Consider the following 72,089-nt stretch of genomic DNA (forward strand, 5'->3'; position numbering starts at 1 on the left):
TATGCCGTCGTTAATGAAAGTACTGGGATTTGAAGGCCGATTTTTAGAAGCTATTAAAAATGTATATTCTGCACCTACTGCCCAAGTCAGAGCCATAGGCCACCAATCAGAAAACATATGTATCCTCAATGGCATAAGGCAAAGATGCCCACTCTCACCCTTAATCTTTGCATTGTGCATAGAACCATTAGCAGCATACATACGTAATTAGCCGGATATATTCAGACTAGAAATAGGAAAAATACACCATAAAATCACCTTGTTTGCAGACGATGTGCTGCTAACTATATCAAAGCCATTGATGTCACTGCCTAATGTATACTAAGCATTACAATTGTTCTCAGAGATCTCAGGTTATACAATAAATGCTGAAGAATGTGAAGCTCTCCCAACAGACATACCTAGACACACCATTAAATTAATTGAGGCAAATTTTGACTTTCAATGGGTGTCGGAAGGATTAAAATATTTAGGGATAAAACTAACAACCCACTTCTCAAAATCATATGCATCTAATTATATCCCCTTATTCAAAACAATACGATCAGATCTAGGGAAATGGAGGAAACTGGGGTTTTCTTGGTATGGGAGATTATCCTCTATAAAAATGATGGTCCTACCTACTATTTTATATATGTTTAGAGTCCTTCCAATAAAAATTAACTCTCTAGACTTGGATAATCTTCAGCTAGACGTACATAGATTTTTGAGCGATAACAAGCAAGACCTTTCAAAATTGTTAAGTACAACATTAGATGAACAGATCTCTCTCACTCCAACACAGGCACTATTGTTTAATCCTATTGGCTGATTTGAATTTGAAGAATCAAATCAGCCAATAGGAATGCAAGGTACACAATTTGAAAACGGCTACCTTGCATTCAACTTCAGTGTACGGCGGTGACCGTATGAAGAGGACGCTCCACGCAGGTTATCTTCCAGGATAGCTCCTCTCCGCCCCTCCCGGGAAAAAGATAGATCATAGAAGATGTCCCCGAGATGGATGAAGGTGTCGCCACCTGGATGAAGATGGATGTCCGGACTTCAGGAACCGTGAGTAGATTTTATTTATTGATAGTTTTTTTGTTTTGTTTTTGGGTGTTTTCTTTTAAATTTGGGATAGGCACTTGTAAAAGAGTTGAATGCTCTTTTAAGGGCAGTGTTAAAGAGCTGAATGCCCTTTTAAGGGCAATGCCCATACAAATGCCCCTTTAGGGGCAATGGGTAGTTTAGGATTTTTTAGAGATAGGTTTTTTTTTATTTTGGGGGGTTGGTTTTGTGGTAGGTTTTACTGTTAGGGGCATTTTTGTATTTTTTTTTACAGGTAAAAGAGCTGTTTAACTTAGGGCAATGCCCTACAAAAGGCCCTTTTAAGGGCTATTGGTAGTTTATTGTAAGTTAGGGGGTGTTTTTATTTTGGGAGGGATTTTTTTATTTTTAATAGGGCTATTAGATTAAGTATAATTGTTTTTATTTTTGATAATTTCGTTTATTATTTTTGTTATCTTTTTATTTTTCGCAATTTAATGTTTATTATTTTTTGTAATTTTAGATTTTTTATTTTTTTTCGTAGTGTTAGGTTTTTGTATTTTTTTTTACAGGTAAAAGAGCTGTTTAACTTAGGGCAATGCCCTACAAAAGGCCCTTTTAAGGGCTATTGGTAGTTTATTGTAAGTTAGGGGGTGTTTTTATTTTGGGAGGGATTTTTTTATTTTTAATAGGGCTATTAGATTAAGTATAATTGTTTTTATTTTTGATAATTTCGTTTATTATTTTTGTTATCTTTTTATTTTTCGCAATTTAATGTTTATTATTTTTTGTAATTTTAGATTTTTTATTTTTTTTCGTAGTGTTAGGTTTTTTTAAATTTGTCATTTAGATTTTTTTAATTGTTTTTTTTTATTTTATTAGAATAGTTATGTTAGGTTAATTTATAGTTTAATGTTAGGTTTATTTTTATTTCACAGGTAAGTTTTTATTTATTTAAACATAGTTATAGTGTAAGTTTAATTTAAAGTTAGGGGGTGTTAGGTTTAGGGGTTAATAGTTTAATTTAGTGTTTTGCAATGTGGGGGGTGGCGGTCTAGGGGTTAATAGGTTTAGTTTAGTAGTTACAATGTGGGGGGCTGGAGGTTTAGGGGTTAATACTTTTTTATGGTGTTGACGATGTAAAGGGCCGGTGGTTTAGGGGTTAATAGGTTTATTTAGGTGTCGGCCATGTCGGGGAGCGGCAGGATTAGGGGTTAATAACTTTTATTAGTGATGGCAATGTCGGGGAGCAGCAGTTTAGAGGTTAATATATTTAAATAGTGTTTGCGATGCAGGAGGGTGGCGGTTTAAGGGTTAATAGGTAGTTTATGGGTGTTAGTGTACTTTACATAACAGTTTAGTTATGAGTTTTGTGAAACATTTTTGTTCCACAAAATCCATAACCACTGCTCTCAGATGGCGGTATGGATCGGTATAGGCTGTAACACAAGCATTTTAGTTGGAACGCACAACCTGTAATACCGGCGCTATGAAAATCCTGCACTCAAATGTCATATTTTAAATGCTGAATGAACGTTGCGTTACAGGCTAAAATGCTTACGGTATTGCTATACCGACACGACTCGTACTATGTGTTCCTGGCCATTCCAGAGTAATAGCTAATTTTTCACTGTTAAAAGCCGTACCGCACAGTAAAGCAAAACTTGTAATCTAGCCGATTGTTTTAAACTGATATGGCATAATACATGTTTGTATATACAAATGTGTATATATATATATATATATATATATATATATATATATATATATATATGAAGAAGATTCAGTATGTTCAACAGCGCTAATCCCTATGTATTCAGGAGTATAGTTAGACCTTTAAAGTAAAACTAGTGATATAACAGCGATGATATGATATCAGAATACAACCTATGCACATAAAAAATTATTATTATTTCAGATTTCAATTAAAAAATTATATAATCTATGCGGATTTGTTGTTATATAAAATTTATATTGGAGCAAGTAAAATTACAAATATAATGTACTAGAAGTACTGATTAAAGAACCCATATAAGGAGTGGTGATCACACAGTCTATAGGGTGTATTGTACGTAGTTTAGACAAGATTATTTTAGCGATTCTTCTAATGATGTGTCCTTAAAAGGTCTCACAGCTCACTTACTTCTGTGCCCCCAATCAAATGAGGTAAGTGTCGGGCGTGTAGAAAGCCAGGTGAAGGAGTAGTTTCCCTGAAGTTTTCCTTGAATTCAGCCCCAAAACTTTTCTCTTGTCCTCAGTGTTACCCGGCTTCTTCTCACTAGCACAGTGTATTCTCCTTTCACTTAAATAGTCATGTGTGTAGTCTCCTTAGAACGCCAAGCCGCAATCACGGCCCGCATGCAGTGTCGAGATGCAATGACGTCATCAGCGTGTGTTACGCCTTGACATATACTCGCGAAGGAGCGTAGAGGAGACCTGTCAGAATTCCTACCAATGAACAGCGGTATCGGTCTCCTGTATATAAAAGATTTTGGAGACACATATATACAGGAGACCGATTAAAACCCACCACCCACATACCCCTAATCCAAACCCCCTTAAAATAACCTAACACTAATCCCCTGAAGATCATCCTACCTTGAGTCGTCTTCACTCAGCCGAGCCACCGATGGAACTGAAGAGGAGATCCGGAGTGGCAGAAGTGATCCTCCATGGGGCGCTGAAGAAGTCTTCCATCCGATGAAGTGATCCTCCAAGCGGCGCTGAAGAAGTCTTCCATCCGGGCGATGTCATCTTCCAAGCGGCGCTGAAGATCATCTTCCATCCGGGCGATGTCATCTTCTAAGCGGGGTCTTCAATCTTCTTTCTTCAGGATCCATCTTCATCCCGCCGACGCGGAACATCCTTTTTCCCCAACGGACTAATGACGAATGAAGGCTCCTTTAAGGGACGTCATCCAAGATGACGTCCCTTCAATTCCGATTGGCTGATAGGATTCTATCAGCCAATCGGAATTAAGTTAGGAAAAATCTGATTGGCTGATTGAATCAGCCAATCAGATTGAGATTGCATTCTATTGGCTATGTGTGCCATATAGATAACATTGTGCTCACACCCATGGAGTTACTTATGAGAGGGCACTGATTGGCTAAAATGCAAGTCTGTCTAAAGAACTGAAATAAGGGGGCGGTTTGCAGAGGTTTAGATACAAGGTAATCACAGAGGTAAAACGTTTATTAATATAACTGTGTTGGTTAGGGAAAACTGGGGAATGGGTAATAAAGGGATTATCTATCTTTCTAAACAATAACAATTCTGGAGTAGAATGTCCCTTTAATGTGAATATATATATGAGTCTAATACTTTAATATGTTTTACATGTGTTTTGTTATAGTTTTCTTTTAGCCCTAATACTTCAGCCCCTTTTTTGTGTTGTTATGTGTTGCTCCTAAGTGCAAAACATAACTCACAACTTGTAATATGAGCGGCAACGCTATCAATTTAAAGTATAGGGTGTGCTAAATTGATTTTGGATGTGCTGAAAATTCTCTAATAATTCTGTTTTACTATGGACTTGTAATACCAGATTGTGCTATTGTAAAGCATGGTCCCTTATGTTTAATATTTTGTCTTGTATCCTAACATATTAAAATTAGTCTTCTATCTTGTAAAACAAATTCTCATAGGAAGATCAACTTTTATCTGCTGTAACATTGTGTTATATCATATTCTAGTAGTATAACCAATTTGGAAGAAAAAAGGTCAGATGACCAACTCAACTTTTAAAGTCTATCTTCTGAGAAAACCCTTACAAAGAGAAACATAGCTCCAGACAAGCACAGCACGTAATGCAGTTACTTTCCTATCTTCCAGATAAGTATCTAGTTTCCTCAGGAGTATGCACGACTAAGGTATCCATCAGTAATGATGCCTTTCATGCCAGTAAAAATATCTTTTTTAGAGCATACTAATTGCTGAAAAAACTTTACACAACATATTTGCTAGAAAATAGTGAGATTCAAATAGATTTGTACCTTCCCCTCATCATAGCAGCTAGTGGCAAGATCAAAAGAGCTGCTTCTATCATGCAACCGTTAACTTCCTCCCGCATAGAACTACTTCAACTGTAAAAGATATGAGCATCACAAAAACATTTTAAAAACGTTACGAAACAAATAAAAAAGATTAAAACAGTCTACTCTAACATAGTGATGTCGCGAACTGTTCGCCGGAGAACAGTTCCCGGCAATCTTAGCTTGTTCGCGTTCGCCGCGGCGGGCGAACATATGCGATGTTCGATCCGCCCCCTATTCGTCATCATTGAGTAAACTTTGACCCTGTATCTCACAATCTGCAGACACATTTCAGCCAATCAGCCGCAGACACTCCCTCCCAGACCCTCCCAGCTCCTGGGCAGCAGCCATTTTAGATTCATTACGATCCTGCATTCTTAGTGAGAGGAGGGTTAGTGCTGCTGCTGGTGGTGATTTTATTGGGAAATTGATAGCTAGGCTAGTGTATTCAGTGTCCACTACAGTCCCGAAGGACTCATCTAATCTCTGCTGTAAGGACAGCACCCCAAAAAGCCCTTTTTAGGGCTAGAACTTCAGCCCAAAAAGCCCCTTTTAGGGCTAGAACTTCAGTCGTTTTTTTTTTTTTTTTTGTAATCTAATTGCATTTGCCTGCCTGTCAGCCTGTGTGTGAGGCTCACAGCATATACTGTGATTAATTGTTCTGTGCCACCACTTATATCTGGTTAACATTAGTGTAAATTTAAAAAAAAAAAAAAACTTTTACATCATTTTGCTAGTGTAATCTAATTTCATTTTCCATCAGGTCTGTGTGTCAGGCCCACAGCATATACTGTGATTAATTGCTCTGTGCCACCACTGATATCTGGAGTAACATTAGTGTAAATTTAAAAAAAAAAAACTTTTACATCAGTTTGCTAGTGTAATCTAATTTTATTTTCCATCAGGCCTGTGTGTCAGGCCCACAGCATATACTGTGATTAATTGCTCTGTGCCACCACTGATATCTGGTGTAACATTAGTGTAAATTTTTTTCAAAAAACTTTTACATCACTTTGCTAGTGTAATTTAATTTCATTTTCCATCAGGCCTGTGTGTCAGGCCCACAGCATATACTGTGATTCATTGCTCTGTGCCACCACTGATATCTGGTGTAAGATTAGTGTAAATTTAAAAAAAAAAAAACTTTTACATCAGTTTGCTAGTGTAATCTAATTTCATTTTCCATCAGGCCTGTGTGTCAGGCCCACAGCATATACTGTGATTAATTGCTCTGTGCCACCACTGATATCTGGGAGTTTTGCCATGGATCCCCCTCCGGCATGCCACAGTCCAGGTGTTAGTCCCCTTGAAACAACTTTTCTATCACTATTGTGGCCAGAAAGAGTCCCTGTGGGTTTTAAAATTCGCCTGCCCATTGAAGTCAATGGCGGTTCGCCCGGTTCGCGAACATTTGCGGAAGTTCACGTTCGCCGTTCGCAAACGCAAAATTTTAGGTTCGCGACATCACTACTCTAACATTGTGCACAGAAGAAAATGTGAAACCTATGTGGAAAATCCTGACCAAAGCTTAATATTGTGTTAATATACCCCAGAATGCCCACCATCAAACCCTTTTTTGCCTCTGTGAGAGAGACACAAAAACAAGATATTAAAGACATTTATATATACCGTATATATACCACTTTAAGAAAAGAGGAAGGAACCTGAATGAAAATCATCCAATCAGAAGAATAAAAGGAGAACAAATCAGAATAAAACTGTGGCTATAAATTAAGTATATTGGCGGTCATGGAGTATTTTGATAAAGCCCTTACAAGGGTTAAATGCTTTGAAAATTACTCCTACAAACTTTGCCAATTACCTAATATAATTAGAGTGCGTGTGGATTTTTTCCTGTTAATCTCCTAGGTGTGTCTACGGATACAATAGAGGCAGGAAAATAGCATTCCTACCATTGGATGTGTATAGGAGAACTTTCACATCAGATGAACTACATACTCTTCAAGTAAGCAATCGTAAGTCCAATCTAAGCGAACCTGCTGCTACATTAAATAAAGTTTCCAAGGATTTCATTCTAATACTTTGTGGCAGATTAAGAAAGTTTTGTGTTACTACTATAAATTTTGTAACAAATTGTGATATACCTTTAAGGTATCTCCCTTCATGCACCTTGCTCCTTTAAAAGGGAGCCTCCTACAATCAATCTTTGCCTGATTATTGAGAAGTTCAACAGCCTGGAGGCTGTTTCCTTTGCTACTATTCAGGTCACATCTATACCTATCAAATTTATGATTGGAAATTATACCTAAAGTTTGTTAGCCTAGAACTGAGTCATCTACAGCTTCCTCTGAGTTGTAAACCAGTTTCTAAACATCTGTGATTACCGCTCTGCACTAAAATCCTTTACAGGTCTCCCTCTGCAGCTCCTGTCAGTTTATTTTACACATCGCGGAACCTCCGCAGCTTTCCGACGCTGGATCCCCAAACCGGAAGTGAGTCACACATTCACCGCAAGCCATTCACTCCTGCAACAGGCAAGCTCTCTCTGTCTCCTTACTCACAGGTAACTTCTGTTTGTTACAACTTCTGGATATTGATTGTATCGGTTGGCTCTCCTGTTGCCATACTTATTCAAGTTGACTTTGTCTAAGTTATATTGCTACACGCATGGGATGTGAATCACTTTACCTCTGCATATTATTCCGCAATAAATACTGCTTGCAAGTTACATATTTGGACAAACCTAGGGTTGTATTAAGCAATCTGTGTGAGTGACTTTGTATATATTTTATTGGGTGAATGTGTGTGAAGTAAACTGGACTCTGAATCATAAGTTACAGATGATAAAAGATTCTTCCACTAATCCTAACTTCAACTAACTTCTGATTCTGGGCTATCAGAGTTAGAGTTCTAAAACTTACTATACTGGCTATTAATTGCTCACTGTTACCATTTCTGTTCAAACTAATTCTGTGTTTGCAGAAATAGATATACAAAAGAGCTACAAATACTCTATTTCTGGTTTGTGTGTGAGTGGATTCATTACATAATAATCAGGCCAAAAAACTGATCCTGTTAAATTACTAAAACATGGATCCCACAGAAGTAAAAAATGAATTCACTAATGTGTACCAGAAATTAGATTATTTAGCCCATGCTATACAAGAAGTACAGGCTGAGAATGTAGCCATAAAAGCAATGTTAAAGGATTTCATAACACCTAAACCTGTGGATATACCTGAACCCCAAGTACATACACCAACACCATTTTCTGGAAAACGGTCTGAGTTTCGTGATTTCAAAAACGCATGCAACTTGCTATTTTCTTTGAAACCACGCACCTATCATTCAGACAGGATTAAAGTTTGCACCACAATTTCATACATGATAGGAGAGCCACGTACCTGGGCTAACAGATTCTTTGAGCAGAACAACCCCATTCTAGATTCATTAACTGATTTCTTTTCAGCAATGACAAGTCTGTATGAGGATTCAAACAGCCAAATACAAGCTGAGACCAAACTGCGGTCATTAAAACAAGGCAAAAGGACTGTAGAGGAATACACAACAGACTTTCAGATGTGGGCCTCAGACTCATTGTGGAATGAGGTAAGCTTGCGTAATCAGTTTCGCCTAGGTTTGTCTGAATCTCTAAAAGATGAACTCTCACGATTGGAACTCCCTGAAACACTCACCGGCTTAATCAAGCTAAGCACCACATTAGATAGACGTCTGAGGGAAAGAAAAGCTGAAAAAAGCATGTATGACCCCTCTATCAGACGCACCTATCCATCATCGGTCTCCCAAGACAGAAACCAGACTTTCAGCACCCCAATGGAGATTGGGGCAATCAAAGGTCCTCTGACTCAAGAGGAGAAAACAAGAAGGAAATTAGGAAATTTATGTCTTTACTGCGCTCACAAGGAGCACACAGTTGCAACCTGCCCCCTCCTATCAAAACAAAAGAAGGGTAAGAAAAAAAATATAATATCATTATACAATTTATCTACTGCTACCCAGCTCACTGTCTCTCTCTCTTTACAGTGGGACCGTCTCCACATCCAGAGTGATGCGTTAATAGATTCTGGTGCTTCAGGGATATATATTGATGATACATTTGTTAAAAAGAATAAAATACCCACAGTGTGTAAACAGCAACCAGTTTTTGTGAAGTTAATAGATGGTACTTTGATTCAGAAAGGTCCTATCACACACCACACTATACCTTTACTTACAACCACAAAAAATGGACACACTGAATACCTTACATATGATATCATTCCTATTGATAGACATTCCATTATTTTAGGATACATGTGGTTAAAGACATATAATCCAAGCATTGATTGGTTAAAGGATGAGATAAATTTAACATCTAGATATTGCACAAATACGTGTTATCCACACTGTTCTATATCTTCTATTGAGAATGGTGTACCAGCGGCATATTCTGATTTGGTAGATGTATTCGATTTAAAAGAGGCTGAATCATTGCCGCCACACCGTGAATTTGACTGCCCCATCGAATTAATACCCGGGTCTCAAATACCCTATGGCAAAATATATCCTCTGTCCCAGGACGAGTTAACCCATTTACGCACCTACCTAGATGACAACCTTAAAAAAGGTTTTATATCACATTCAACTTCACCCGCAGCAGCTGGTATTTTTTTTGTTAAAAATAAAGATCTAAGTCTAAGACCCATAATAGATTATCGAGCCTTAAATGCGATAACAGTAAAAAACCGATACCCATTGCCTTTAATACCAGAATTATTGGAAAGACTCACCAATGCCACCATATATACCAAATTGGATTTGAAGGGGGCATATAATTTGATTCGGATTAGGAGTGGAGACGAATGGAAGACAGCTTTTCGCACACGATACGGTTTATTTCAGTACAATGTCATGCCTTTCGGGTTGAGTAACGCACCAGCTACTTTCCAACATTTCATCAACGAGATATTCCGAGATTTAACTGACATATGTGTTGTAATTTATCTAGATGATATTTTAATTTATTCCACAAATTTACAAGATCATGAAAGGCATGTACGATGGGTACTCACCCGACTAAGACAGCATAGATTGTTTGCCAAACTGGAAAAATGCAATTTCCATGTTAAACAGATTAAGTTCCTTGGTTATATTCTATCTCCTCAAAAAATCCAAATGGACCCTGAAAAGATAAACACGATCCAGGAATGGACCATACCACGCACTGTTCGAGCGCTACAGAGGTTTTTGGGTTTCTCGAATTTTTACAGAAAATTCATCAGAGATTTTTCTACTATTGTAAGACCATTAACCCAACTCACAAGGAAATCCCAAAGATTTCATTGGAATGAAGAAGCTCAAACTGCTTTTAACAAGCTAAAGCACTGTTTCTCCACTGCTCCAGTTCTGACGCTGCCAGACTATCAATCTCAATTCATACTAGAGGTTGATGCCTCCAACACCGGCATAGGAGCAGTCCTATCACAAAAAATCAAGGAAAACCAAGAAATGCATCCCGTAGCTTTTTATTCCAGAACCTTGCTCCCAGCCGAAATAAATTATAGCATTGGTGACAAAGAGCTCTTAGCAATTAAAAGTTCCTTAGAGCACTGGAGGCATCTATTAGAAGGGTCAAAAGAACCTTTTCTCATTTTTACTGATCACAAAAACCTTGAGTATTTAAGGAAAAGTAAAACTCTCTCTGCACGCCAAGTCAGATGGTCTCTGTTTTTAGATCGCTTTAATTTTTTGATTACTTACAGACCAGGGCATTCTAACACCAAAGCTGATGCCCTCTCAAGAATGTATGATCCTACGAACATCTCTGAGACCCTCAATCCTATCATACCAGAAGAGAAATTTATATACTCACTTTCTAACTTAGAAAAGGACATTCTTCTGGAAACTCAAAAAGAAAATGATTGCCCCCCAACTTGTGAGAGAGATTCCACATCAGGGTTGATGTACCACAAAAATAGATTATATGTACCTAAGGCTCTTAGGATGATGATATTAAAACATTATCATGACAATGTCTTGTCAGGCCACAAAGGTGTACAAAAGACCACCAACTTGATCAAAAGACACTTCTGGTGGCCACAGCTAAATCAAGATGTTATACATCATCTGAAGAAATGTGATATATGTGCAAGAAATAAAGTGGCACACAAAAAACCTATTGGTTTATTAACTACTTTACCAATACCAGATATGCCGTGGTCCACCATATCAATGGATTTTATTGTTGATCTTCCAGTCTCACGAAAGTACACCACTATTCTAGTGGTTGTAGATCACTTAACTAAACTGGGTCATTTTATTCCACTAACAAGTTTACCCACAGCCATTATTACTGCAAAGGTCTTTTTAGATAATATAGTCAAACTACACGGATTACCAACTACAGTGATCACAGATAGAGGTACTCAGTTCACCTCAGCCTTCTGGAGGTCTCTGTGCAAACTGTTACAAATTGATACACGTTATACCACAGCTTTTCATCCTCAGTCAAATGGGTTGACTGAACGTTTGAATCAGACACTAGAACAATTCCTACGATGTTATCTGAGCCATCTTCAGGATGATTGGGTTGATTACCTCCCGATGGCAGAGTTCTCATACAACAACTCAATCTCTACCTCAACCAAAGTATCACCATTCTTCGCCACGTACGGCTTCCATCCAACCACTATCACAATATCCCATACCACAGTGAATTGTCCAGGAGCAATGGATTTTAGTAATTCCTTACAAGATAGACTTCAGTTGCTTAAAACTCATTTGCAGGAAGCTCAAGAACATCAAAAGAAGTACTATGACCTACATCATTCCCCTAGTCCCACCTATGTCGTAGGAGACTTGGTTCTACTGTCCACGAAGTATCTGAAACTTCGTGTGCCATGTAAAAAATTGGCCAATCAATTTATTGGTCCGTTCCCGATTGCGGCAATAGTTAACTCGAACGCTGTTCGGTTGACTCTGCCTAAAGATCTCACTGTTCATCCTACATTTCATGTCTCTCTAATTAAGCCTTACGTAGGGGACCCTTTACTACAACTGGCAGATCCTCCTCCACCTATTTATCACCAGGATCAGTTGGAATATGAAGTGGAGTCCATCCTAGATTCCCGGATACGTCGCGGTCATGTACAGTACTTGATACAATGGAAAGGCTATGGTCCTGAAAGCAACTCATGGGAATCTCATGAGGATGTTCACGCTCCTGATCTGCTCTCCGCTTTTCATCGGCGGTATCCTGGGAAGCCATATCTCCGCACCCCTGTTGACTGCCCTTGAGGAGGGGGGTATGTGATATACCTTTAAGGTATCTCCCTTCATGCACCTTGCTCCTTTAAAAGGGAGCCTCCTACAATCAATCTTTGCCTGATTATTGAGAAGTTCAACAGCCTGGAGGCTGTTTCCTTTGCTACTATTCAGGTCACATCTATACCTATCAAATTTATGATTGGAAATTATACCTAAAGTTTGTTAGCCTAGAACTGAGTCATCTACAGCTTCCTCTGAGTTGTAAACCAGTTTCTAAACATCTGTGATTACCGCTCTGCACTAAAATCCTTTACAGGTCTCCCTCTGCAGCTCCTGTCAGTTTATTTTACACATCGCGGAACCTCCGCAGCTTTCCGACGCTGGATCCCCAAACCGGAAGTGAGTCACACATTCACCGCAAGCCATTCACTCCTGCAACAGGCAAGCTCTCTCTGTCTCCTTACTCACAGGTAACTTCTGTTTGTTACAACTTCTGGATATTGATTGTATCGGTTGGCTCTCCTGTTGCCATACTTATTCAAGTTGACTTTGTCTAAGTTATATTGCTACACGCATGGGATGTGAATCACTTTACCTCTGCATATTATTCCGCAATAAATACTGCTTGCAAGTTACATATTTGGACAAACCTAGGGTTGTATTAAGCAATCTGTGTGAGTGACTTTGTATATATTTTATTGGGTGAATGTGTGTGAAGTAAACTGGACTCTGAATCATAAGTTACAGATGATAAAAGATTCTTCCACTAATCCTAACTTCAACTAACTTCTGATTCTGGGCTATCAGAGTTAGAGTTCTAAAACTTACTATACTGGCTATTAATTGCTCACTGTTACCATTTCTGTTCAAACTAATTCTGTGTTTGCAGAAATAGATATACAAAAGAGCTACAAATACTCTATTTCTGGTTTGTGTGTGAGTGGATTCATTACACAAATTCTCGATGCATACAGAAACCATGTGATATCAAGAGCCTATCACAAACCGTTTGGCTCTGATCACGTGTCTACGGTATTCAGATCACGGATGTGTTTGGTTTGCTACACACGAGTGTTGAAATTATCGAAATTAAGACTGTTGGCGCCATGTACCAAGCATCAAAGTGACCTTTTGTGTGTATTTTCGCATCAAAATTTGCGCGCAGACTAAAAATCATATTTACCAAGCCGCAATCGAATTTATAAACCACTTGTTTTCATATGCGATCGTACTTTTCCGCATCTAATCGATCCAAAACCTTTTTTAACATACTAAACCATTGATCATCATAAAATCCGCTATTAACGGAAATTATCAAAGATTCAACCAATCTGTTTGCTCAAACTTATGCTTTAACTTCATGTAATTTTTTTCGTGACCATTTAGGTAGTAAAGACAATAGAAAACTATAGGGGGTATCATACTGACGCCAGGTTGAAATACTTAAATTAAGCGGGTAGACAAAAATCATTTCATTATTAGTTTGCCAGCAGTGAATGAAGATGGAGACACTTTTACATTTATCTTTCGATTTATTCAATTACGAGAAAGAAGGGCTATACAGACACCTCTTGGAAATAATGAATTTCAAAGAAGGAGAGGAGGTCGAAGAAGGAGAGTTCCAAGAGTTTTCCTCCCTCGTGTGGGTTTTGAAGCCCTTTCTGATCGTGAGGTTATCCAGAGATTCTGTTTGGACAGAGAAGTTATAATGGACTTTACAATGAAATAGCAGAATACCTTGAGCCAATGGCAGCACGTTCACAAGCCACACCTAGACTCTTAAAACTTTTGGCAGCATTACACTTTTTTGCCACGGGTTCTTTCCAGGCTGTGTCTAGCGTCATAAATGGCATAAGCCAGTCTGCATTTTCTAGGCACCTGACAAAAGTAATAAACGCATTGATGGTGGTCTTTCCACGTTATGTGTGCCTTCCATTGTTGCTGCTTGTATGATGAATAATACACCTATATGGTCATGTTGGTTAAGAAATCGACCAATAAACTGTAGACTGCTTAGTAAATGTGTTCTTTCGTGCCAATCAAAGCTTCAAAGTTATCAATAATTTGATTGTCTTCAAGACGGATTAGACGCAATATTTTACGGGTTGAGTTTTTAGTACATTCATGTAACAAGGTTAAATCCGCTAGGTGCGAATGCCAGCGGGTAAATTAGATACGCTAAATGCGATGATTTTAACGCCTTATATCAAATTATATGGAAGTATTTTTAGGATTTGTTTTTTAATTTTTAATTATTAAACATTGATATATTTTTGTGATATAAATCTGTTGTTTTATTAACCTTGCTGTTTAGCGCCAGCTATTCTGTTTTGTTTTAATATGTTTAATATTTAATCTGTAAGAGAGGTGCAGACTTTATAGTTTAGTATAGGCTTAAAGGTTTGTTTTTAGAGCATTACCATTCCTGTTTTTTTCTAGACCAAAGCAAGACTACTTTACCCTAACAAAAAATACATGAATATTTAACATTTACATGCAGATCCCATTTTGGAAATGTGATTCCAAAGTATTGCAATTGTATTTATTTATTTTCCAGTGGTTAATATTTGCTGTACAGGAACACCCATTGGCGATTCGCTAGATAAGATAACTTAAATGAATCTCAATTCTTTTTGAACATGCCTGAACAACCAGACACCTCTTTAGCATTACAAGCATCTATAAGTCTAGCCTAATGATTCAGTCACTATTGTTCTCTAAAGCATCTCCTCCCATCTGTGACAGATTACAGCATGGATGGGTCACTTTAAGCTCCCTTTGTATACTATTATTTGTTTGTTTTTAAAGTTTTAAGTTATGCTGTATACTTTTAAGTAATCAATTCCTCCCAATCATTCACACTTCAGTTTTATTTCCTCCCATAATCTATTTCATAAGGCAATTTTCAGATTAGTATTCTCTTTAGGAGCTATGCTCTGTAAATGTAGCCTGACAATTACCTTGTTCTCCATGCTGTATTACCTCTACTCCCTTAGCATTCCCTTAGTCTTAGAGAGGCCAGAGGATTTCTGTATTTTGGGGCATAGCCTATCTCCTCCCCTCTTCATCTCTGCCCACTTCGTTATCCATTACCCCTACCTAAACCCTTCCTAACCCCATTCACCCATGGCAATCACTAATCTGCCCTGAAATCCTAACTAATCTACCTAAACCCTAAACCCTAACTCTAAAATGTCCTGGTCCTTTACCATTAAACATTATGGACTAGGTTACGGGTGGAGCGCTAATATGTGTTTCTGCTCGCACGCTTACTTAGCTAGAAGAAGCACGACAGGTTGCACTAATATTATGAGTTGAAAGTAAAATGTTTGTACGCAAGCGGAACCGGATGCGTGCAAAAAGCCTCCGTCTAGCGAAGTCATGATCATGTTAATGTACACCACCATAGACTTCAATGGAGCGTGAGAACTGAAAAACCCTAACACCCATACTCGCACACTAACCCGTATTGCAATAAGCCCCATCTGAACCCACACACCCCCACATCGAAAAGTACCACTACACTACACTATTAACCCTTAAACCGCCACACCCTCACATTGCAAACTGCCATGCTACACTATTAACACCTAAACTACTACACTGCCACATCACAAACTACTCCGCTATGCTATTAACCCCTAAACCAGCACACCCTCACATAGCAAACTGCTCAACCACAATTTCAACCCCTTAACTGCCACACCCCCACATCACAAACTACCTTTTAACTTCCTGACAACTAACCCTCAACACCTCTAACTTAACACCCCCTAAGTAACAAAAAAATAAATCCTACCATCAAATAAAAAAGCTAACATTATAGAAAATAAAAACCCTAACATTACAAAAAATTAAAAAAAAATTACCAAAAATAAAAAAACACAATTATGCCTATTCTAAAACTAAAGCTCCCCTTAAAAAAAAACCTATACTAACACTAAAATGTATTATAGCAATAGCCTTTAGAAGGGGTTTTTGTAGGGCATTGCCCTAAAGTGATTTAGCTATTTAAAAAAAAAAGTAATCCCCCACCCCCCAAAAAAAGCCTATATAAAAAAACCTACTCTAAAAATTGCTCTAAGGGCATTTGGTAGGGCATTGCCCTACAGAGATAACTGCTCTTTTTTTAAAAAATCAACAACCCTATACTACAAAAAAAAAAAACATCCAAAAAAGCCTACGGCTTAACCCCAAAGATGGTACTCACCCAACTTTAGTCCAGCTCTTATGTTATTGTCAACTGTGGTTCTCCTCTTCATGGAGGGGCCCATCTTCATCCTGACAGTGGAGTGGGCACATCTTCATGGTGACAGCAGCATCCCATCTTCATGGAGATGGCGTTCCTCTTCTATCTTCATCCCGGTGGCGATGGTCCATCTTCATCCATCTTCTGCTGCCACTCGCTGGGGAAGTCTTCATCCAACTTCCACCCAATGCATATTCTTATCTTTTTTTCTTGTTATCTTTAGATCTTCCATCGAAGATATCCTCTTCATGCAGTCACCTGCACACTGAAGCTTTTTCTATTGGCTGATTTGAATTTAAAAATCAGCCAATAGAAATGCAAGGGTACCCCTATATAAGGGGGAACCTCACATTCAAACTTACACACTGAGTGACCTCGGCAATGGAAGATCTGAAAATGACAAGAAAAGAACATAAGAATATGCATCGGGGGGGAAGATGGATGAAGACTTTCTTAATGGAGCGGCGGTAGATAATGGATGAAGATGGACCACCACTTCCATGAATATGGTCGGCCGCCACCTCCATGAAGATGGGCCCCACCATGAAGAGGAGCACCACAATTGGCGATCAGTTAGGAGCCGGATTTTGGTGAGTACCATCTTTGGCCTTTAGCAGTAGATTTTTTTTTCCTAAAGGAGTTGTAATCACTTTAGCGCAATGCCCTACCAAATGCCCTTTTAGGGCAACCTTTTTTTAGGTTAAGTTTTTTTTTTTAGAATAGTTTTTATTTCTCGGGCAGCAAAAGAGCTTAATCACTTTAGGGCACTGCCCTAACAAATGCTCTTTTAAGGGCAATGCCTAACCAAATGCTCTTGTTTTTTTAAATAGAAAAAGAACTGTAATCACTTTAGGGTAATGCCCTCCCAAATGCCCTTATCAGGGAAATTTTTAGAGTAGTTTTTTTTGGGGGTGGGGGAGTGGGGGTAGGGATTACTTTTTTTGTAGAATGGGGTTGTATTTTTTTTTGAGAAAAATAGCTAAATCGCTTTAGGGCAATGCCCCACAAAAAGCCCTTCTTAGGGCTATTGCTATAGTATAGGGTATAGGATTTCTTTAGTTTGGTATGAGATTTTTTTAGGGGGCTTTAATTTTAGAATAGGCATATTTTTGGTAATTTTATTTTTATTTTCTTTGATGCTAGTTTTTTAATTTTTGGTAATGATAGTTTTTATGTAATGATATGTTTTCTATTTTCATTAATTGTAGTTTTTTGTAAAGTAGGGTGTGTTAGGCTAGGGGTGTTGGGGGGGTTAGCTGTTAGGAAGTTAGGGGGAAGTTTGTGATGTGGGGTGTGGCAGTTTAGGGGTTAATAGTTTAGAGGAGTAGTTTGCAATGTGGGGGTGTAATGGTTTAGGGGTTAATAGTGTAGCAGGACAGTTTGAGATGTGGGTGTGTGATGGTTCAGGGGTTATAGTGTAGCAGAGTAGTGTGTGATGTGGGAGTGTGTAAGTTTAGAGGTTAATAGTAAAGTTTAGTGCAACTTTTTCCTCCGGCCAAACTTGAACATTTACATAATACTACTGTACATTGCCGCTAAATGCCACCCATAGAAAACATGGGGAGTGTAAATCACAGAGAGCTTGCACAAATTAATTTAAACACCACGCCACTTGTAATATGGATTAGAGTGAAAAAAAACATTGCAATCTCGCGATCATGTTTGCCCCCCTATATGGGATTGATTTGATTTCCACCTGACCAGTTTTTCATTTGCTTGTAAAATGGGAAATATGTAAGCTTAGAGAAAAATTAAAGATAATCTCACTTTAGCTTAGCATCTCACAGTTAACACAAGCAATATAAACTCACCCCACACTAAAACTTTAAACTTATTTATAATTTTAATGTCAAATCAATTTTTACCTGTCTCAATTTTTTTTTTTTTACAGATGACTATAAGGATATAAATACTAGCACTATTATGCTGAATGAGAATCAAACTGTCACTCTGTCTTGTGAGTTTAACAGGAGTAATTCAAAATTTGTTCAATTTTGGATATCAGATAATTCCAACTACGGAAGGCAATGTTTATCTTCAGTGGCACTTGATGAGTCATACAACATTGATATTAATAAGCATTGCTGTGTTTCAAAGACAATACAAGAGAGGATCAATGTGTGGAATGGCTCGTTATTCATTGATGAAGTACAGAAACACTACTTAAATTTAACAAACGTTACAGCCTCTGATAGTGGGAGGTACTTGTGTTTTATCATCTATCAAAAAAAAATGACACTTGTAAGTAACATAACACTTCAAGTACATGAAACTAATGGTGCCACTCCCATGCCAGGTAAGCTTATACTTCATATTATATGTTTTATTTATTTATGTTGATAAACAAGTTATACAAAGCACATATCTCAATGTCAAGATTTGTCATGAGAGATTAAAGGGACATGGTACACTAGATTTTTCATTGCATAAATGTTTTGTAGATGATCCATTTACATAGCCCACCTGGGATTGTTTTTGTAACAATGTATAGTTTTATTACATTGTGCTGATTTTTAGACTCATAATCAAGCCCCAAAGTGTCAGATATATACGCTTGTTTATAGATTAGTGCTTGCTCCTTCTTGTGTAATGTATCTTTTCATATACAGGGAAGGTGGGGAGTGTCTGCTCTTCCTGCTTACCCGGCCCTTGCAGTGGGTGCCCCAGGTTAACCTCATCAACAGTGCTAAACTGGGAGCTTCTAAGTAAGGGCCAGATTACAATCAGAGACGGCATCAGAACCTAAATTCAGCAAATGGGGTAAGAAGCGCAAGCGATGGCAGCATTTGTAATTATATACAGTATGTATATGACTATATACATATTTATTTATGTGTTAATATGTGTATATACTTATATTAACACATAAATATATATGTATATAGTCATATACATATATATTTACAGGGAACACACAGTTCCCTCACCACTAAAAAGCTTGCGTTGCACCCTATAACGACAAGATCCGTGCCGCCATCTGAGACCAGTAGTTATGAGTTTTACGCAGCAAAACTGTTACACAAAACTCAAAACTAAGCTGTTACAAAGTACACTAACACCCATAAACTACCTATTAACCCCTAAACCAAGGCCCTCCCACATCGCAAATACTATATTAAAGTTATTAACCCCTAATCTGCTGCTCCTGACATCGCCACCACTAATAAAATTTATTAACCCCTATTCCACCGCTCCCCGACATCGTCGCCACTATACTAAAGTTATTAACCCCTATTCCCCCCGCACCCCAACATTGCCCACACTATAATAAATATATTAACCCCTATTCTGCCGCTCCCTGACATCGCTGTCACTAAATAAAGTTATTAACCCCTAAACCTCCTGCTTCCCATATCACTACCACTAAATAAACCTATTAAACCCTAAACTCCAGCCCCCCACATAGCCAAAAACTAAATAAAACTATTAACCCCTAAACCTAACAACCCCCTAATTTTACATTAAAATCACAAGATCCCTATCTTAAAATAAATAAAAACTTACCTGTGAAATTAAAAAAACCTAAGTTTAAACTATAAATTAAACTAACATTACTATTAGACTAAAATTAAAATAACTATCAATTAAATAAATAAATTACTCATTAAAAAAAACTTAACACTACTAAAGAAAAAAAAAATCTACAATTACAAAAAATAAAAAATACTAAATTACAAAAAATAATAAACTAAATTATCCAAAATAAAAAAATTACACCTAATTTAATAGCCCTATCAAAATAAAAAAGCACTCCCAAAATAAAAAAAACCTAGCCTACAATAAACTACCAATAGCCCTTAAAAGGGTCTTTTGTAGGACATTGTCCTAAAGAAATCAGCTCTTTTTCCTGAAAAAAATACAAAGACCACCCCTACAGTAAAACCAACCACCCAACCAACCGCTCTTTTAAGACCAGCCAAAACCCTAATTAAAAAAAAAAAACACCCCAAAAAACCTTAAAAAAACCTCCACCTCCACGTCAGATGGATGGACCTCTGCCTGGACCTCCGCTTTGGACCTCTGCCTGGACCTCCACCTTGGACCTTCGACTGGACCTCTGCCTCTGCGCATCGACTGATCTGCCTCCGCAGGGATGAAGAAGATGCCGGTCCCTTGAAGGATGAAGATGGAGCTGTCTGAATGAAGATGGAGCCGCTGGGATGAAGATCGTTCAAGCCGGACTTCAGCAACTGTGAGTACCTAAAGAGGGGTTAGTGAGGGGTTAGTGTTAGTTTTTTAAGGTTTTTTGGGGTGTTTTTTTTTTTAGATTAGGGTTTGGGCTTGTCTTAAGGGAGCTGAATTCCCTTTTAAGGGCAAGAAAAAGAGCTAAATGCCCTTTAGGTTTTTTTAGTTAGGTTTTTTTATTTAGTTGGTTTGGGGGTTTGCAATGTTTGTTTTAATTTTTTAAGGGCTATTATAGATTATGGTTCTTTTATTTTGTGGTGTTTTTTTTTTTAAAACGGGGTATTAGAATAGGAATTGTTTTATTATTTTGGATAATTCATTTGTTATTTTGTGTAATTTTTTTTATTTTTGGGGTGTTTTTTTTTTATTTTTAAATAGCCATTTTTTTTAATTTTTAATGGGCAGCAAAAGAGCTGAATGCCCATTTCAGAGCAATGCCCATACACATGCCCTTTTCAGGGCAATGGGTAGATTAGGTTTAACTTTATTTTTATTTTGTGGGTTTGGGGGGTGGGGGTTTGTATACTGTTAAGGGGTGTTCGTTTTTCTTTTGTAGAAAAAGAGCTGATTTCTTTAGGGCAATGCCCTACAAAAGGCTCTTTTAAGGGCCCTTGGTAGTTTATTATAGATTAGGGTTTTTTATTTTGGGGTGTTTTTTTTTTAAACAGGGTATTAGTATAGGAATAATTTTTATTGTTTTGGATAATTTCGTTTGTTATTTTTTGTAATGGTAGTTTTTTTTTGTTGTAATTTTAGTGTTTTTTATTTTTTGTAATGTTAGGTTTTAGTGTAAGGCAGCTTAGGTTTTACTTTTATTTCACAGGTAAGCTTGTATTTATTTTAACTAGGTAGTTAGTAAATAGTTGATAACTATTTACTAACTAGTCTACCTAGTTAAAATAAATACAAACTTACCTGTGAAATAAAAACCTAAGCTAGCTAGAATATAACTATTAGTTATATTGTAGCTAGCTTAGGTTTTATTTTTATTTCACAGGTAAGTTTGTATTTAGTTTTAAATAGGTATTATTTAGTTAACAATTGTAACTTTAATTTAGCTCTATTTTTATTATGTTAAACTTAGGGGGTGTTAGGTTTAGGGTTACTGTTAGGTTTAGGGGTTTATAGTTTAATTTAGGTTGTTGCGATGTGGGGGGCTGGCGGTTTAGGGGTTAATAGGTTTATTTAGTGGTAGTGATGTGGGAGGCCAGAGGTTTATGGATTAATAACTTTATTTAGTAGCGGCGATGTCGGGGAGGGGCAGAATAGGGGTTAATATATTTATTATAGTGTGGGCAATGTTGGGGTGAGGGGAATAGGGGTTAATAACTTTAGTATAGTGGCGGCGATATCGGGAGCGTGCGATTAGGGGTTAATAACTTTATTTCGGTGGCAGCGATATCGGGAGTGACAGATTATGGGTTAATAAAATTATGCAGGTGTCGGCGATGTTGGGGGCAGCAGATTAGGGGTGTTTAGATGTGGGGTTTATGTTAGCGTGTTAGGTTTAAACATAACTTTTTTTTCCCCATAGACATCAATGGGGATGCGTTACAGAGCTTTTCAGTCTGCGATCGCAGGTGTTAGTTTTTTCTCCAACACGCTCTCCCCATTGATGTCTATGGGGAAAGCGTGCACGAGCACGTCAAAGCAGCACTTGGATTTTGTACGGTATGGAGCTCAACTCAACCATATCACACGCACAAGGCAGCAATTTAAAAACTTGTAATGGCAGCGCTATCGAGGGTGAAATAACACAACTTTTGTTGCGTTTGTTTCACACCCTCTATAGCGCAAAACTTTTAATCTAGGTGAATATTAGTAATCATAAAGTAAAAGATGTGAACTTTAATTCATGAAAAGCTTTGTAAACTCTTGATTCAGGCTGTAGCCAATCGTATTGCAACCCCTTTGATAATAATAATGCTCCTGGCTTTGGACACCAAAGGGGGTGCGATACGATTTGCTATAGCCTGAACTGTTACTGAAGTAAGAACTAGAGTATACAGTACGGGCAGAGGAACAGCGGTATATATGAAGACATTAAAGTGTAATTATTAAAAAGTACTTGTTTACAAAGTTTTTCATGAATTAAAGTTCACATCTTTTTCTATGATTACTAATATTCATCTAGATTACAAGTTTTGCGTTATGGTGCGGTACGGCTATACCGATGAAAAATTGGCCATTGCGCGTGGTATGGCAGGTAACGCATATTACAAGTAGTGTCAGTATAGCTATACCACAAGCATTTTAGCATTTATGTAACACTCCATTCCACACTCAAAAAATGAGTGCAGGATTTTCCTTAGCACCTTATTTCAGGTTGTGAGGTCTGGCTAAAATGCTTGCGTTACAACCTATACTGCCGTGAGCCATTCTGCAATCTGAAACCAGTAGTTATGTATTTTGCGAAACAAAAATGTTTCACAAAATTCATAACAAAAATGTTACAAAGTACACTAACACCCATAAACTACCTATTAACCCCTAATCCGCTACCCTCCCACATAGCAAATACTATATTGCACCTATTAACCCCTAATCTGCCTCCCACATCGCCGACACTAAAATAAACCTATTAACCCCTAAACCGCTGGCCCCCCACATGGCTAACACTATATAAACCTATTAACCACTAAACCGACGGGCCCCCACATCGCCAACACTATAATAAAGTATTAACTCCTAAACCTCCAGCCCCCACATTGCATCTAATAAACTAAACCTATTAACCCCTAAACCGCCAGCCCCCCACATCGTAACTAATAAACTAAACCTATTAGCCCCTAAACCGGCGCCCCCCACAACACAAAACATATTTAGTGGAAGTAGAGGGGAAGGAGGGGGGACATAACTCAGCTGTCATGTCTGGCAGTACAGACCTTAAGGCAGGGTAGGTGGGCAGAACACTAGATATTGGGTAGGGCATTCTGTGCTGTGGCAGACGGAAGCCATAAGGTGTCATACCTGTCTTTCCAGTCAGCCCAAGCCATTTCAAACAAATCAGATTTGTTAAGGTCAAGATATATGGCCTTTTCCATGCTATATAAAAAAGCCATTGCATGTATGATGTCTTTCCATTTAGGGGAGAGTTCCCTTTTCCAAGCCCGGGCTATATTGGTTTTGATAGAGGACATTAAATACACACCAAGAAGGCTGTGATGCTTGGGCAAGTTGTGGAGGCCCAGATGTAGGAGGGCAGGGGCCGGGCCACCAGGCATCCTAATGCCGAAGTCAGTAAGGGTATGGAGTCCTTTCTCCCAGAGGGGTCTGATTTTGGGGCACTCCCACCAGATATGCAACATGCTACCTGGTAGACCACAGCCTCTCCAGCATAGAGACAAAGTTCCTGAATACATTTTAGACAATTGAGTGGGGACCAGATACCAATGAGAGATAACTTTATAATAAGTTTCGAACATTGTTACGCAGTGCAGGGTCTTTTTTGTCAGTAAAATGGCCTTTTGCCAGGAGTCAGTGGTGGTGCAGGTGTGTAGGAGAGTGTCCCACCTAGTCAGAGATGGAGCTAAAGCAGGTGGTGAAGTGCCCTCTAGTAGATTGTAGTGAATTGATAACGGCCTGACAAGCTTGCGCCCCCCATGCCAGATGGACTCCCAAGGGGTGAGAGATCAGGAAAAGGAGGGAAGAAAGCCCCAGCTTTTCATTAAGCTTTTAACCCTGAGTATTTTGAAGGAGAAGATTGGAGGAATGTCTGCATGTGGGTCCAGATGTGCTAAGTCTATGAACCCATCTGGTTGTGTGACGGACCAAAAATCCGAGACTTTATTAACTTTCAATCGAGCCCAAATATTAGAGTGAGTTTCAGCCAATCCTGTGAACAGACCGGCTACCGAGGTGATAGGGGAGGGATGGGGGGCGATTAGTTGGTGATGTCTAACCTTATCCCAGACAGACGAGCACTCTAGGATAATCAAATTACAGATGCCCAAAGTTCTGCGACTGTGAGGCAGGGTCCAAATTACGTCTTTAAGAAGGACGTTAATTGTGGTAAGGAGGTCTGCTCAATTTCTCTCCATCTGTCACAAGAATGGAGTACTCCCCATTGGGATATATGCTCAAGCATAGCACATTCATAGTATTTTACGACTGAAGGAAAGGCAAGTCCTCCCAAGTGAATGGGGAGCTGTAATGTTTTATGGGTGATTCGGGGAGTCTTACCCTGCCAGATGAATTTTGTAATCTCACTCTGGAATTGTGACAGGAGGTACATGGGGACGCTAATCGGAAGACAACGAAAGAGGTAGGTGAGTTTGGGAAGGAAGGACATTTTAAGGGATGCTATTCTTCCCATCCAGGAAATAGAGTTATGATCCCATATGTTTTTTAGATCGCGCAGTTCCGACAATAGATGGAGATAATTGTCTTTTACCATTTGTGTTACACTACTGGTTATCCTCATGCCTAAGTGGGTGACCTGCTCAGTTGTCCACTTGTTAAATTGATCCTTCAGTGTAAGGATGTAGTCTTGTGGGTAACCCCACCAAAATATTTCAGTTTTGAGTACATTGAGCTTGTAGAAAGAGAGGTCCCCAAATGTCTCCAGGACATCCAGTAGTACTAGGTATGGCTCTGGCAGGGTCAGCTGCAAATATGGTGATGTCGTCTGCGAATAATGCGATTTTCTGCAAAGTGCCTGACAATCTAATACCCTGTAATGACGCGTCTGATCGAATTTTTGCAGCCAAGGGTTCGACCGCTAGGGCTAATAGTAGGGGAGAGAGTGGGCACCCCTGCCTGTTGCCATTCGATATGCAAAAAAGAGGTGACTGAAAGCCAAGACCCCTAACAGTAGCAGTTGGGGTGGAGTATAGGGCTTGGATAGCCGTGCAAGTTGCGGTAGGAAAATTAAAAGCTCTAAGTGTTTCCCATAAATAAGCCCAACGAACCCAGTCAAATGCTTTCTCTGCATCCAATGAGATGACAGAGAAAGGCTTGTTCATCCTAGTGGAATTGCATACTATGTTAATGAGACGCCTTGTATTGTCCGGTCCCTCCCGATTTTATATGAATCCCACCTGATCCGGGCTGATCAAGCCCGGTGATATCTTGCCAATTCGGTTGGCTAGTATTTTAGAATAGATGTTGACATTGATCAGGGAGATTGGTCTGTAGCTGGAGCAGAGGGAGGGGTCCTTATCCGACTTGGGTATCGTGACAATGGCAGCCTCTAGAAACTCTTCTCTGAGGGTGCCATCTTTTCCCACCAAATCAAAGAACCTAAGCAGGTATGGGGCGAGTTCATGAGTGTATAATTTGTAGAATTGGGTGGGGAATCCATCTGGCCCGGGGGCCTTAAAAGGTTTCAGGCATTTAATTGTTTGTTTAAATTCCAGCAGTGAGAGTGGTGTTGCTCTACTGTGAGTGTAGGAAGATTCAGGGTGGACAGGTATAGCCTGATGTCTTGGGTAGAAGTAGGTGTTGGGTTCTCCATGGTTCCTATATAATATAGTTTGGAATAGAAGTCAGCAAAGCTTTCTCCTATCAGGAATGGTTTCTTATACAATTTGTTTTTGTGGTGAATTTGAGATATGCGAAAAGTACTGTGCTTGTGTTGGCTAGCATGGTGTCGGCCCTGTTTCCCTTGTGATAGAAGAGTTGCCTTAATTTAGAGAGGTTTTGTTGGGTGCGATTCATTTCTAGTCAGTTAATATGGTCCCTGACAGCCGAGATTTATTCTGCCGTTTCTACGGAGATAGAGGCACGGTTGCTGGATTCTAAAGTCCTAAGTTTAGTGTGCGCCAGCGCCAGTGTTAGGCCAGTCAGCTTTCTCAAATGACTCTGTTTGTGGAAAATAAGGCCCCTAACCGTCGCTTTAATAGCGCCCCCAAAGAATGTCGTCAGAAGTCTGTTCGTTATCATTCTGTCGAAGCAGTTCAATCAGGTCTCGTCTCAGTTCTTCCCAAAATGGAATGTCTGCCAAGACATGTCGTGAGAGACACCAGGTAGTTCTGGGCAAAGGTTTGTCGGAGAGATATAAATCAGCTGTAACTAAATTGTGGTCAGACCAGGAGCTAAGATAGATGTCAGATTGAGTGATCGAGTGTAGGGTCCCCACCTGACAGAAAATATGGTCTAGCCGGGAATATACTCTATGTGGGTTTGAGTAATGGGTGTAATCCCTCTCCCTAGAGTGCAATGACCTCCAGGCATCGAAATAGCCATGGTGTATCATTATGGCCCAAAACTTTGCAGAAGTGTGGTTTGCCTGAGGGTTGCTACTGTCTAAGTTCGCAGTCTTGCGGTCTAAGCTGGGGTCCCATGTCATGTTGAAGTCGCCCGCCAACAAGACCCATCCCTATCTGTATTGGTCAACTATTTGGAGAATTTTACGGAGGCACGCAGGCTGGCGGGAGTTGGGCAGATAGATAGAGACAAACATATGAAGTACGTGGTCTAGTTCTTTTTTCAACCAGGTCAAGCTTAGCTACTTCTTGTGCTGAGGGCCATCTATCTAAGATGATAGAGGCAGGAAGACTTGATGGAAATGGGTGAAGTTGTCATCAGGTGGTGCCTTGCTATTAAGGAGGAAGTGTATGGGGTCTTTGAGAGTCCTGCAGCTGTTGTGTTTTCTGCCTCTTAGGCCACTGATCTTTGATGGGCCAATCAGGAGCCGTGGCTCTCAATTTCAGCTTAACAGGGGCAGATTCTAGTGGACTATTGTTTGTGAGTCCCCATTGTGCGAGTAGAGCAGTTCCCTGGGCCAACGAGGACACTGTGTGTGTTTGGTTATCCCTCAAGATAATCAGTTTGGCCGGGTAGCCCCACCGGTACTTAATACCTGCCCTTCTGAGCACCATTGTAATTGGCTGGTTCTGTATTGTAATGTATATGCCGACAAATGTATATGCCGACAGGTCCGGCAACAGTTGAATATCTTGACATTTCTCTGCCAGTTGTGGTTTGTGGAAGGCAGCCTGCATGAGCTTGTCTTTAAAGAGAAAGCTGTGGAAACAGACTATAACGTCTCTACGTTTATCGTGTGAAACAGATCTTGGGCGCAGGGCCCTATTAGCTCTTTCCATAGTGGTAATCATGCCCTCAGTAGGGCCCAGCAGGTCTCCAAAAAGCTCTGTTAGGTAACGCTGCAAATCCACAGGTGGGATGTCCTCTGGTATCCCTCAGAACCTGATATTGTTTCTTCGGACATGGTTTTCGACATCTGCAAGTTTAAATTCAAGTTGGCTTAGTTGCGCATCAGGCTCCGGAGGGTCGAGGATCTGCTCCGGAGCAGCTGAAACTGGAGGGTGCAGCGAGGTGCCTTGAAACTCCTGGGGGCACCGGAGGTAAAAGACTGAAGCAGCTGTGAAGGTTTGGTACCTACTTTACCAACAAACAAAGAGAAGTCACCTACCTGGTCTGGATAGGGCCCCCTCGCTACGTGTCAAGCTTCGGGTGGAAGAAGGAGAGGCAAGGTGTGTAAACGGGTAGCCCTGAGGGAACATACATATATACAAGTGGTAGGTGGCACAAATATTGCTAATTCCCTCTGTTGCGATGTTATTAAGATATAGATAAAATAGAAAATATATACAAATACAATACAATAAATAAAATAACTGATCAATAAACCAATAGTGTATTATAACACTCAATGTAATAAAAAGTTATTAATATTATATAAACAGTTAAAATTGACTACATATGACACCGATGTCAGCACAAAATAATCCTATAAATAATTCCTCTAACTTCAGTAAATAATCCATCAGCCAATAGGATTTTTTCTACCTTAATTCCGATTGGCTGATAGAATTCTAACAAACAATCGGAATTGAAGGGACGCCATCTTGGATGACGTCACTTAAAGGAACCGTCATTTAGTAAGAATCTGTCGGATGAAGAGGATGCTCCACATCGGATGTCTTCAAGATGGACCCGCTCCGCGCCGGATGAATGAAGATAGAAGATGCCGTCTGGATGAAGACTTCTGCCCGTCTGGAGGACCACTTCACCCGGCTTGGATGAAGACTTCTCCCGGCTTCGTTGAGGACTTCGGCCCGGTTGGGTGAAGACTTCTCCCGGTAAGGTGATCTTTAAGGGGTTAGTGTTAGTTTTTTAAAGGGGGGATTGGGGGGGTTTTAGAGTAGGGTTGGTTGTGTGGGTGGTGGGTTTTAATGTTGGGGGGATTTGTAATTTTTTTACAGGTAAAAGAGCTGATTACTTTGGGGCAATGCCCCGCAAAAGGCCCTTTTAAGGGCTATTTGTAATTTAGTGTAGGGTAGTGCTTTTTTATTTTGGGGGGGGGCTTTTTTTTTTGTTAGGGGGATTAGATTAGGTGTAATTCGTTTAAATATCTTGTAATTTGTTTATTATTTTCTGTAATTTAGTGGGGGTTTTTTTGTACTTTAGATAATTTTATTTAATTGTAATTAATTGTATTTAATTTAGGAAATTAATTTAATTGTAGGGTAGTGTTAGGTGTAATTGTAACTTAGGTTAGGTTTTATTTTACAGGTAAATTTGTCTTTAGTTTAACTAGGTAGTTATTAAATAGTTAATAACTAGTTAATAACTATTGTACCTAGTTAAAATAAATACAAACTTGCCTGTAAAATAAAAATAAACCCTAAGCTAGATACAATGTAACTATTAGTTATATTGTAGCTAGCTTAGGGTTTAATTGACAGGTAAGTATTTAGTTTTAAATAGGAATAATTTATTTAGTTATAGTAATTTTATTTAGATGTATTGTAATTATATTTAAGTTAGCGGATGTTAGGGTTAGGGTTAGACTTAGGTTTAGGAGTTAATAACTTTAATATAGTGGCGGCGACGTTGGGGACGGCAGATTAGGGGTAGGTGGTGGCGACATTGGGGGCGGCAGAGTAGGGGTTAATAAATATAATGTAGGTGTCTGCGATGTTGGGGGCAGCAGATTAGGGGTTAATAAGTATAATGTAGGTGGCGGCGGTGTCCGGAGTGGCAGATTAAGGGTTAATAATATAATGTAGGTGTCAGCGATGTCGGGGGCCGCAGATTGGGGGTTAATAAGTGTAAGATTAGGGGTGTTTAGACTCGGGTTCATGTTAGGGTGTTAGGTGTAGACAAAAAAAAATATTTTCCCATAGTAATCAATGGGGCTGCGTTAGGAGCTAAATGCTGTTTTGTTAGACTTTTTTTCAGCCGTCTCTGTAGGTAAGTGAGCGGTGAGCATAAACTGATCATTAGCACCGCATAGCCTCTAACGCAAAACTTGTAATCTAGGAGGTAGTTAGGTAGTGTGCATTGGCATGCCTTCTCCTAAGTGTGCATTTTATATGCAACTGAAAACAAATTTGGCATTACATTTAAACAAAAAGTACCTTAGTTACACCAAGTTACAATGAAAGTAAAGTTTAACTTTGCAGTTACATTCTTTGCTGTAGACATTAGACATTGATGTCCAATATCCACATAATCTTACAGATGTTAATACCATGAAAACCCAAAGCAAAAATATATAGAAATGGGAAGCAACTGAAATGGTGTAAATTGCTTAAGCTTAGTTGCAGACAGGTACTTACTGTAACTAAGGCAAGCTGGTTAGCTGCAAATTGCAGTTGTGTGGTATTTACTTTATACAATTTTAAATCCATAACTTGAGGTATTGTGACACATGATGGTATGCCAAGCTGTGTTATTGAGCTTTTATTAGTGACACCTCATGTAACATGCACCACACCAATAGGAGTCAGCGGCCAAGGAAGACAGTCAAATCATATTTTATGATAAACAACTAAGAAGCATTTAATGGTTGATATAACCACACTGAAAACAGGCTACTCAAAGTTGTTTTTTTATTTCAAAAGCTAGGATAGCTTTAATATCCATGTTATGATGAATCAGAACACATGTAAAATACCTTACAATACTGTAATAGCACCACCTCCCTGCAATAAATGATGCCCCCAGCCCCCCTGTAATAAATTATGTCCCCAGCAATAAATGATTCCCCCAGCAATAAAATGATGCCCCAGCCATAAATGATGCCCCCAGTCATAAATTATGCCCCAGCTCCCCTGCAATAAAATGATGCTCCCAGCAATAAAATGATGCACCCTGCAATAAAATTATGCCCTGAGACCCCTGCAATAAATGATGCCCCCAGCAATAAAATGAAGCCCGCAGGCCAGCACCCCCTGCAATAAAATGAAGCCCCCAGCAATAAAAGGAAGCCCCCAGGCAAGCCCCACTGCAATAAAATGATGCCCCCAGCCCCTACAATAAAATGATGTCCCCAGGCCCCTGCACTAAAATGATGCCCCCAGGCCACAGCCCCCTGCAATAAAATAATGCCCCCAGCCATGTTGCATTAAAATGATGCCCCAGCCCCCCCTGCAATAAAATGATGCTCCCAGCCCCCCTGCAATAAAATGATGCCCCCAGCACCCTTGCAATAAAATGATGCTCCCAGCAATAAAATGATGCCCCTAGCCCCCCTGCAATAAATGATGCCCTCAGCACCCTTGCAATAAAATGATGCCGCCAGCACCCTTGCAATAAAATGAAGCCCCAGCACCCTTGCAATAAAATAATGCCCCCAGCACCCTTGCAATAAAATTATGCCCCCAGCACCGCTGCAATAAAATGATACCCCAGCCGATGAAATAACATGATGTCCCCAGCACCCCTGCAATAAAATAATGTTCCCAGCTCCCCTGCAATAAAATGATGCTCCCAGCAATAAAATGATGCCCCAGCCCTCCTGCTATAAATGATGCCCCTAGCAATAAATTGAAGCTCCCAGGCAATCCCCCTGCAATAAAATGATGCCCCCAGCCCCCTGCAATAAATGATGCCCCAAGCAATAAAATAAAGCCCCCAGGCCAGCCCCCCTTCAATACAATGATGCCCCCAGCCCCTGCAATAAAATGATGTCCCCAGGCCCCTGCACTAAAATGATGCCCCCAGCCCCCTGCAATAAAATTATGCCCCAGCAGCCCTGCAATAAAATGATGCTCCCAGCAATAGAATTATGCCCCCAGCCCCCTGCAATAAATGATGCCCCCAGCAATAAAATGAAGCCCCCATGCCAGCCACCCTGCAATAAAATGATGCCCCCAGCCCCTGCAATAAAATGATGTCCCCAGGCCCCTGCTCTAAAATGATGCCCCCAGCCCCCTGCAATAAAATGATGCCCCCAGGTCCAGCCTCCTGCAATAAAAAGAAGCCCCCAGCCCCGCTGCAATAAAATGATGCCCCCAGCAGCCCTGCAATAAAATGATGCTCCCAGCAATAAAATGATGCCCTGAGCCCCCCACATTAAAATGATGCCCTGCAATAAAATGAAGCCCCCAGGCCAGCCCCCCTGGCCCTTGCAATAAAATGATGTCACCATCCAGGCCCCTGCACTAAAATGATGCCCCAGCCCCCTGCAATAAAATGATGCCTCAAGCCCGGCTGCAATAAAATGATGCCCCAGCCCCCTTGCAATAAAATGATGCCCCCAGCACCCTTGCAATAAAATGATGCTCCCAGCAATAAAATGATGCCCCAGCCTCCTTGCAATAAAATGATACCCCCAGCACCTTTGCAATAAAATGATGCCCCAGCACTAAAATGATGCCCCCAGCCCTCCTGCAATAAAATTATGCCCCCAGCCCCCCTGCAATAAATTATGGCCCCAGCAATAAAATGACGCCCCCAGGCCAGCCCTCCTGCAATAAAATGATGTCCCCAGTCCCTACAATAAAACGATGTCCCCAGGCCCCTGCACTAAAATGATGTCCCCAGCCCGCTGCAATAAAATGATGCCCCCAGCAGCCCTGCAATAAAATGATGCTCCCAGCAGCCCTGCAATAAAATTATGCTCTCAGCAATAAAATGATGCCCCCAGCCCCCTGCAATAAAATGATGCCCCCAGGTCCAGCCTCCTGCAATAAAAAGAAGCCCCCAGCCCCGCTGCAATAAAATGATGCCCCCAGCAGCCCTGCAATAAAATGATGCTCCCAGCAATAAAATGATGCCCTGAGCCCCCCACATTAAAATGATGCCCTGCAATAAAATGAAGCCCCCAGGCCAGCCCCCCTGGCCCTTGCAATAAAATGATGTCACCATCCAGGCCCCTGCACTAAAATGATGCCCCAGCCCCCTGCAATAAAATGATGCCTCAAGCCCGGCTGCAATAAAATGATGCCCCAGCCCCCTTGCAATAAAATGATGCCCCCAGCACCCTTGCAATAAAATGATGCTCCCAGCAATAAAATGATGCCCCAGCCTCCTTGCAATAAAATGATACCCCCAGCACCTTTGCAATAAAATGATGCCCCAGCACTAAAATGATGCCCCCAGCCCTCCTGCAATAAAATTATGCCCCCAGCCCCCCTGCAATAAATTATGGCCCCAGCAATAAAATGACGCCCCCAGGCCAGCCCTCCTGCAATAAAATGATGTCCCCAGTCCCTACAATAAAACGATGTCCCCAGGCCCCTGCACTAAAATGATGTCCCCAGCCCGCTGCAATAAAATGATGCCCCCAGCAGCCCTGCAATAAAATGATGCTCCCAGCAGCCCTGCAATAAAATTATGCTCTCAGCAATAAAATGATGCCCTCAGCTCCCCTGCAATAAAATGTTGCCCTGAGCCCCTCTGCAATAAATGATGCCCCCAGCAATAAAATGAAGCCCCCAGGCCAGCCCCCCTTTAATAAAATGATGCCCCCAGCCCCTGCAATAAAATTATGTCCCCAGGCCCCTGCACTAAAATAATGCCCCCAGGCCCCCTGCAATAAAATGATGCCCCCAAATTTGCCCGATTGCGGTAGTGCAATAATTAACCAACTATTACAAGTGGCTGGAGTTATTGCTACCACTTTGAAAATTAACCAGAGATTAGATCTCTGGTTAATTTTCTAAAAGGGCATTGCAGTTTTTAATAAAAAAATAGCATATTTTTTTAATTAAAACAACTGCACTAGGCAGTTTTTGGGGTCCAAAGTTGGTGGGAGTGGGGTAAAAAAAAAAATGGCACTGAAAAGTGCCTTTACATTGCGGTCTATGGTAACTGTTTGTTATGTGGTATATATACTTTTATACATATATATGTATGTGTTAATATGTGTGTATACACATTTTAATATATAAATATATATGTATATATTCATATACATATATATTTAAAAATGCTGCCCATCGATGAGCTACTTACTCCCTTCTCTGTGTGAGGCTCTGATGCTGTCTCTGACGGCATCAGAACAAGGCTCGCATAGGAGCCTAAGGAAGTGAGCTCTTGTGAGCGCAATGCTTCCTAGCAATGTGAACGCAAGCTTGCATTTGTTTTGCAATTTACTTGTAATACCAGCGCACATTATCGCGCATTGGTATTACAAAATGGATTGCTAATATTGCTTGAATGCAAGCAATATTTAGCTCTCCTCTTGTAATCTGGCCCTTAATACATCAGCATCAGCACAATAACAGCACAAGCTCACACATAGATACATAAATTCATGTACAAATATATATATATATATATATATATACGAGAGGGGGGGGGGGGAAGAATGCCAAACACACCCCTAAGGGTGGATGGTAAACTACACAAAAGTCTGCGCTGTAGTAATCACTTCTATATATGTGTTACAAGCAAGTGGTCCCCTTGATCAGCCGCTAAAATCTCAGCAGAGGAGTTAACCCTCAAAACAATTGAGATTGAGATTGAGGGTGGCGATTGAGATAGCGCTAGATGAAGGGGCCCAGAAACTGTATAGTAGTTACCCAGCTCAAAAATATTATTTTAGATGGGGACAATAAAATAAGGAGAATAGGTATAAATATTGTGCAAATGCAAAAAAAACATGCATATGATGAGAAAATTGGAATAAAAAATAACAGTAAAAAACTGTCATAAGCAGGGCAAAATAATACAATACCATATACGCTGGTTACTCAAATATTGTAAACATGTGTTAAATTGCAATAATGCTAATGAGAGCCCAGTATTGTAAATGTAATCACACCAAATGATAACCGGTAGGTATAGCACTTACTAGAAAATACCTCAATCTTATGAGGTAAGTTGCCGCTTCTAATAATGGAAAACCTCCTGTGGTGTCTTATGTTGTTGACTGCAAAAAAGATGATGTATTCGTTCTTCTCCCCTTGGAGTATGGTGTATGGAGCCAGGAAATAACTTGTTAAGAATCCCTCCGTGTGTCCAGTGGTTCATTCATGAGTCTTAATTTTAATGCAAGTCCACCTTCAGTAACTGTTACTTTAGAAGTGTTATGTAGTCAAGTAGTACAGCAGATTGCATGGATGTGAGTGGATTATTTACAGACAGCATAAAACAACCAACCTGTCTGGAGACACTTATTTTATGGAGAATTCTAAGTTTACTAAATAATACACTGCCAGTAAAAATGATATCCCCTAGATTTTATTGGGTTCATATGCCCATGCTGAGCCTACTACCCTTCAGCATAAGATCATGACCCATTGTTCTTGAATTTGATTTTTATGAAAAATACTCACAGCCTCAACTTTACTAAGCACCTTAATATACTTGAAAGTTACGATCATATTACCTCTTTCCCTTCTCTACTCTAAGCTAAACATACTTAACTTTCCTGATAAGTGTTATTTTCTAGACCATGTACCATTTTAGATGCCCTCCTTTGCACATATTCCAGCTTGTTTATATCCTTTTGGAGATATGGTCTCCAAAACTGCACACAATACTCAAGGTGAGGCCTAACTAGTGATCTGTTTAGTTGCATAAGCATTAGTGTGATCTCTGTTCCTGTTGTTGACTTTTGGAACCGTTATTTAGATTACCCTTTTGCCGGCTTTAAACACCTGGTTTCTGCTGATTACATTGGATCCTGACCTCGGCCTGTTTCTTGACCATCCCTCTGCAATTTCCTTGAACACTGATGGATCTTTCTGGTTCTGCTTTTCAGGTGATATCTATGGCCAGCGCCTAACTACCAACTGCAGTACACCTTCTGCATTCCTGGTTCCAGCTAATAAGCAAGGTAATCCCTTATTTACAGTATGTCAGCAGAGAAGGAGCTGGGCAGCAGCACAAATGTGCAGACAGGCACCCAAAGCTATAAAATATACTACTCCAAGAAATATTAAAGCTACAGCTTTTTGAAAATAGAGGGTTTTGCAGGTTTTTTTTTTTTGTACCTGGTACCTATTGATGTCTGCAGTGTTGACATTTTGACAATGGCCGGTAACAGTACTCGTACACAAACTTACATTAGTCAATAACACCTAGTAAGCCAACGGAGGGCTAGATTACAAGTGGCACGTTAACTGATGCGCACGAGTGATAAGGGGTTAATCACGATGCTTTGTGCACCTCGGGAAGTAGTGCGTGTATTACAGGTTGAAAGTAAACAAGTTCGCTTGAGCACAATTGAAATTAACGCGTCAGGATAACATGACTTCAGAGCTCTGGTTAACTGTTATGCAAGTCAAAAAAGTTGCACAAAATACATTTTAAAAGTACAGTTAGACTCATAGCACTGTCTATTAAAAATTATTAAAAAAAATATTGCATAAAAAAGTTATAATGGGGCCGAATTATCATTGTGCAAGCGGACATGATCCGATATTGCGGATCATGTCCGCTGCACATCGATAAATGCCAACAGCATACGCTCTCTGCATTTATCATTGCACCAGCAGATCTTGTGAACTGCTGGTGCAATACTGCCCCTTGCAGATCCGCTAGCAGGGGTGTCAATCAACCCTATCGTATTCGATCAGGTTGATTTCTGTCTATTTCTGTCCGCCGCCTCAGAGCAGGTGGACAGGTTATGGAGCAGCGGAACAGAAATACGGGGCATCAAGCTTCGTAAGGAGCTTGATAAATATGCCCCAATGGCTCAAAGATATGAGGTTTCAGGTGTTTAAAAAAAGGCAGGCAAAGGGCTTTAACATAGAGATAGATACCTACATACATGTCTAAGGGCTTGATTACAAGTGAAGAGCTAATTTATCGTGCACCCATAAACAGGAGAATTTGCACTCAGTGAATTAACCAGAGATCAAATCTCTAGTTAATTAAAAAAATTTCCCCAAATTTCACCCAAAATAAAGTGTTGTTTTATTAAAACGTAGCATCTTTATTTTTTTAAATAATAATTGCACAAAACAGTTTTAAGGTGTTAAAGTATGTGGATGTGGGGTGTTTGCAGTTTATGGGGACTGTGTTTAAAACTGAATATACACATATATTTTAACTTTGCTGCCCATCGCAGCGTGACTTACCCCTTTTGCTTTGCTAGGTTCTCTCTGCCATGAGTATTGGCGTTAGAACGAGGCTCATTTGCGTGTGCTAATATTACAAGTGTAGCGCAAATATCAAGCTTGCGAAAGCTTGCGTAATCTAGGCCTACATATGTATATGTAAGTAAATATATACAGTATCTCATAAAAGTGAGTACACCCCTCACATTTTTGTAAATATTTTATTATATCTTTTCATGTGACAACACTGAAGAAATTACACTTTCCTACAATGTAAAGAAGCAAGTGTACAGCCTGTATAACAGTGTAAATTTGCTGTTCCCTCAAAATAACTCAACACACAGCCATTAATGTCTTAACCATTGGCAACAAAAGTGAGTGCACCCCTAAGTGGAAATGTCAATATTAAGCCAAATTGTTAATATTTTGTGTGGCCACCATTATTTTCCAGCACTGCCTTAACCCTCTTGGGCATGGAGTTCTACCAGTGCTTCACAGGTTGCCACAGGAGTCCTCTTCCACTCCTCCATGACGACATCACAGAGCTTGCACTCCCCCACCTTCCGTTTGAGGATGCCCCACAGATGCTTAATAGGGTTTAAGTCTGGAGACATGCTTGGCCAGTCCATCATCTTTACCCTCATCTTCTTTAGCAAGGCAGTGGTCATCTTGGAGGTGTGTTTGGGGTCGTTATCATGTTGGAATACTGCCCTGCGGCCCAGTCTCCGAAGGGAGGGGATCAGTATGTCACAGTACATGTTGGCATTCATGGTTCCCTCAATGAACTGTAGCTCCCCAGAGCTGGCAGCACTCATGCAGGCCCAGAACATGACACTCCCACCACCATGCTTGACTGTAAGCATGACACACTTGTCTTTGTACTCCTCACCTGGTTGCCGCCACACACACTTGACACCATCTGAACCAAATAAGTTTATCTTGGTCTCATCGGACCACATGACATGGTTCCAGTACTCCATGTCCTTAGTCTGCTTGTCTTCAGCAAACTGTTTGCGGGTTTACATGTTCATCATCTATAGAAGAGGTTAACTTCTGGGACAACAGTCATATAGACCAATTTGATGCAGTGTGCGGCATATGGTCTGAGCACTGACAGGCTGAACCCCACCCCTTCAACCTCTGCAGCAATGCTGGCAGCACTCATACGACTATTTCCCAAAGACAACCTCTGGATATGACACTGAGCACGTGCACTCAACTTCTTTGGTAGATCATGGTGAGGACTGTTCTGAGTAGAACCTGTCCTTTCAAACCGCTGTATGGTCTTGCCCACCGTGCTCCAGTTTAGTTTCAGGATCTTGGCAATCTTCTTATAGCCTAGGCCATCTTTATGTAGAGCAACAATTCTTTTTTTCAGATCCTCAGAGAGTTCTTTGTCATTAGGTGCCATTTTGAACTTCCAGTGACCAGTTTGAGATAGTGTGAGAGCTATAACACCAAATTTAACACACCTGCTCCTCATTCACACCTGAGACCTTATAACTCTAATGACTCACGTGACACTGGGGAGGGAAAATGGCTAATTGGGCCCAATTTGGACATTTCGACTTAGGGGTGTACTCACTTTTGTTGCCAATGGTTTAGACATTAATGGCTGTGTGTTGAGTAATTTTGATGGGACAGCAAATGTACACTGTTATACAGGCTGTACACTCACTACTTTACATTGTAGCAAAGTGTCATTTCTTCAGTGTTGTCACATGAAAAGATATAATAAAATATTTACAAAAATGTGAGGGGAGTACTCACTTTTGTGTGCATATACATTAAAGTAGTAGTAGAAGAAATATTACAGCTCTAACTTTTTGAACATAGTTGTGTGGGTTGGTACAATATGACTTGTGTGGAATTGCTGGATGCAGTGGGACTAGAACAGTGGACGATCACACTACTAGAACACAGTTAGAGAGATCACTTACACAGCTAACTGAGTGATATAGATTGAATATAAATGTTGTCAGGCACAGTACGACTCATGTTGCTGCCTGAAGTTTTGGCACATTGTGGATTGTCACACTGCTAGGATACAGTCAGATAACTCAGTTACTCAAAGTACTAGATAATAGTATATTAAAACTAGGAAATAAATAGGAAGTAAAATAGCAGTTTAGGAACTTGTTTTGTATTTTTGTGTTGCTGGCTGTAATGTTGACAGAGTTTATATATTACATATATAACTGAAAAATGCAGAGATGTAGAGTTGATTGGATTAGGTATAATCATAGCACACCTTAATCTTAGCAATGTCTGGGAATACATCTGTACATTTTAACCCATTCAGAGCTGAACCATCCCTTCTGAAGAATTACAGGGCCCTGCGCCCTAGAGAATCGCCATACAAAATTTTAAAAAGTACACAAAAGCATGTTTAAAACATATCTTTTATGGTTCCACATTTAGGGGCCTATTTAAGAGTTTGATAATTTGGCCCCTTATAGCATCAGTTCATCTCAACCCCCTGAAAAATAAATATTCAATTAAAATATATAATTGAAAAGAATAAGATAATTGTTTTATTGTATTAGTTTGCAAAGTCTTGCAACATATGCAGAAAATGATCAAGCAGCGGATGCTGCTCCAGAGGCCTATCATTTTAATCTCGCCTGAATGGACGTTAACAAGCAGCGGTCATAACCTGTCCACTACCTTTTAGAAGGTGGATTGAAATCACCCCGATCTGATTATATAGCTATGATTGACAGCCCCTGCAAGCTGCCGATTGGCGCCAGTGAGCATGGGGCAGCATTAAACAAGAAATGCTTGTGCAATAAAAAAAATGCAGACAGCGTATGATGTCTGCATTTAGTGATATTAAGCGGACATGATTTGCTCTAGCAAATCATGTCCACTCGACAAATGATAAATCAACCCAAAAGTATTTAACTATAAAATCATGTATGCATATTGCTAAAAATAAAAATGAAAGATGCTTGCACCAAAAAAGATTCTTTATTGATTTTCACAAAATGAGCATGCTACCTACAATGAGAAGTCTCCCCTGACTATATTCATTTTATTCGTTATAATAGCATTTCAGGCCTGCATCACTAAAACACTTAAGTGGTTATGGAGGATGATATCCATTTTTAGATTTCGTGATTTTTCTCTTTAATATTTTTAATTTTTTTCAATAAAGTTTGATATTTTTAAGATTACTACTGCTACAGTTTTCACTGTTTACTAATACAGGTAGCCCTCAGTTTACGCCTGGGTTAGGTTTCAGAAGGAATGGTTGTAAATCGAAACCGTTGTAAATTGAAACCCAGTTTATAATGTAATTCAATGGGAAGTGAGGGAGATAGGTTCCAGGCCCCTCTCAAAATTGTCATAAGTAACACCTAATACATTATTTTTAAAGCTTTGAAATGAAGACTTTAAATGCTAAACAGCATTATAAACCTAATAAAATAATCACACAACACAGAATATATAATTAAACTAAGTTAAATAAACAAACATTTGCTAAATAGCATTATAAACCTAATACAATAATCACACAACACAGACTTCACTTGCATTTTTCTGCAAACAGTTGTTTCTATGCATTCCAATCTGGACTGATTTATAGACAGGAAGATCTTATTCATTTGAAATCTGCTCAATAGCACAGGTCTGGTTAAACTGATTAATTTCAGCTTGTTTTGCTGCAATACAAGCGGACAGCTCAACCTACTGGCTATTTTAATAAATGCACTGCTTCTCAATGCTTTTCAATAGCAGTCACATGACTGGAAAAAAGGTTGTTATTCTGAAACGGTGTAAATTGAACCGTTGTAAAACGAGGACCACCTGTATAGATTCAGAAATCATGACTTAAACAACAGTGGTGGTTCTACACTTTTAAAATTTGGGGGTAACAGGGAAAGATAACACAAAAAAAATAAATCCAAATTCCATAGTGCTGGGTAGACAATGACATTTCTTCATGGTAAAATAATACAAAATAAGGAGGGCACTGCTTTTAAGAGCTTATAGTCTATAGATTAAAGTTTGGGCAAGTGGCAGTGGTGCCAGTGGGGGAGTCAACATTTTCCACAAAGTATTTGATGTTTTCCTATTTCACTCACCATTTACCTCTTCTCTTGTCATTTGTTTCTGTTGATACCTTGAAAACTGACGCTACACACACATAATGCTTATTTACAGTCTGTCACACACAAATACACAAGAGAACAGTTTCTGACAGACCCACATACAAACATATATGCTATCACACAAACGCACATACACACATGAACACACACATGAACACATGCATATGCATATACACACAAAAAGATACACAGGCGCACATAGGTTGTAGCACACATACATACAGGTATGCAAATAAACCTATGCTTTTCTCCTGATATCATCTAGAGATTAGCCAGTTATTGGTATGGGTTTGTATGTTCTAGTCATTTTTTAAAGTATCTTCCATTGGTTCCTCTCTTGTGTATACTGAAGAAAAGAACTGGTTTAGTACCTGAGCTTTCCCCCAGTCACTGTTAATCATGCTACCCTCCTTACATTTTAATGTGCCTGTATTCTCCTTAGATATTTTGCCATGTATATATTTTAGACATGTGCAATTAGTTTTGGCCGAATTTTGGCCAATTCGGAGATTCGAATGGATCTGAATTTCTGAATCGACACCATAACTAAAATCCTGAAAAAGTCAGAAAATTAATAGATCAGTTTCCGAATTTTTGGATCCATTCTTTATTTATATTCGGAATTTTTCATTGTTCTAATCTAAACCGCAGTTCCCTGACATCACCGACACTAACTAAATCACTAAATAAAGCTATTAACCCCTAAACCACCATTTCCAGACATTGCCGACACTAACTAAACCTATTAATCCCTAAACCACATTTCCCGGACATTGTCAACACTAACTAAACCTATTAACCCCTAAACCACAGTTATTAACCCCTAAACCATGTTCCAAAACATTGCCAACACTAACTAAACCTATTAACCCCTAAATCACAGTTCCCAAACATCGCCAATACTAACTTAAACACTTACTGCTAGATTTCGAGTTTTGTCGGTAAAGACTTGCATTGCTAACGAGCCTTTTTTTTCCAGCGCTCACTTTAAACAACGCTGGTATTACGAGTTTTCTGAATGGCTGCATTAGCCTCAGAAAAGTGAGCGTTGAGCAAATTTAGCTCCACATCTCACTCTAATACCAGTGTTGCTTACGGTAGCGGTAAGCTGGCTAAAACGTGCTCATGCACCATTTACCCATAGGAAACAATCGGGCTAAGACGGCTGAAAAAAAACCTAACACCTACAAAAAAACTGCGTCCAGCTTCTAACGCAGCCCCATTGTTTCCTATGGGAAAATAAAAAATATGTCTACACCTAACACATTAACATGAACCCCGAGTCTAAACACCCCTAACCTTACACTTATTGACGCCAAATCTGCTGCCTCCAACATCGCCGACACCTGCATTATACTATTAACCCCTAATCTGCTGCTCCGGACACCGCCGCCATCTACGTTATACCTATGAACCCCTAATCTGCTGCCCCTAACATCGCCGACGCCTACATTATATTTATTAACCCCTAATCTGCCGCCCCCAATGTCGCCTCCACCTACATATAATTATTAACCCCTAATCTGCTGCCCCCAACGTCGCCGCCACTATAACTAAATGTATTAACCCCTAAACCTAATTCTAACCCTAACCCTAACACCCCCTAACTTAAATATAATTTAAATAAATCTAAATAAAATTACTATAATTAAATAAATTAATCCTATTTAAAAATAAATACTTACCTATAAAATAAACCCTAATATAGCTACAATATAACTAATAGTTACATTATAGCTATTTTAGGATTTATTTTTATTTTACAGGCAACTTTGTATTTATTTTAACTAGGAAGAATAGTTATTAAATAGTTATTAATTATTTAATAGCTACCTAGCTAAAATAAATACAAAATTACCTGTAAAATAAATCATAACCTAAGTTACAATTACACCTAACACTACTCTATAAATAAATACATTAACTAAATTAAATTAAACTAATTACAATTAAATTAAATAAACTAAATTACGGAAAAACCCCCCAATAAATTACAGAAAATAAAAAAGAAAGTACAATTTTTTAAACTAATTACACCTAATCTAATCCCCTAATAAAATAAAAAAGCCCCCCAATTTTTTTTTTTAATAATGCAAATGCCCCATGTTTTTTTTCTTATTTCCCTTAACACATTTTTATTTTCAGTCACATTGGCTTGGATTTGTTTATTTTACTTTTATAACCATGTGGTATGTGTTGATGTGTAAAATTATTTAACAAAGTTTATGTTGTTTAACAATATCCTTAAATCATTGAATTTTGCTTTTTTTTTAAATGAAGTGTTGGTTGAACTCTTGTAACACTGGTTGTGGTAAGGGACTTCAAACATGACCATGTTATGATGACTGTTACCTAAATGTTCTTTTACTTCTATGTTTGATATTAATTCAGTGTAGTTAGATATCACTAAATGCTGTATAGCTTTTCTTCTAGTTGGCTCCTCTATTAATTGTGACATGAACTTATTATCTTTGAGTGCATTTAAAAATCTCTCTCTCTTAGCTAAATTGGTAGCTTAACTACCACAATTTATTTTGGGGTAGTTAAAATCTACTATAATAACAATACTGGTATTAGCAGCCTTTAATATTTGCAGTTGAGTTTACTCCATGTTACTAATATTAGGGGGCTTGAAGCATGTTCCTAATAATATGTTTTAGGATTTTCCCCCCACTCTTTATTTCAACCAACAGTGTCCCTATATTATCACCTGTACAATCATAAATATATCCCCTTTATTCTAGGTTTAAGGTCAGGTTTAATATAAACAAAAATTTCTCCTCCCCTTTTATTACCTTTTATTATCCTTAGTAAATAAGGTATAGCCCTCTAAGTTAATTGCCAAGTCATGTTAATCATCCTACCAGGTTTCAGTTATTCTGATATCATACTCAATTTCTGCTGCCAGGAGCTCCAGCTCCTCAATTTACTTGTCATGCTTTTTGCATTTGCTTTCATACATTTATTTTTTTATGTGCTTTTTGTTGCTACTTGGTGCTTTTCCTCCACACTTTATAATATGACATTTCCTAAGTGTACCCTTCCATCATCCAAGTTTTGAGATATTCCAAATGTATCATATTCAAAGACTAGTCTATCAGTTCTATTATGTTTGGACTGACCCTCCCCCTTTTGCTAGTTTAAAAGATTTTCTAAATGTGCTACTAACTTCTTCCCCAACACATCTGTACCCATGTCATTTAGGTGCAAGCCATCCTTACTATACAAATTGAACCCAACTGAAAAGTTAGCTCAGTGTTTAAAAAAGTAAAACCCCTAATTTTTACACCACCTTTTTAACCAGGAACTAACTGACCCTCATTCTGCCTTAATTGGTTAGCACATGGCACTGGTAATATCTCAGATAAAACTACCTTGGTGGTCCTTGCTTTAAGTTTGCTTCCTAACTCCCTGAAGTCATTTTTTAGTACACTCTATCTCCTGATGACTCTGTTGTAACGGGCTTCGGCTACCCCGACTAGGTAGCTCCACCAAAAGGGTCCTTCCTGTCTCTGGAACTTGTAGCTATAGAGCAGAGAGAAGTGATTATAGTAAGAGCCCATCCAAATAACCAGACAAAGACCAGTATTCAGGTGAAACACGAACAGATTTTATTGCCAAACACACTCACTTATATACACCCAGCTCATATTGATAAGGGTCTTAACTGACCCCCAGCTCTCCCGCCTCCGCCCCTCAAGACAGGCTGGCATCCCCCATAGTGTCCACAGTCCCATACAGTCCCTGTAATCCAAAAGGCGGTGGTTTCGGGGTGATCTCAAGGGAGCGACGGCTATTCCCAGGTACCAATATAGAACTCTGGGGCCCAAGGTGTCCCAGACCAAAAGCATCATGATCCGTTGCTGGGGCTCGAAGGTAAACTGGGTAAGGCAGGTGGAGTAGGAGTCTGTAGCGAGGTTCGATACTCCAAGTTCCCAAGGGATCTCCCTTCTGGTAATCACCCCACCTCTGGCCCTCCTTAGGGGGTACCAATCCCCAAAAGAGCAGAGCTCTGGGGCAAAGCACCCCTGGAGCAACATGGGGTATAGGTTAGCTGGTGTCCGGGGTGGTGGGGCCAGCCAGTAGATCCAGGAACCCGGCCAGCTGGAAAGGCGGTCAGCGATCAACTCTTTCATGAGGAGGTACAAACAGCAAAACAAGAAGCAGGAAGAGTTTGGGAGTGAGCCAGGTAGTAGAGGGGTGGGGGTAGCCTTGGCAGCCTGGTATCCATGACAGTGCTCCACCCCTGAAAAGTCTGGCAGACCCAGTTAGATCCACATACGGGTCGGCCTGGGGCTGTCCGCGAAGCTATTCCAACTCATTTTGATGGGAAAGTCCATCAGCATTCCCATTGCTCTTCCCTTGCCGGTATTAAATAGTGATGTTGAAAGACTGCAAGGCTAAGATCCATCGCAACAGGCTTCCATTATCCCCAGAGATTCTGTTGAGCCAGACCAGGGGATTGTGATCCGTTAGAATGGTGAAGGCCCTTCCATATAGATATAGTTGTAGTTTTTTATGGGCCTAAACCAGGGTCAGTCATTCTTTCTCCAACGCTGCATAGCCTGCTTCTCTGGGCAATAGCTTCCTACTGATATAGGCTACTAGGTGTTCATGGCCCTCCTCATTAGAGGTTCTAAGGCTTTAGAAGGCAGCCTCACACTCGAGGGACCACAGGACCTGTTGGGGAAACTGTTTTCTGGTTAGGTCGGTCAGGGGTTTGGTCAGGGCACTGTTGTTAGGGACAAACTTGCAGCGGTACCCTCCGGTCCATAGAAAAGCTAAGACCTGGGTCTTGGTTTTGGGGGTTGGCCAGTTCGTAACTGCCTCAGTCTTGTCCGGTTCCGACTGCTGCTTCCTGCAGCCAACTCAGTGCCCAAGGTACTGGACCTCCGAGCGCCCTACCATACATTTGTCTGGCTTAAGAGTCAGACCTGCAGCCTTGATGTGGTCCAGAACGATGCCTAGGTGGACCAAATGGTATTCCCAGGTATCGCTGTAGACCACATTGTCGTCCAGGTATGCACAGGCATAATCCTGGAGGCCATTAAGGAGGGGATATACCATCCTCTGGAAGGTTGCTGGAGCATTCTTCATCCCAAACGGCATGAACTTAAACTAGTATAGGCCGAATGGGGTGATGAATGCTGACTTCGGAATAGATTCCGGGTCCAGGGGGATTTGCCAGTACTCCTTGCAGAGGTCTAGGGTGGTCAGGAAGCTGCTTCAGGTGATGCCTTCTAGGAGGTCTTCTACCCAGGGCATAGGGTAGGCATTGGTGGTGGTTCTGTTGTTGAGTCTACGGTAGTCTATGCAGAACCGGGTGGTCCCATTGCGTTTGGGTACCAGTACCACCGGGGATGCCCAGGGACTATTGGACAGCTCAATGATGCCTGTGTCCAGCATATTTTCCCTAACTGAGAGCTCGCTTCCATTGAGCAGCTAAAAATGGAGCTACCAAAGCAGTCGACTGCAAAAAATAATTTACTGCTCCATTTCAGTACCAAGTTTCCATTGAAAAGGTTTCCGCTTTGCGAGTGGTCGCTCTTTCGTGTAGGTGTAAGTTAGCGTTGTGTTAACGCTTCCACCCGATGCCGAATTTTTAAAACATTAATAGGTTACTATAGTAACCTGACCTTACACTACACTGGATCGCATATACGGCGCAGCATACCAGTTATTTTACCCATCGCTCGCTGTTAGAATAAAATCAAACACCTAACGCATGTGCGATATCTACCACTCAACCACAACCCTCCCACTGCAATATCTAATGTAATAACCCCTAATCCACCAAACCCCATACCGCAAAGTATCTATCAAAGTTATTAACTCCTAAACCGCCATCCAGCTATTTAAACTATTAACCTCTAATCCGCCAATAACCCACATCGCAATTAACCTAATAAATCTATTAACCCATAAACCGCCAAACCCCACAACGCAAATAACTAATTACTAAGCCCCCGAACATAAAACCCCTAAATTAACCCCATTACATAAATTAAAATAATTCTAAATTATAATTAAAATAAAAACCTAACATTACTTTAAAAATAAAAAGCTAACTTTAAGTTAAGCTAAAATTAAAGAAAATAAAAAAAATCTAACATTACATAAAATAATAAACAAAATTATCAAAAATTAAAAAATTAAACCTAATCCCTATGAAAAAAAAGGACCCCCAAAAATAAAAACACCCCTAATCTAATACTAAACTACCAATAGCCCTTAAAAGGGCCTTTTGTAGAGCATTGCCCTATGTTAAACAACTCTTTTACCCTTAAAAAAACTAACAGCTAAATTAGGATTTTGTTGGTAAAGACCCGCGTAGCTAACGCTGCTTTTTTTCCCAACGCACCCTTCCAACAACGCTGGTATTTAGAGTTGTCTGAGGGGCTGCATTAGGCTCAAAAAAGGGTGTGTTGAGCCTAATGTAGCGCCACTTCAACCCTCAATACCAGCGTTGCTTACGGTAGCGGTAAGCTGGAAAAACGTGCTCGTGCACGATATCCCCATAGGAAACAATGGGGCATTTTGGGCTGAAAAAAAAACTAACACCTGCAAAAAAGCAGCGTTCAGCTCCTAACGCAGCCCCATTGTTTCCTATGGGGAAACACTCTCTAAGTCTGCACCTAACACCCTAACATGAACCCCAAGTCTAAACACCCCTAACCTTACACTTATTAACCCCTAAACCTAAGTCTAACCCTAACCCTAACACCCCCCTAACATAAATATAATTTAAATGAAGCGAAATAATATTCCTAAAAATAACTAAATTAATCCTATTTAAAACTAAATACTTACCTATAAAATAAACCCTAATATAGCTACAATATAACTAATAATTACAATGTAGCTATTTTAGGATTTATATTTATTTTACAGGCAAATTTGAATTTATTTTAACTAGGTACAATAGCTATTAAATAGTTAATAACTATTTAATAGATACCTAGTTAAAATAAGTACAAAATTACCTGTAAAATAAATACTAACCTAAGTTACAAATACACCTAACACTACACTATCAATAAATTAATTAAATAAATTACCTACAATTAGCTAAAATAAAATACAATAAAATAAAATATTCTATAATACAAAAAAACAAACACTAAATTACAAAAAATAAAAAAGAATTACAAGTTTAAACTAATTACACCTAATCTAAGCCCCCTAATAAAATAAAAAAAGCCTACCCTATTGTAAACTACCAAAGTAATCAGCTCTTTTACCAGCCCTTAAAAGGGCTTTTTGCGGGGCATTGCCCCAAAGTAATTAGCTCTTTTACCTGAAAATAAAAATACAATACCCCCCCAACATTACAACCCACCACCCACATACCCCTACTCTAACCCACCCAAACCCCCCTTAAAAAACCTATCGCTAACCCCCTGAAGATCTCCCTACCTTGAGTCGTCTTCACCCAGCCGAGCCGAATTCTTCATCCGAGGTGCGCAGAGGAGGTCCTTGATCCGGTAGAAGTCTTCATCCAAGCGGCAAAGAAGAGGTCCTCCATCCGGTAGAAGTGTTCATCCAGGCGGCGTCTTCAATCTTCATCCATCCGGAGCGGAGCCATCTTCAACGGAGCTGACGCGGAGTCATCCTCTTCAACCGACGACTTCCAGACGAATGAAGGTTCCTTTAAGGGACGTCATCCAAGATGGCGTCCCTTCAATTCTGATTGGCTGATAGAATTCTATCAGCCAATCGGAATTAAGGTAGAAAAAATCTGATTGGCTGATGCAAACAGCCAATCAGATTGAAGTTCAATCTGATTGGCTGATCCAATCAGCCAATCGTATTGAACTCACATTCTATTGGCTGATCGGAACAGCCAATAGAATGTGAGTTCAATACGATTGGCTGATTGGATCAGCCAATCAGATTGAACTTCAATCTGATTGGCTGTTTGCATCAGCCAATCAGATTTTTTCTACCTTAATTCCGATTGGCTGATAGAATTCTATCATCCAATCGGAATTGAAGGGACGCCATATTGGATGACGTCCCTTAAAGGAACCTTCATTTGTTGGGAAGCCGTCGGTTGAAGTGGATGGCTCAGCGTCGGCTACGTTGAAGATGGCTCCGCTGCACTCCGGATGGATGAAGATTGAAGACGCAGCCTGGATGAACACTTCTACCGAATGGAGGACCTCTTCTTTGCCGCTTGGATGAAGACTTCTACCGGATCAAGGACCTCCTCTGCGCACCTTGGATGAAGAATTCGGCTCGGCTGGGTGAAGACGACTCAAGGTAGGGAGACCTTCAGGGGGTTAGCGATAGGTTTTTTAAGGGGGGTTTCGGTGGGTTAGAGTAGGGGTATGTGGATGGTGGGTTGTAATGTTGGGGGGGTATTGTATTTTTATTTTCAGGTAAAAGAGCTGATTACTTTGGGGCAATGCCCCACAAAAAGCGCTTTTAAGGGCTGGTAAAAGAGCTGATTACTTTGGTAGTTTAGAATAGGGTAGGGATTTTTTTATTTTGGGGGGCTTTTTTATTTTGGGGGGCTTTTTTATTTTATTAGGGGGCTTAGATTAGGTGTAATTAGTTTAAACTTCTTGTAATTCTTTTTTACTTTTTGTAATTTAGTAAGGGTTTTTTTGTATTATAGAATATTTTATTTTATTGTATTTTATTTTAGGTAATTGTATGTAATTTATTTAATTAATTTATTGATAGTGTAATGTTAGGTATATTTGTAACTTAGGTTAGGATTTATTTAACAGGTAATTTTTACTTATTTTAACTAGGTAGCTATTAAATAGTTATTAAGTATTTAATAGCTATTGTACATAGTTAAAATAAATACAAATTTGCCTGTAAAATAAATATAAATCCTAAAATAGCTACAATGTAATTATTAGTTATATTGTAGCTATATTAGGGTTTATTTTATAGGTAAGTATTTAGATTTAAATAGGATTAATTTAGTTATTTTAAGGAATATTATTTCGTTAGGGTTAGACTTAGGTTTAGGGGTTAATAAATTTATTATAGTAGCGGCGACGTTGCAGGCGGGAGATTAGGGGTTAATAATTGTAGGTAGGTGGCGGTGATGTTAGGGAGGGCAGATTAGGGGTTAATACTATTTATTCTAGTGTTTGTGAGGTGGGAGTGCGGCAGTTTAGGGGTTAATACATTTATTATAGTGGCAGCGAGCTCCAGTTGGCAGATTAGGGGTTAATAAGTGTAGGTAAGGTAGCGGCGACTTGGGGGGGGGCAGATTTGGAGTTAATAAATATAATATAGGGGTCGGCGATGTTAGGGGCAGCAGATTAGGGGTTCATAGGTATAATGTAGGTGGCGGCGGTGTCCGGTCGGCAGATTAGGGGTTAAAATTTTTTATTATAGTGGCGGCGATGTGGGGGTGGCTCGGTTTAGGGGTACATAGGTAGTTTATGGGTGTTAGTGTACTTTATAGCACAGTAGTTAAGAGCTTTATAAACCGGCGTTAGCCCATAAAGCTCTTAACTACTGACTTTTTTTGGCGGTAGGAGTCTTGTCGGTAGAGGGTCTACCGCTCACTTCTCCCAAGACTCCAAATACCGGCGTTAGGCAGATCCCATTGAAAAGATAGGAAACGCAATTGGTGTAAGGGGATCTGCGGTAGCCTGGAATCGCGGTATGGAAGTGAGCGTAAGACCCTTTCCTGCCTGACTCTAAATACCAGCAGGCGGCTAAAAGCAGCGTTAGGACCCCTTAACGCTGCTTTTGTCGGCTAACGCCAAACTCTAAATCTAGGTGTAAGTTCCCCTAACAGTCAAACCCCCCACCCACCAAACTCCCCAAAATAAAAAAAAAATAAAAAAATCCTAAACTACCCATTGCCCCATAAGGGGCATTTGTATGGGCAATGCCCTTAAAAGGGCATTCAGCTCTTTTACTGCCCTTAAAAGGGCATTCAGTTCTTTTACACCTTCCAAATCCCTAATTTAAAAAATTACCCCCCAAAAGAATAAAAAAAAAGCCTAACTCTAACCCCCAGATAGGTACTCATGGTTCCTGAAGTCTGATGGGGAAGTCTTCTTCCATGCGGCGACCTCTTCTATCTTCATCCAGGACCACGGAACTGAAGACTGGCGACCGCAGAACTGAAGACCGGCGACCGCCGAGCCATGGAGCATGGAGGATACTCTGCGTATGATCGCTGCCGTACACTGAATAATGAATTCAAGGTATGCTATTAAATATGGCGTCCCTTTCATTCCTATTGGCTGATTTGATTCTTCAAATTCAAATCAGCCAATAGGATGAGAGCTAGTGAAATCCTATTGGCTGTTCAATAGTAAAAGAGGACAGTAAACGAGCTGAATGCCCTTTTAAGGGCAATGCACATACAAGGGGCAATAGGGAGTTTAGGATTTTTTAGTGTTAGTTTTTTTTTATTTTGAGGGGTTTGGTGAGTGGGGGGTTTTACTGTTAGGGGGAACTTAGTTTTTTTAAAGGTAAAAAAGCTGTTTAACTTAGGGCAATGTCCTACAAAAGGCCCTTTTAAGAGCTATTGGTAGTTTAGTATTAGATTAGGGGGTGTTTTTATTTGGGGGGGGCTTTTTTATTTTCATAGGGATTAGGTTTATTTTTTTTAGTTTTGATAATTTTGTTTATTATTTAATGTAATTTTAGACTACTTTATTTTCTGTAATTTTAGCTTAATTTAAACTTAGTATTTTTTATTTTTAAAGTAATGTTAGGTTTTTAATTTTTATTGTAATTTAGGATTATTTTAATTTATGTAATGGGGTTAATTTAGGGGCTATTAGGTTAGGGGGCTTAGTGATTAGTTATTTGCATTGTGGGGTTTGGTGGTATAGGGGTTTATAGATTTATTAGGTTAATTGCGATGTGGGTTAATGGCGGATTAGGGGTTAATAGTTTAAATAGATACTTTGCGATGTGGGAGCTTTGCGGATTAGGGGTTAATAGATATAATAGTTTGCGTTGTGGGGGCATTGCCGATTAGGGGTTAATAGTTTAAATAGCTAGTTTGCGTTGTGGGGCATTGACGATTAGGGGTTAATAGTTTAAACAGCTAGTTTGCGTTGTGGGGCATGGCGGTTTAGAGGTTAATACATTTATTATAAGTTGTGATGTGGGGAGGATGGCGGATAGAGGAGTTTTGACGTGTCAGGTTAGATTTCAATGGGAAAAGGTCTCAAAGAGCACCTTTTTCCTGTTTTACACCTAGTTGAGCTGGGTGTAATTTTTGTTAATGTATCGGCAGCCTCCCAAAGTGTAGTAACGGCTTGCGTGGGCATTGGAAACCGGGTATAATTTAAAGATTAGCGGCTTCCTATACTTTGTCCGGTTGCCAAAATTGGGTTATATCGGGCCGTTGGAAGCAGTTGATAAACAATATTGCTTCCAACAGCATATTTATCAATTTGCGATTGCACGCAAATGGAATTACGGCTCAATGGAAGCAAGCTCTGATTCGGGGACCCGGTACACCGGGGTCTCCACTCGATGCACCGCTACAGAGGTGTACCCAGGGTCAGTGGAGAACATGTCTCGTCGGCTCTCTAGTACCTGTCTGATTTACTCCCTCTGCCTAGTCCCCAGCCTCTCGTCTAACTTTATGTCCACTATGCCTGTGGGCGCCCTATTCCACGCGGGTAGCTCCGACATGGGGAGACTTTCTGAGTCCTCCATAGCCAGAGCACATATTGCGGCTACTTCCTCTGGCCTCTCCTGCTATGCCTTCAGCATGTTCACATGACAGGTCCGGCAGACCTGGTCATCTGATCATTTTTGCTACCAGGTAGGTTGTGTCACACAGCTGCTCTACTACTCAATAGGGTCCCTGGCAGGAAGCCTGTAGCTTGTCCGTCTTGACAGGCTTCAGGGCCAGGACCTTTTGCCCATGTCTAAGGTACGGTTACGAGTATTCCTGTCGAACCACCGCTTCTGCATACCTTGGGCGACCTGAAGGTTCTCTCGCACCATATTGGCGAGGTCCTTCAGTCTGTCCCTGAACTCCAGGATGTACCCCACAATCCCCTTCCTCCCCAACTGATCCTTCCCAGTGGGCTCTAAGTAGGTCTAGGCCCCCCTCACCCTCCGGCCATATAATAACTCAAAGGGGGAGAACCCAGTGGATTCATGCAAACATGAGGTGTGGCAGGTATCTTTCCCAATCCTTGTGAGAGGCAGAGAATATCCTAAGCAGCTGCTTCAGGGTCCTGTTAAAGCTCTCGCACAACTCATTAGTTTGGGGGTGGTATGGAGAGCTTGGCAGGGGTCTTATCCTGCAAAGCCTCCATAGCTGCTGGGTGAGCTCAGAAGTGAACTGGGTTCCTTGGTCTGAAATCACTTACCGGGGAAAACCCACCCTGGAAAATATCTGGAGCAGCGCATCGGCTACTGTCTCTGCCTGGATATTGGCCAGGGGGATTGCCTCCGGGTATCGGGTGGCATAATCTACCACTGTCAGTATATATATTTTCCTTGAGGGGCTGTCAACAGCTACTCTGCTGAAGGGTTCATTAATGATGGGGGGGGGATGCAGGGAGGCTTTAGAGTGGTCCCCTGTCTTGATTACTCTCTGGCAAACCTCACAGGTCCGGCAGTATTATCTAACATCCCCTGTAACCCCTGGCCAGAAGAAGGTCAGAGTCAGTCTGTGACAGGTCCTAGTGATTCCTAGATGTCCTGCCAGGGAAATGTCGTACCCTATACGCAGCAGGTCATATCGATACTTTTGTGGTACCACCAGCTGGTGCTTGGGCAACTGCCTGCCTCCCCACTTCTCGGTAACTCTGTATAGGAGCCCTCCCTCCTATTCAAAATGGTCCCCACCTATGCCCCCTGGGTTGGTCCCTGCCCAGGCATGGTAGGGAGCTAAGGTCGGGTCTTTCAATGTCTCCTAGGCAAAGTCGGTGGGAGATGCCCAGGAGAAATGGTCAGCAGTGAGGGTAGGAGTCAGGGCTTAGTGGCTTACCTGGGTCCCCAGATCGTGTGCGGTGGTCTGACATCCAGCTTGCTGACGGGTGGTAACTGGGCAAGCATCAGTGGGGCTATCCCATATAAAGGGGGAGGCAAGGTGCCCCAGGTCATTTCCCAGCAAGACCTCTGCTGGTAAATGGTTCATGACCCCTACTTCCACAACACGGGAGCTGGCACCCCAATCCAGGTGGACCTGTGCTGAAGGGATCCAGAGCACCTTACACCCAACCACTTGAACTGTAATGGACTTCCATGCCCGGTCCGAATTGGTGACCATGTGTGACTGGACAAGGATGACAGTGGCTCCGCTGTCCCCCAGTCCTTGGGCCTGCTGGCCGTTGATCCATACCACCTGGCAGTGGTGCAGGCGGTTATCTCCTGTTGCTGCTTGTTCGGGGTCCACCTCATGTAGGACCCCAAATTCTTCCTCTTTCCAAGCAGAGTAGTCAGCAGAGCTCTCTGCCTCCAAGCAGTGAGCAGAGGCCCTGGAGCCGACAGCCGGTGCTCTTGTCCATTGAGCCGGGGGTGGGTTGCTCGGGCAGTTGGACCGAACATGGCTCACTTGGTCCCACTTGCAACATCTGATCCTTGCCTTCCATGGTGGACAGGGCCTGCAGGAGCGGGGGGTGCCTGCTGGGTCTGGGGGTACTGGGGAGCCACCGGTGGGTGGGTGGAAGCGGCAGTGGAACGAATAACTGGGTGAGGCTCAGGTCATACCTGACGCTGGGCATCCAAGAACTGATTGGCCCAGACAGCAGCTTGGTCGACTGTCTAGGGCTTCCAATCCCTGACCTATTCTCGTACCTCCGGCGTGGAGTGATCATAGAAGTGCTCGAGAAGAATGAGTTGGGTGGCTTCGGCCAGGGTGGTTACTTGGCAGCCTGTGAACCAATAGTCCAAGGAGCGGGTGAACTGGTGTGCCCACTCCGTGAAAGGCTGCCCCTCATGTTTCCTTAGCCCTCGCAACTTCAGCCAGTGAGCCTCCAGCATGATGGCATATCTGGTTAGGATGCGCTCCTTCACCCGGTCATAGTTCCACCTGTCATCCGAGGGGATAGTTTCTAAAGCATCTAAGGGCCTTCCTGATAGCTTCCCGATCATGAGGGTGACTCCGTCAGCACTGGCAACACCCTGCAGTTCACACTGCGTCTCAAACACTTGGAGGTATCTGTCAATCTCCTTGTCCCCATCTTTAAAGGCCCAGAAAGCCTTGTGTGGTAGTTTGTTTGGTGGGAGAGGAGGCTCCATAGTGAATGACACTGCTCCCCCCATAGACTTCTGGACCTTCAACATTCAGAGGCATGTGGCGTTGGCGATTATATGAGTGATAACCTTCTCTGGTGGGGTGGTCCCATAGAGGGCCAGTTGCCACTGGATCTCCTTCTGGATCTCGGACATGGCTATTCCCCCTGTTGATGCCTCACTGGGCCGGTCGCTGCTCCAACTGCTGCCGGGCTCACTAGCCAGCTCGATGGCTTGATCACCTTACATTAACTCGGTGATGATCGCTGTCTTTGACTTGTTGCTGGTGACTTGCCCATGAGCTTCCAACAAGTCTTCCAACAAGTCTTGAGCTCAGAGTACTGCTGCTCCATCCGAAGAGGACTTAGTTGGTGGTTTGGATGTCACAGGTAGACAGAAGCATCCCACTGCTGCCAACCATTTGTGATGGACTTCGGCTACCCCGACTGGGTAGTTCCGCCAAGTGGGTCCTTCCTGTACCTAGAACTTGTAGCTATAGAGTGGAGAGAAGTGATTATAGCAAGACACCACCCAAATAACCAGACAAGACCAGTATTCAGGTGAAACATGAACAGACTTTATTGTAAAACACAGTCACTTATATACACCCAGCTCATTTTGATAAGGGTCCCAGATCACTGCCATTCTCACCCCTCCAGACAGGCTGACACCACCTAAAGTATCCATAGCCCCATACAGTCCCTGTTATCCAAAAAGCGTGGTTTTGGGGTGATCCCGAGGGAGCGGCAGCTATTCCCGGGTAGCAATGGAGAGCTCTGGGGCCCAAGGTGTCCCAGTCCAAAAAGCGACATAATCTGTCACTGGGGCCTGGAGCAGCAGTGGATCAAACGTACACTGGGTAAGCCAGGTGGAGTAGGGGTCTGTAGGGGGTCCAAAAGCCCAAGTTCCCAAGGGAGTTCCCTTCAGGCAATCACCCCACCTCTGGCTCTCCCTAGGGGGTAACAATTCCCAAGAGAGTGGAGCTCTGGGGCAAAGGGCAGATGGAGCTACCTGCGGTATAGGTTAGCGGGTGTCTGGGGTGGTGCGGCCAGACTGTAGTTCCACCAGGAGCCCAACAGCCAGAAAGGGGTTAGGTGATCAGCGATCAGCTCTTCCGTGAGGAGGTACAAACAGCAAAGCAAGAAACTGGAAGAGCTTGAGTGATCCCGTAAGCCATGAAAAGGCCAAAACTGGTGTAAAAAGGAAAGAGCCAGGTAGTGGGGGGGGGGGGGGGGGTAGCCTTGGCAGCCTGGTATCCGCGACATCTGTCATTAATGCCAATATTTACCATCACTTCTGGATCAGACCCAGATTTATCTAACAATGTATCAATACACTCCACAATATTCCTAACACATGGCCCTGGAAGTCAGCAAACTGTTATATTTAAGGGATCTTGATGAAAAATTACCCTATCAACCTACCTTCATAATACAGTCTCCTATAACTAACATCTGTCTTTGGCCTAGACTTGTGTACCCCTCTTTTGCAGCTTGAGGATTGTTCACTGGATTGTTAGAAAGAACAGCCCTCTATGACATAACCACACCTGGCTCAATATCCCCCAAATCTTCACTCAATCTGGCAAATCTTTTGGAGTGTGCCAACTCAGAACTGGTCTGTCTCTTTCGCTTACTCCTGCTTCACTTCTTACTGTGACCCAACTACTTTAGCTTCTCTGAATCAATTCCATCCCCATTGATAGAACCATGAACAACCTGTACAGTCATATCCATATCTCTTTCAAGTGCTTGAATATAAACCAGTGTTACAATTTGTTTCTCCAAAATTTTAAAACAAGCTACTGAAGAAATAATATGCTCACACTTGCCACAGACAAATGGTCCCTGAAGTGGCTGCTCCAAAGATGCAAACATATCAAAAGTTGTGCACTGAATTTGATTCTCACACATACTTATAAAGGTTCCATTTATAAATGTAAAATGTTTATATTTACTTTTGCTTGCTCTAATCCTTTAGTTGCTCTAACTCCCTTATTGCTCAAACTCAACTTATAACTGAAAAACTTACTTGATGCTGAGAAACAGACTTCAGAAAGCTTTCTCAAAGTAAAATGGCTTAATACCTATTGTTATTAATACCTGTTCTATGTAAATTAAAATAAGCAATTTTCCTTTTATCCATGTTTAAATGGACAGTCTAGTCAAAAATAAAGTTTCATGATTCCAATAGGGCATGTAATTTTAAACAAATTTCCACTTTTCTTTTAGCATCAATTTTGCTTTGTTCTCTTGATATTCTTAGTTGAAAGCTAAACCTAGGTAGGCACATATGCTAATTTCTTAGCCCCTGAAGACCGCCTCTTATCTGAATGCATTTTGACAGTTTTTCAAAACAAGAGGGCGTTAGTTCACATGTGCCATATAGATAAAATTGTGCTTACACCCGTGGAGTTACCTAGGAGTCAGCACTGATTGGCTAAAATGCATGTCTGTCAAAAGAACTGAAATAAGGGGGCAGTCTGCAGAGGCTTAGATACAAGGTAATCACAGAGGTAAAAGTGTTATAATATAACCACGTTGGTTAGGCAATACTGGGGAATGGGTAATAAAGCGATTATCTATCTTTTTAAACAATAACAATTCTGGTGTAGACTGTTCCTTTAATGTATATCAGTGAATGACGTTAACAGATTAAATCTTGGAATCATCTTGTTTTACAGACTTGTATATTATCCTTGGAACTGTGGGAGGAGTCTTCATTGGTATAATGTTTTTGGTGGTGTACTTTGTCCGTGTTAAAGGTGAGCTGATAAAAAAAGAGTAATCAGAAATAATAAAAACAAAACAAAAACAAGACAATATTGTTTCAGGAAATGTAGAATTCTTATACATATGTTAACTCTTTCTAGGAAAAAAGAAGGGAAAAAAATATAGGTAATGTATCCATGTATATATGTGTTTATCTCTTTGATTTGATATGTATTATTGTACTTGAGTAGTTTGATTATTACATTAAAGGGACATTAAACACTTTGAGATGGCAATAATAAAATGATAAATAAAATATATATAAAAAAGTCTGCAATATACTTTCATTGTTTATTTTGTCCCCTTTTCCTGTAATTCCATTCTGAAATTGTGAGCTTTTTAGTCCCTGTTAGAAATGGAAGTGCAGAACTTTGTTATATTCCACACAGCTATTGGCTGCACACTCTAGTGGCCTGTTTATAACTGTCCCTAATTGGCTACAGTAGAGAAGGTAACCTTAGTTACAACATGACAACTCCAAATGTTTTATAGGCACTAAAACTTTACACTTATTTTGGCAACATTTAAACAGCTAATGAAACTTTAAAAATTACATCTACATGTTATTCACAGACTAATGGTTTCTTTGAATGCATCATTCTATATAGCATTTATTTAGTGTTTAATGTCCCTTTAACTAATACTAATTTGATAAGAGATGAAAGGGACATTAAACTGCAACTACAGTAGCAGGGTTACTACTAATCATGCTATTATTTTTCATTCTGTGCCTGCATCTCTCTTTAAAGTTGTTTTCTTATTTTAACTCATTACAGAATGCAGCTGGTAAAGCTCTGCATTTTATACTGGAGGCCACCATCTTGTAGCACGTGTATTGCTGTATCCTATAGAAGCAGTGCACTCTTGCAGATCTGTGATGTTACTGACTTTTTCACAGCTGTACTTTGCATATCAGCGTGAAACGCTAGGATTTACATTTGGAACAAATAAAGGGGACTTTCAGTTATGAAGTATAAAATACTTCTTGCTGAAAGCTCCTTTAATTGATTGCAGTGTTTGCCGCACTGAGCTGCTCAGGCAGCCCACAGCAGAACGCTATTTGGCTGAGAGGTGACGTTTCCACCTCTTAGCCAATAGCCATGCGGGATATCTGGTGCCAGACGACGCCAAGCCGGATTTCCCGCATTGCTATTGCCTGAGAGGTGGAAACATCACCTATCAGCCAAATAGCATTCTGCCATGGGCAGCCTGAGCAGCTTAGTGCGGCGAATGACTGAAAGTCCCCTTTATTTGTTCAATGGTAAATCCTAGCTTTTCACAAACACTAGGATTTACTATCACTTTAAGGTCACATAATAGATAGTGCTGAAGTGATACAGTCTTGTAGTTTTCTGCACAGTTTAAAAGTTACGCAACAAAAATAAGCTCCAAGATGGCGGTACCCAGTGTGAAGATGCAGAGCTTAACTAACTGATAATTGTAAAGTTTGAAAATAAGAAAACGACTTTGAAGACAGCTGCAGGCAAAGGAGGGAAACAATGGCATTGTGAGTAGTAACCATGTTACTGTAGTTGTACTCAGCAGTTTAATGCCCCTTTAAATATTAGTATAACTTTTATTGAGAGATGTGCTTTAATGTGTTAAATATTTAACTAAAATCTCATATCTCACAGAATTAACCGTTACAGTAATTCTTATGAGTTCATATTATGCATAAAATTAGTATATGTGATTATTGTTTTGGAGGTTTCGCTGCAATCAACTACTTAAAATATTGTGGGCCAGATTACAACTGAAGTGTGAAAATACCAATGGCAACAAAACCTTATATCACTCCTGCTATATCCAGCAGATGGTTCATTTGTTGTACCTTTCAAAACTTTAGTGAGCGGCATACATTGTGCAAGCCCAAAGTGCTTTACAACAGCACTATCTCTAGTGCTAACAAAAAATTACCTGAAAAACAAAATAAAAAAATCCTAAACCACCCATCCCTCCATCAGAATTAACCCCCTAATTGACATAACCCCATCCCAATTAACCCCCACAACTAAGCCCCAGTTATGCTATTAATTACTAAACTACAGCCCCCCCTAGCAATTACTACCAATCTCAATAAACCCCAATCACAATTATCCTCCCACAACTAAAATACATAAACAACAATAACCCCTAAACTGCCAGACTGCAAGTAATTTCCTAACTCCTAGACCCCAAAGCAAAATCCCCCTTATTACCCCCTAATCTGCATAAGCCACAAAACAAAATAACCTGGCTATAACTCTCCTAATGCCAGAACTCCCCAAAAAAAATCCATCCCAATCAATCACCTAGCTGCCATAACCCCAATGCAATGAAAATGCCCCTGTTTTCTCTCTGTAATAACCCTATCACAAACCATCTCTCTTTTAACACCTATTGCCATAATCTTCACCATAAAATTCCATCTGCTTTTAACCTCCCCAACGGCCAGACCCCTTAACCACCATAACCCCATTGCAAAAATACCACCCCCCCCATAACAGTACATTCATTTAGGATGTTTTTATTTTATAAAGATAAAGCAACAGGATGAATTGGTTGAATTACATTTTTAAAATTAACTAAAATAATAGCTGACCATGAGCCAAAAGAAAAATAAAAATGGAAGGAGCAGATGAACTGTATTAAAATAAATAATTCTGGAGAAGAGGCAGAACATATCAAGGGTAGGGTTGCCACCTCAGCCATGTTTTCCTGGACACTTATGAGTTACACATGCTGCAGGGTGTGCAGGGAGGAACATGAATAATGCTGTCCAGGATCACTATTTTTTTTGCTGTCCAGCAGCACAATGCATGTTTCCCTCTGAACACCCTGCAGCATGTCTAACTCAGGTGCAGTAAGAAGAGGACACAAATTTATGCAGGATTAATAATTTTTAACTTATAATTGATTTTAGTATTTTTTTTTTTAACTTAGTGGGTTTAAGGGGTTTTGAGAGTCTAAGGGCTGTGTCATTTTAGATAAGGGGCCTTGTGGTGGGTGGGATATTACCAATAGGGTCAGTTTAGTTGGGGGACCTTTTGGTTGGAGGGTCCACAGTGGGGAAGTTTACAGGATATGGGATAGTTTTTTGTTTTTATTAGTGGTAGCAAGAGAGGTCAAACTGCTACACTGTTGTCTTAAAAACACATATGGGGGGCATATTTATCAAAGCATCAACTATGTTGCATTTGCCGGCGTCAATACGCTTGCTAAACATTGCTGTTGCGCATCTGAATATGATTTCCTTATTTATCAAAAAAGCCATCAAAAGCATGCGTGTCAAGTACGATGCGAAGAGTATTGGACTGGTGTTAACTAACATTCATCAATGTTGTGGCTATTTGGGTTTTCCCAACTTTATTTATATTATTTCATTACTGACAAAAGGAAAAAAGACCAATGGCACTACTAAATGTTAAGGCGGACTATTGCCTAGTAGAAGGATACTCCAGTTCAATGCCAGTGAGTTCTTAGGATGGTGCTGTGTATAAAAATGATACTGAGTAGAAACAGTAGTTGGATAGATAGACTATCCAACAAAAAGTATACACTAAATAGCACTCCAAAGTCCTAATAATGATAAGGCACTATAAGAGACTTTGGCCCCTAGTTATCAAGCCGTCAACCTCAAATACGCTGGAATTCCGCAGCGTATTTGTGGCGAGGCTGATTCGCCTTAGTTATCAAGCCCTAGACACCGGCAAAAGTAGAATTTAGTGACGTAAGCTTCGATCCGCCGGACTCAGTCCGACACAGATCGATTCTTACGTCACTACAGATGTTCCGCACACAAGTTCGGCACAATCTGACTACTTTTGCTAGTTATCAAAAAACTAGCAGGTACGCTCGGCACTTTTCCGGCCCAGCGCCCTGGAGGCGGCGGATCCCATAGGAATCAATAGGAGTCTGACCATAGCGAAAGTTCACGTCCGCTGCTGCCAGAAATCCCATTGATTCCTATGGGAGATGTCTGCACCTAACACCCTAACATGTACCCAGAGTCTAAACACCCCTAATCTGCCCCCCAACTAAATAAATGTATTACCCCCTAAACCACCGCTCCCAGAGCCCACCGCCACTCTAATAAATATGATAACCCCTAAACCGCCGCTCCCGGTCCCCGCCGCAACTATAATATATGTATTAACCCCTAAACCACCACTCCCAGACCCCGCCGCAACTATAATATATGTATTAACCCCTAAACCGCCTCTCCCGGACCCCGCCGCCACCTACATTATACCTATTAACCCCTATCCTGCCCCCCCTACACCGCCGCCACTATAATAAATTTATTAACCCCTATCCTGCCCCCCCTACACCGTCGCCACCTATAATAAATTTATTAACCCCTATCCTGCCCCCCTACACCGCCGCCACTGTAATAAAATTATTAACCCCTAAACCTAAGTCTAACACTAACCCTAACACCCCCCTAACTTAAATATTAATTAAATAAATCTAAATAATATTTCTCTTATTAACTAAATTAATCCTATTTAAAACTAAATACTTACCTTTAAAATAAACCCTAATATAGCTACAATATAAATAATAATTATATTGTAGCTATCTTAGGATTTATTTTTATTTTACAGGCAAATTTCAATTTATTTTAACTAGGTACAATAGCTATTAAATAGTTATTAACTATTTAATAGCTACCTAGTTAAAATAAAGAGAAATTAACCTGTAAAATAAAAACTAACCTAAGCTATAATTAAACCTAACACTACACTATACTTTAATAAATTATTCCTATTTAAAACTAAATACTTACCTGTAAAATAAACCCTAAGATAGCTACAATGTAATTAATAATTACATTGTAGCTATTGTAGGATTTATATTTATTTTACAGGTAACTTTGTATTTATTTTAGCTAGTTAGAATAGTTATTAAATAGTTATTAACTATTTAATAACTACCTAGCTAAAAGAAATACAAAATTACCTGTAAAATAAATCCTAACCTAAGTTACAATTAAACCTAACACTACACTATCATTAAATTAATTAAATAAATGAGCTACAAATAACTACAATTAAATTAAATTAAATAAACTAACTAAAGTACAAAAAATAAAAAAAGCAAAGTTACAAAAAATAAAAAAAATAAGTTACAAACATTTCAAAAATATTACAACAATTTTAAGCTACTTACACCTAATCTAAGCCCCCTAATAAAATAACAAAGCCCCCCAAAATAAAAAAATTCCCTTCCCTATTCTACATTAAAAAGTTACCAGCTCTATTACCTTACCAGCCCTTAAAAGGGCCTTTTGCGGGCATGCCCCAAAGAAAACAGCTCTTTTGCCTGTAAAATAAAAATACAACCCCCCCAACATTAAAACCCACCACCCCCATACCCCTAATCTAACCCAAACCCCCCTTAAAAAACCTAACACTACCCCCCTGAAGATCATCCTACCTTGAGCCGTCTTCAGCCAGCCGACCACCGATGGAACCGAAGAGGAGATCCGGAGCGGCAGAAGTCATCATCCAGGCGGCGCTGAAGAAGTCTTCCATCCAATTGAAGTCTTCATCCAGGCGGCGCTGAAGAGGTCTTCCATCTGATTGATGTCTTCATCCAAGCGGCGTCTTCAATCTTCATCCATCCGGAGCGGAGCAGAGCCATCTTCAGACGAGCCGACGCGGAGCCATCCTCTTCTTCCCGACGACTAATGACGAATGAAGGTTCCTTTAAGGGATGTCATCCAAGATGGCGTCCCTTCAATTCCGATTGGCTGATAGGATTCTATCAGCCAATCGGAATTAAGGTAGGAAAAATCTGATTGGCTGATTGAATCAGCCAATCAGATTGAAGTTCAATCCGATTGGCTAATCCAATCAGCCAATCAGATTGAGCTCGCATTCTATTAGCTGTTCCGATCATCCAATAGAATGCAAGCTCAATCTGATTGGCTGATTGGATCAGCCAATCGGATTGAACTTCAATCTGATTGGCTGATTCAATTAGCCAATCAGATTTTTCCTACCTTAATTCCGATTGGCTGATAGAATCCTATCAGCCAATCGGAATTGAAGGGACGCCATCTTGGATGACGTCCCTTATAGGAACCTTCATTCGTCGTTAGTCGTCGGGAAGAAGAGGATGGCTCCGAGTCGGATTGTGTGAAGATGGCTCCACTCTGCTCCGGATGGATGAAGATTGAAGATGCCGCTTGGATGAAGACTTCAATCGGATGGAAGACCTCTTCAGCGCCCGCCTGGATGAAGACTTCAATCGGATGGAAGACTTCTTCAGCGCCGCCTGGATGATGACTTCTGCCGCTCTGGATCTCCTCTTCGGTTCCATCGGTGGTCGGCTGGCTGAAGACGGCTCAAGGTAGGATGATCTTCAGGGGGGTAGTGTTAGGATTATTTGAGGGGGTTTCGGTTAGATTAAAGGTATGCGGGTGGTGGGTTTTAATGTTGGGGGGGTTGTATTTTTATTTTACAGGCAAAAGAGCTGTTTTCTATGGGGCATGCCCCGCAAAAGGCCCTTTTAAGGGCTGGTAAGGTAATAGAGCTGGTAACTTTTTAATGTAGAATAGGGTAGGGAATTTTTTTATTTTGGGGGGCTTTGTTATTTTATTAGGGGGCTTAGATTAGGTGTAAGCAGCTTAAAATTGTTGTAATATTTTTGAAATGTTTGTAACTTATTTTTTTTATTTTTTGTAACTTAGCTTTTTTTATTTTTTGTACTTTAGTTAGTTTATTTAATTTAATTTAATTGTAGTTATTTGTAGCTCATTTATTTAACTAATTTAATGATAGTGTAGTGTTAGGTTTAATTGTAACTTAGGTTAGGATTTATTTTACAGGTAATTTTGTATTTCTTTTAGCTAGGTAGTTATTAAATAGTTAATAACTATTTAATAACTATTCTAACTAGCTAAAATAAATACAAAGTTACCTGTAAAATAAATATAAATCCTACAATAGCTACAATGTAATTATTAATTACATTGTAGCTATCTTAGGGTTTATTTTACAGGTAAGTATTTAGTTTTAAATAGGAATAATTTATTAAAGTATAGTGTAGTGTTAGGTGTAATTGTAACTTAGGTTAGTTTTTATTTTACAGGTTAATTTCTCTTTATTTTAACTAGGTAGCTATTAAATAGTTTATAACTATTTAATAGCTATTGTACCTAGTTAAAATAAATTGAAATTTGCCTGTAAAATAAAAATAAATCCTAAGATAGCTACAATATAATTATTATTTATATTATAGCTATCTTAGGGTTTATTTTAAAGGTAAGTATTTAGTTTTAAATAGGATTAATTTAGTTAATAAGATAAATATTATTTAGATTTATTTAATTAATATTTAAGTTAGGGGGGTGTTAGGGTTAGTGTTAGACTTAGGTTTAGGGGTTAATAATTTTATTACAGTGGCGGCGGATAGGGTTTAATACATTTATTATAGGTGGCGACGGTGTAGGGGGGGGCAGATTAGGGGTTAATAAGTTTAAGATAGGTTACGGCGGGGTCCGGGAGCGGCGGTTTAGGGGTTAAACTATTTATTTAGTTGCGGCGGGGTCCGGGATCCACAGGATAGGGGTTAATAACTTTATTATAGGCGGCGGCGGTATAGGGGGGCAGGATAGGGGTTACTAGGTATAATGTAGGTGGCGGCGGTGTCCGGGAGCGGCGGTTTAGGGGTTAATACATTTATAAGAGTTGTGGTGGGGTCTAGGAGCGGCGGTTTAGGGGTTAATAACTTTATTTAGTTGCGGGGGGCGCCGGTATGGGGGTAGAACAGTGTAGTTAGTGTGGGTGCTTAGTGACAGCTTGTCAATAAAGCTGTCAAAAAGCCGAAGAGCAGCGAGATCGGATGAGTGATAACTCTCACAGTCCGCTGCTCATCGCCCCGTACTTGGTGCACGGCTTTTTGACAGATTTATTGATAACTTAGGCAAAATTTTTCAGGTCCGCGGTGGCGATGGTAGGCAAGCTTAGGCGGGCGTATTGAACCGGCGAAGGCAGGTAAAGTAGACACGTTGATAACTAGAGGCCTTCATCTCATTATAAGTAAATAAAGGGGTCAGATAGAATCAAAATAAAATATAACTTTTAATGATAATATTACAAGATAACATACAAGATACATACAGTTAAAACTACGAATTGGAGGATGTTCAACGTGTATGTGAAAGTGTGTGCTAGATTAGTATCAACACAAAGGTCCAAATAATTAAGGAGTGGAACCGCTAATGATAAATATATTCAAATTATATTCAAAGTCTATCCAGAGTAGTACTTAGTTGCTCAGCTGGTATAATGTACTGACTGAGAGTAAATAACACTGACAAACTAAGAACAGTGAGTTAAGTGCCTAGGTAAAGTAAGTACCAGCTCACAGGTAAATCCAAAATGAGTTTGCTATATGCTAAAAACACGTGGGTATCATAAGATTATGCATAAATAAAAGTATATTAGGTTCAAGAGATAGCACCACGTTGTATTGATACTATCGTGACTGGTAATAGATATTGAGCCTATGACTAAAGGAATTGAGTCAAAAAACAACAAATAGATACAGTAGTAGGTATTGAGGCTGGGTTATACCCTGATATGGCTACTACATTGAGTTAAATAGCTAAGTTGAGCTATTAACTACGATTATACAAATCATATCAAACCAAAATTAGTAGGGTGCTGTATGATTGCATTAAACCAACGTGATGAGTCACTCACAAAGGTAAGTCTAGGAAGTCACTCGTGATGAAGCAAATAAGATAAAAAACAGCATATGCTACTACTTCTTATTTTTAAGGGAATTGCAGTATTAACACTGAGTGTTATTTGAATAGTGCTCAGAGAACCGGATGATAGACCTTATAGGTGTCAAAGAATTTAAAAGAGCACTTGATAGGGAATTAGTGTAATAGCAAAAAATGCTGCTAAGTGGAAGAATATGTATATATATTGGTGTATGTGTAGTTTTGCAGTTACAAGTACTATTGAGAGATAAACACTAGTGAACCCAAAATTAAATCAGATATGTAGTTATAACATGGTTACTGTATCCTTGAGAACAGGTAATTATGGGTTAGACACGTGAATCAAAAATAAACCAACAGTAGTATAACTGGCTATATGTAGCTAGATGCTTGTCAGCATAAAGTAAAATACACCATACATGTTGCTTAGCCTGACAATTACAGAAAAAGCATCTTCCAGTAAGCACGAATTATATAAAAACCCCAATGCAACTATTAGGTTTATATAAGATAGGTAATCTTAGTTAAATATTTACTTGTTATGGCACAATCACAGTTGATGGTGATGTTGCTATCCCAGAAACTCAGTAAAAGTATAATTTACAAATGGTTTCGCAATATGTCTAGTAAAACTGCAACTCCATATTTATTCACTGAATAATTGACAATGAATTTGCCTTATAAGTTAATGGCATACATAAGCAGTAGTGTGATTTGATATAAATGCAGGGAAAGCGTAACTGACATGATTGTTAAGTTTGTATCTAAAATGTGTTTTTAACTGTTCTTCGTGGACAGTCTACTTTTAAATGACACAATACTAATTACAGCGATGCTCACATCACTGTAGCTAGGTGGAGATAAGATTTTCAAGTTTTTGTTAAGTATGTCGATATTGTTTCAGCTCCACGGAAATCTACTCGGTAATGAGCTGTGCTGAATAGATTCAGCTGAGCACTATCGCTAGGGTCTAGCTAGACCAATAACAATAATCGGTAGTTCATATATTTAGATTAGCATAACGTATGTTAGGAGAAGTGTAATAGCAACTAAACAGGGCTAAATATGAGCATTAATAGTACACAGAGAAACTCGGCATCTAGTGGTTAAAATGTCCTCTAGCTATCCAGTCTTAGAATAGCTTGTAAGCGCGTTTTGCTGCAGCCGGGTAACTCCAAACTAATAGCTGGGTCAGTGAATTAGCCTGTATAGAGTACTACTACACATTAATGCCCCCAAGGAATTATAAAAAGGACCACGAAATATAAGGTCACGCTAATTGTGCCTCCAAAATGCTACCTAAAACACAGGAGTTCACTGGACTCCTTACCAATTCCCCGACATGTTTCGCCGCTTATCGGCTTTGACAAAGGGTCACTCCTTAATTATTTGGACCTTTGTGTTGCTACTAATCTAGCACACACTTTCACATACACGTTGAACATCCTCCAATTCGTAGTTTTAACATATGTATCTTGTATGTTTTGGTTGTTTTTAATATTATCATTAAAAGTTATATTTTATTTTGATTCTATCTGACCCCTTTATTTACTTATAATGAGATGAAGTCTCTTATAGTGCCTTATCATTATTAGGACTTTGGAGTGCTATTTAGTGTATACTTTTTGTTGGATAGTCTATCTATCCAACTACTGTTTCTACTCAGTATCATTTCATTACTGTCCACGAACAAGCACATTTCTCTTTAGCACATTATTGTATATAGTGTAAATGTATTCTTTTTCTGAGCAGGGCTAATTGCGAATATAGCAAGTAATGACATATTTGGTGCAAAGTGGATAGTGAATTATTCTAATTCTTTTTAATATTGTACAGACATATTGTAGTATGTATAAACACACATATATAATGTATATTTTAAAGGGATAGGAAAGTAAAAATTTAAGTTGCATGATTCAGACAGAGCATGTAATTTTAAAACACTTTAAAATTAACTTCTATTTTCAAATGTGCTTTGTTCTCTTGGTATCCCTTGTTAGAAAAGAATACGCACATATCCTACACTAGTAGGAGCTAGCTGCTAATTAGTGCCTGCATATATTTGTCTCTTGTAATTTGCTAAATTGATGTGTTCAGCTAGCTGCCAGTAGTGCAATGCTGTTCCTTCAGCAAAGGATAACAAGAGAATGAAGCAAATTTGAGAATAGAAGTAAATTTGAAAGTTGTTTAAAATTGTATGTTCTATCCAAATTATGAAAGAATATTTTGGGGTTTCCTGTCCCTTTAAGAGCTGGGTCAGTTTTCTCTCTACACCTGTCTAACCCCTCCTGATTGCAATCTATTTTTAAAACCACCCTACACAGGTGTTATAAAAGGGGCTGGCATATAAGACGACATTTCTTACTGAAAAATAAATTCAAGAGAAGGAAGGAATACACTGAAAATAGCATGACAGTAAAGAGGTGATTTTAATTTCTGCTGTATCTGAATCATGACAGTTTACAGCTAGGTGGGCTATCCCTTTGAGCTATCAGCTTAAGATTATATTGAATCAAACATGAATTCGAATTTTAAAATCCTTGTCTAAAATATTACACTGTGTGTCCTTATGTCAGCATCTATGTTTATCTTTAATACTAATTTCACATATACATACTTTCAAAGTATAATACACAATGTAACAAATGGCACTTACAAGTTCTGATGAGTGATCAATGACACAAGTATCAAGCAATTTGATTTGTTAGTGATAGTTTATGATGTGTATTTGAATCATATTGGATGATGTCATAAATCATGTGATTATGCATATTCCAATCAAAAGTGGTGGAAAAATTCACTAGTGTGTGGGTTATTTAGGAGTTTGCGTCATAATTGGTACAAAAAGTGTTGAGTCAAGTATGGCGCAAAGTGGACAGTGTGACTTATATTACATGGCTTAAACATGGTGCATATAGACTTTTCCAACAAATAAAAAGGAAGTTAGCTATATTATGTTGTGTATTTATTTCATTTTTATCTCTATATCTATTAGTGCAACAAGTTTGGAGCAAAACTTTGCACCAAATATGTAGAAATAATATTGTCACCTTGCTTTGTAATGAGAGACAAAGTTGTAGCATAATCCATAAGTAGTAATTTTCATTTTTCTCCCTATATCTACTAGTGCACCAAATGTGGAGCAATAATATTGTTTGATTTAGAAAGGGTATACAATTGTAATAAAGTTTCTAATTTACTTTTATTATGTAATATGCTTCATTCTCTTGCAGCATCGAACACAAGCTTTCTGTGTTTTCAGACTCCCATTGAGTTCTATGGGATCCGCGACCTCAAGGGTGGCGGATTGAAAACTAGGTACGCTGCGTTGGAAAAATGCGAGCGTAAAGGTAGAATTTTTGATAACTTAGTGAGAGCTTAAAATAGTGTCAAATAGGAGGGCAAATGAACAGAATTCCACACAAATACCACTGTTTTCAACTCGCATCGATCTGCGTCGGATTGAGATTGTGGAATCGTATTTTATGTCCCAAATTTCAACATTTGCCGATCTTGACACTAAGAAAACTACGGTGGATCAATCTCGCGACAATTACGACCCGGAATTCATGCATATTTTTGGTTGATGCTTTGATAAATAGGCCCCATGGTGATTTGGGTTGAAGAAAAAGGCAGATTATAGTGTGGGATTTTGGAAATGTTTCTATACACAATCTAGCATCTTTACTGTGCTTAATTATTTGATTGCTATGATGCATTGGCAACAAAAGCATGTAATGACTTATGTTAACTAGTAGAATATTAGCCTAAAGGGACGTGAAACCAAAAATGTTTTTTTCATGGTTCAGATAGAGCATGTGATTTTAAACAACGTTTCAATTTACTTCTATTATCTAATTTGCTTTATTCTCTTGGTATGCTTTAGTGAAAGCATGCCTAGGTAGGCTTAAGCACAGCAATACACTATTATGAACTAGCTGCTGATTGCCATTGGCTCACCTGATGTGTTCAGCTAGCTCCTAGTAGTGCATCGCTGCTCTTTCAACAAGTGATACCACAAGAATGAAGCAAATTTGATAATAGAAGTAAATTGGAATGTTGTTTAAAATGGTATGCTCTGTCTAAATCATGAAAGAGCAATATTATTTTTTATGTCCCTTTAATTATTTCAGTATTTCCATAGCTTTATCACATAAAGCTATGGAGTCTGAAAATGTAGGAATAACATTTCTACTGGATCTTCGTGGTAATCTTTTTTTATAATGTATTTAAATGGAAAATAAGGACAATGTATGAAGAATACAAAACAGTAATTGAGAAAAATGAAGGTTTCTTTGTAAACATACCCTCCTATAACCACTAATAAAAACACGTTTATGCTACTTATTGCATTTATATGAATTTGTTTCCTTTTATTTTAAAGCGACTCAGATGCAACAGAACTGCAGGGTGATGAATGTAAGTAACCAGACAATACATTTCCTTATTTTAAAAACAAATGGGCTTCAGCACTTGTAATAAACTGATTTTTTTCCCTGCACTGTTAATATTTCCATGCCACCATCTGAATGAAGCTGTCTTTATTTATGAAGCTATCTTTTTTTCTTTTTACCGCCATTTTTTTTTGTAATAATAATTATTACTGACTACGCAATTCTCATCACATTTTAATTAAATTGAATTCACAACCTTTTTTTTTAACAAAATGTTAATTTCTGGAATAGGCATTCCATATGCAATAAGTGAAAGAAGAGACCTAGAAGACAACTTAGATTCCATGTATTATGCTGTTATATCTTCACCGGAGAAAGAGCAAGCAGGGGAAAAATGTCCAAAGGAAAGCGAAGTGTGTATGTTCTACTCTGTGGTGCAAGTTGACACAACAAAAGCACTAAAATAGTAAGTAATAATTTCTCATTTCAATTAGCATATTAAATATGGATACGTGGCCTTAAGAGATATATATTAAGAAGCAAATGGGATAATTACTACATTGACACAACTGAAATAGGCTTATATTTATGTAAAACAACACATAATACAAAACTTGGCCAGTTTTAATAACTTGCCTCTTTTTCAGTGCCTCCAGTGTCCAGTGAAATATACACTGCAAAATATTTTTATGCTCTTTTTGTTTTCACCACATCAAATTGTCAATTAAAATTCCTACGATAAATATAGTAAACATAGCTGTAGTAAGCGTAAAAAACTCCTGTGCTTTCAACACAGACATCTATTCTGATTGGCAAGCACTTAATTCTTTGCTAGCTTTTACTGGGGGCATGGAAAACCGCTACCAATGTCTTACTAATATGTTTACATAGAAAGGACAGGACCATTCATGTGTCCATCTTTCCCTGTCCAATTCTGCCATAAAACTAATGACTGATGTTAGGAATAGCCA

At 39.8% G+C, this 72,089-nt stretch overlaps 1 long non-coding RNA gene across 1 annotated transcript; it reads left to right on the top strand.

Annotated features, from left to right (window-relative positions):
* The first annotated feature begins 18,464 nt into the window (after positions 1-18,464).
* LOC128665178 (uncharacterized) lies at positions 18,465-57,988 on the top strand. Its single transcript, XR_008403019.1, has 3 exons — positions 18,465-18,835; positions 35,627-35,701; positions 57,918-57,988. It is a non-coding gene; the product is annotated as an uncharacterized LOC128665178 (long non-coding RNA).
* The last annotated feature ends 14,101 nt before the right edge of the window (positions 57,989-72,089 follow it).

The sequence above is a fragment of the Bombina bombina genome, chromosome 6 (assembly GCF_027579735.1).
Source record: "Bombina bombina isolate aBomBom1 chromosome 6, aBomBom1.pri, whole genome shotgun sequence".
NCBI classification, from domain to species: domain Eukaryota; kingdom Metazoa; phylum Chordata; class Amphibia; order Anura; family Bombinatoridae; genus Bombina; species Bombina bombina.